The 69,739-nt window shown below is 48.4% G+C and overlaps 3 protein-coding genes and 3 long non-coding RNA genes across 7 annotated transcripts in view; 4 read left to right on the plus strand and 2 right to left on the minus strand.

The window, feature by feature from the left end:
* Nucleotides 1–508: 508 nt before the first annotated feature.
* Nucleotides 509–9,150, minus strand: ZIC5 (Zic family member 5). Its single transcript, XM_048295878.1, is given in 4 exon segments — nucleotides 509–3,192; nucleotides 7,770–8,658; nucleotides 8,661–8,718; nucleotides 8,720–9,150. Coding segments are annotated over 4 exon segments (1,746 nt in total). The 5' UTR covers nucleotides 9,064–9,150; the 3' UTR covers nucleotides 509–2,737.
* A 3,739-nt stretch (nucleotides 9,151–12,889) lies between these two features.
* Nucleotides 12,890–14,604, minus strand: LOC125337578. Of its 2 annotated transcripts, XR_007208103.1 has the most exons (3): nucleotides 14,520–14,604; nucleotides 14,238–14,301; nucleotides 12,890–14,077 (listed from the first exon to the last, which is right to left on the minus strand). It is a non-coding gene; the product is annotated as an uncharacterized LOC125337578 (long non-coding RNA). The 2 variants fall into 2 exon arrangements; XR_007208102.1 differs by having other exon boundaries at nucleotides 12,890–14,301.
* A 3,767-nt stretch (nucleotides 14,605–18,371) lies between these two features.
* Nucleotides 18,372–23,139, plus strand: ZIC2 (Zic family member 2). The gene is made up of 3 exons (XM_048295880.1): nucleotides 18,372–19,446; nucleotides 21,200–21,363; nucleotides 21,559–23,139. Exons 1-3 carry the CDS (start codon nucleotides 18,444–18,446, stop codon nucleotides 21,811–21,813), a joined length of 1,422 nt encoding a protein of 473 aa, XP_048151837.1. The 5' UTR covers nucleotides 18,372–18,443; the 3' UTR covers nucleotides 21,814–23,139.
* A 1,453-nt stretch (nucleotides 23,140–24,592) lies between these two features.
* On the plus strand, nucleotides 24,593–26,907 carry LOC125322215. Its single transcript, XR_007201885.1, has 2 exons — nucleotides 24,593–26,380; nucleotides 26,541–26,907. It is a non-coding gene; the product is annotated as an uncharacterized LOC125322215 (long non-coding RNA).
* Nucleotides 26,908–31,561: 4,654 nt separating this feature from the next.
* On the plus strand, nucleotides 31,562–43,142 carry LOC125322219. The gene is made up of 3 exons (XR_007201886.1): nucleotides 31,562–32,024; nucleotides 32,777–32,947; nucleotides 43,037–43,142. It is a non-coding gene; the product is annotated as an uncharacterized LOC125322219 (long non-coding RNA).
* A 15,736-nt stretch (nucleotides 43,143–58,878) lies between these two features.
* Nucleotides 58,879–69,739, plus strand: part of PCCA (propionyl-CoA carboxylase subunit alpha) — a 273,709-nt gene continuing 262,848 nt past the window's right edge. Inside the window, exons 1-4 of the mRNA XM_048295883.1 lie at nucleotides 58,879–58,961; nucleotides 67,053–67,130; nucleotides 69,075–69,122; nucleotides 69,212–69,280. Of these exons, the coding sequence (XP_048151840.1) occupies nucleotides 58,908–58,961; nucleotides 67,053–67,130; nucleotides 69,075–69,122; nucleotides 69,212–69,280 (249 nt within the window). The 5' untranslated portion in view covers nucleotides 58,879–58,907. The remainder of the gene's footprint in view (nucleotides 58,962–67,052; nucleotides 67,131–69,074; nucleotides 69,123–69,211; nucleotides 69,281–69,739) is intronic.

A 69,739-nucleotide genomic window follows, 5' to 3' on the forward strand; every position in this document is an offset into this window, starting at 1 on the left:
CTTATCTCTGTCAGTCTGTCCCTCCCTCTCTTCCCCCTGTGCACGGGATGCCAGCAGCAGAGCACCCAACTGCTCCATCACGACCAGGCTCCCCCCGACCCTCTGCCCGCCCCTGCCCTTAGCCCCGCTCACGGGCAAACACCCCCAGGAGTAAGGCCCGCAGCCTCGGGGGAGGCAGGGGCGGCTCGGCCCGGAGTCCCTCCTCTGCCTGGCTGCAAACCCAAACGTAAATCCGAAGGAGAACCCTATTTACTCACACGTTTCGCTGGGCAAAGCGGAGTATCTCAGCCTTCCCCAAAACCTCACGGTGCTGCTCCTGCCGAGCTGTGAGGCTGTGGCTGTATCTGAATCTACCTGCTGAGCCTCGGGGGGAAAAGGGGATGTTTTGGTCTGTCTCTGCCCTTCGTATGTTAGTAAGGCACATGCAATACGTAGGAATAATATTTTTATTCATTTGCATGATCTTTTTTTTTTTCTTTTAATGGGGTTTACAGAGATGAAAAGTTTTAAATTAGCATTTTTTTATTATTATTTAGGAGGTATCATGTGTCATAAAACTGTTGGGCAAGTGTGTGACCCTACGTGTAGCAAATACATAAAAATAGTGATATATCCCCCCGAGCCATAGTTTATAAACCCTGCCATGTCGTAATGTATAGTGCAATCTGTTGTTGAAAAAAATGCATAAATTAAAAAGTTCGTTTATAAATCAGCACCAATATATCTCTAATAAGATTACATTACATAAATATTTTTTTTAAAAGTCCATACCTTACTTTATTTTTTTCTATTTATTCAAATGGGCTTTGGAAAACGAATAAAAAGCAAATCGAATGAACTTTAAAAAATTATTTTCTATTCAAGTTTTCTGTTTGTTTTCAAAGTAACGCCTGCTTCTTTAGATCCAAAACAACAATATGAAGACAACGTTTAAAGGCTTCCAGAGTGACAGCACCATGCACTGTACTAATAATATAATATCTCTATGAACTATACATATATATATATATATTATCAGCACCAACACACCGCACGGAGGACATGCAGGAAGAGTCTGTTTCACATTACATCGTTCATTCAAGTAAGCTGAAAAATATAATGGTTTTTTTTTGTTTTTTTTTTTTTTTTTTTGTACAAACCACATCATCATAAACAACAATCTATCACCAAAATTAATAAGAGAATTCTTTGGTGTGCTCTGTACTGTTTCAGGGGAGTCAAAAAAAAAAAAAAAAAGAAAAACAAAAGGGTGATGTCAGAAAATAAATTAATTCGACTGTACAAAATAATCGCGTTCACATCCACGTTATTAACAATGACAAGACGACATCCACCATTCACGGCACAAAAACCACATTTCCACAAGCCCTGGGGGAGGGGAGGGCGGCTGCCGCTTCTTCTCTCAGGGTCTCTGAGGGGGAATTAGTGCTCTTTACTTCATTTGCGCCCTGCTCCTGACGCAAGGGCGCTAGGCTGGGGTGTCCCCCGCGCCTCGCAGCCCCTCGGCTGCAGGGCTGGGCTGTTGGGGGGTTTGGGGAGGTTGGCACCCCGACACTAGCCTGCGTCCCCACCCCTCGCTTCCTTCCCAGCAGCTCTGGTCCCCACCTCCCAGGTGACTCTGCCGGGCCACTTCAGGGGGATGAGTGAAAAGCACGCAGGCATCAGCTCGGTTGGAGAGATGAAATAGTGTACATAAATATAATAATAAAAAGATAATCCCTCTATGCCTGCCCCCTACTCCGGGACTCGTCAGGCCCAGGGGGCTGCTCCCCCTCCCAACCCCCCAGGGGGCTGGAGGGAGCATGAGGCAAAGTCTTGGTCTGAGAGATGAACTTTAAAAAAAATAATAATCAGAGTAATAATAACACCAACCCCAAGGAAAGGAAAATTCGCAGAGTTTTCATGTGAGTTTTTTAGGGGAAAAAAATAAAAAATGTATCACAGTATCACAGTTGTCAAATAGCAGCGTGTTTCTTTTATTCTCTGGCTACATTTTAGGAGCCATATATCTACAAACCGTGGAGAAGTGAAAAAGGAGTCCTGCATCTTTTGTCTTTCCTTTCGTAAATCGTTTGCACAATGTTACGGCTAAGGTTGAAAGAAAGGCTGGGGAGAAAATGACGGGTGCAGGTGGGACCCCTCGACTCGGGAGAGAAACCATCAATTACAGAGGAGCTGAACTGCGAGAGGGGTGGGGAAATGCTTTTATTTTATTTTATTTTAAGGGATGCGCAATCTGTCCTTGACTGGCCGGAGCTTCAGCAGGTGCTGCTTTACAGTCAGGAGGCTGCTGCTGACCTGGGGCTTTATCCAGGCTAAAGAGGAGGCGCTGGGGTGGCAGCTAAGGTACTTAAGAGCCACTCCAGAGAGCGGCTGAGTTCTGCCCGCTCGCAGCCTTCTCCAGCTAACTCTTGTTAAAGAAATGGGCATGGGCAGAGTGGAAGACGAGCATCTCCCTTGGCACCGTCCCCCTGCAAAATTGTGCGGCTCGGGTGACTGGGACGGCCCAGCCTGGCGTTATTAATGCTTTTTCTTACCAAAAAAAAGAGGTCCGAGTCTCTTTAATTAAATTAGTTACTGTACAAACACCATAGGGTTTCGTACATGGAATAAATAGCGCGAGTCAAACCTGATGGCACTTCCACGGCAGCCCCCCGTGCCAGGTGGCTGCCGCTGCGGCCCGGGCCAGTGCAGTGGGGCCGGGGCCACCGGCAGCTTGGCATGGCTCGGCACGGCCCTAGGGAGCAGTTCTGCCTCCCGAGGTCCTGTGGGGCTCGTCCTCCTCGGATGCCGGGGAGGTGTCGCGGCTGGAGGGGGTGCGGGGCCGGCGGGGAGCCCCCCCGGCCTGGCAGACGTACCACTCGCTGAGGTTGGTGACCGGCGGGGAGAGGGCGGCGGCGCGGCCGCGGGGCGGCTCGGCGGCCGGGTCGGCCTCGGGGGGCAGCGGGCCGTCGGGGGGCCCCGCCGCCGCGTAGCCCTGGGAGCCTGGCGGCGGGGAGGGCGGCGGGGACTTGCAGTGGATCTTCATGTGCTTCCGCAGGGAGCTGGGGTGGGTGTAGGACTTGTCGCAGCCGCGGATCTTGCAGTAGTAGGGCTTGTCCGAGGTGTGGACGTGGGAATGCTTCTTGCGGTCGCTGCTGTTGGCGAACTTCCTCTCGCAGCCGTCGAACTCGCACTTGAAGGGCTTCTCCCCTGCGGAGACACAGCAACGGCACCGTTACCGGCCCTGCCCGCAGCCCGCCCGCCGCATCGCAGCCCCTCCGCAGCGCGGCCTCCGGGGGTGAGCGGCAAGGGTAAAGCTTCCCCTTCCCTCCTTTTCCTCCCCTTTCCCTTTTTTCCTCCCCCTTCACGACAGTCGTGACATGCCCGAGGTTTCCGCCTTTTTCCCCATGTTTTGCTGCCTGTCACACGTCGCTGGCAGCCCTCAGGCCCGGAGTCCCGGGCTGGCGGCGGCAGGGCCCCCTCGGCCTTGTTTGCCCTCTGCGGCGCTCCCCTCGCACACGAGAAACCTTCATTACCGCTCTAATGACCGAGCCCAAACAAAACCTCTCAATGCCTTTGCCTGCGAGGGCTGGCGTTTGCCGGCAGCCCGGCTCGCCTGGCACATCTCCTGCGTAATCCTTTCCCAGTGGGCACTGCGCTGGGGGAATAATTAGTTTGGGGGAAATAAAAGTAACACCTGTTTAAGCATCCCGATACAAAGAGGGAGCACCCCGCAGCCCGGACTGGGAACCTGCAAGCTGCGGGGACCAACCCAGACGCCGGAGACGAGGGTAGCAGACTGCTGTTACCGTAGCTGGTTACCCTGGGCAAGTTTGGGTCTGAATGTGTGCGGATGATCTACTTTAAGAGTTTTTACGCATTACTTAACAGTTAAAGGGGTTGTGAAAATCAGCCCGGGGCGGTTAGCCTGGCGTACCTTTCTCACGCACTCTCGTCTCATGTAGCATACCCTGGAATACATATGTTCTGGTACGTATAGCCGTGTCCTTCCCCATAGTTCCCGGACCGACCCTTCCCCATAGTTCCCGAATAGAGCTGGGCAAATGCCTATTACTGAGACACCAGAGGAAAAAGAAAAAAGTGCCAGATCCCTGTACTGAAGCTTCTTACAGCAAGTTTTTCTTCCTCTATCATGCTACACGTGAGTCCAGCACAGGCAGACCTGCACTGATAATCTTCGTCATGACTATTGTGACCCTTGAGTCGGTTAAGACATGGCTGATGCATATTTTCAGATCTGTTTTGCTCTGAGGGCTCAGAAATAACAACCCAGCAGCTCTCTCGGTGGACATTTTCTCCTTATTGCCAAGCAATTTTTACTGCTCCTCCTGTTTGGAAGATTGTATCGCGTTTATTATTTAACAAAATAATAATGGAAATTAGAAAATTATTTTTATTTTTAGAAGCAATTTCTTGGCTGTTACTATAGAAACATACACCTCCATAGCCTATTTATGCATCAATTTGTTCAATTAAAATCGGCTCCCCACCACCAAAGTGGTAGCACAAGAAAGTGCAAGTTTATCTTTAAAAAAAAAAAGTGTGGGGAGAAAAAAATTAAAATTAAAATTGTGCCTCGTGGGGTTTAAGTGCATGAAAACCTCTGCATGCCCCCGAGGCAAGTTTCCGGTCACTTCGTTTGTTCATTAATTACTATTATTTCTTCCGGGAAAACAAAGCGAATCTACTGGAGGTTTTGCGCAGTTTCTATCTGTGTTACCCCAAGAATGAAGGTTCACACATTCTGTTGCTGGCCGTGACCTGCAGAGCCCACAGAGTCCGAAGCGCAGCCCCCTGAGAAATGCTCCGACCAGCTGGACCAAACCTCGTCCACTCTGTCGGGATTTTAGGGAAGTGTCTTTCCACTTGGGTTCACGCGCGGACACCCTCGCCAGACTCCAGATCGCGAAGATAAAATTCCCCATAAATCCAGGAGCGGGGAAGGTCCCGGTGTGTCCCCGTTATGCTGACGAGGGCACCACGTCAGAGTTTAACCATTTGTAGGTGGTTTCAACCCACGGAAGGGGGCGAGATGCCGGGCGTCGTCCCCTAACTCCTCCCGGCAGTAGCAGTGCCGGGGGCGGGGAGGGGCACAGATGGGGCTTGGGGTCACTTTTTTGGAGGGTCTGGGAATCGTTGGAAGGAAGCCTGACCGTCCTGAACATCGTCTTTGGCGAGAGGACAGCAAAATTGCGGGAGGGATGGGGTCCCTATTCCCGCTAGAATGCACCCGGTGTGGGAACGAACAGTGATTTGTCCCCAAAATGGAGCAGTAGCTGCAGAGAGTGGTATGCAGCCCCCGGGGTGATGCTTTTGAGGAAAAAGAAAAAAAAAAAAAACAAAAAGGAGGAAAACCCCAAACAACAAATGCCTCCTGAGTTATTGAAATACTCTTCTTCTTGCAGGATTACCAGAAACACGCAAAATCGCCTAATGATACAATTACGGTATTATTATTCCACACACACACACACACACACCCGCATGCCAAATGCCCATAATAGACGAATAGTTTGCAAATCTCCCCTCCTCCCAGGCTACACATGACTAAAATAAATCTGAGGCGGCAAAATTACAGTAATTAATCCGATAGGAAGGAGCAGAAAGTTTGGGATCCCTTGTTCACTCAAGTGCGTGGTGGGGGAATGAGTAGGGAAAGACTCCTATCCCCTTTGTCCTCCCATGGGCCGACCTGTCATTCGAGGTGGGCTATTGCCCCCCACCCCGACCCCCGAGGGCTGCTTTGTTGCAACGACCCCTTCTGCGTGGATACAGCCTTTCCCTGTGGACTCACGCACGGACACCCTCCCGAGGACTATGGGTAGCCCCAAGCTGAAAACTTCTCCAAATATCCCTTGCAAGAAGCCACGTCCCACGAATTGCCTCGGGGCAATGCTCGACCTCATCTTAGAGCTGCAAACTGTGCCTGATACGTATTTGGGTTTTGGTGGGGCTCTTTTTCCCGCTGAATCTCTCTGCCTCCTCATAAGCCTCTCCCGGACTCCTTCCCACCTCCCTCCCGCCTGCACCTTGCAGCTGAGATGGGTAAGGAGTTGAGGAGCCCAGAGAAGTCCGCGGTGAAGTTTTGTTTTTCAAGCCAAGGCAGGTGGAGAAGGCTGTAGATGACAAAACCACGGGCCTCCAGCTAACTCATTCCGCGGTATCATTAACACAACAACAACAACAACAACAACAAAAAGTGTCAGACCTTCCGCCCCCCTCCCCCCTGGAGAAATTCCCCCCCCCCACCATCCCCAGCTCAGGGTGTAGAGCACTGGGCACCCTCAGGGCTCCGCTGCTACATATGGGCTCATGCCTGACATATTCTGGAGATAAAAATCTATAATCCTTTCAGCCATGGGCCATTTGGTTTTACATCGGAACAACACGTTGTACGGTCGCCGCTTTTCTCTTCCCGAGCAGCACACAATAAATCAAGAAAGCAATTACGGCAACTCCACTTCCTTAAGTATCCTCCAAGGAATAATATTTGTCTGCCACTATAAATCCCGGCTTCGTTCGTTTTCGGCAGAGTTTTACACCCAGATGGAAATGCGTATTTCAGGAGTGGAGAGGAATGAGGAGAAAGTGGGGAGAAAACCCAAACCAACAACAACAACAACAACAACAACAACAAAAAAAAAAAAAAAAGAAAAAAAAAAAAGAAACAACAACAACAACAACAAAAAAGTAAAAGGAAATACTCAAGGGCTCAAACACACCCCAAGCCCTTCCAGGGGTCCCCGCCTGTCCCCCGGGGCATTTCCCGGTGCCGCTCCCTCCTCCCGTACCCCGCCGAGCAGTCGGGGCGACTTTGAAGTTTCCTTCTCAGATCCACAAAGAGAGGGAAGCGTCCTCCGGTGGGAGCCTTCCCCTGCCTCGCTCCCTGCTCTCCGACTCCGCGGTACTGCCACAGGCGGGAGCAGCCCAGGCGGCACCAGCAGCCTCGGGACCGGCGTCAGTACGGGCAGCCCCGGCAGTGCCCTCAGCATCCCCGGTAGTTCCGCAATATCGGTAGCCCAGGCGGGGGGGTACACCCGGCAGTATCGTTGGTCCCGGTAGTAGGGACAGTCTCGGAACGCGGGTAGCCCCAGGAGCGCCGGTCACAGGGGCAGCCCGATAGTCCGGTAGTACCGGCAGACCCGAGCACCGCCACCGCCGCCCGCAGCGCAGGGGAACTGCGCCCCCAAGAGCCCCCGCGGCCCCATCTCCGTCGGGCCAAGCGTCACCCGCCCGGCTCCGTCCCCGCCGACAGAAGCGGCAGGAAAAGCAGAACCGCCGTCCTTCGGCGTGGCGGGGGGGAAGTGGCAAAGCGCAGCGCTTCCCAGACGCGGGGTGAGCCCCCAGGGCGCCCCGGACAAGGGCGGTGGGAGTAGGGACGGGCGGGTGCTCATCCTCTCCTCGCTCTTCCGCAGGGGCTGCTGCTCATCTTCCCCCGGCTCTGCGTTATTTATTAATCGGTGTATTTATCCGGTGGTGCCGGGATGTGGGGAGGTGGGTAGCGGAGGGGGTGGGGGTGGGGAGGGAGCTGCCCAAGATGAGGGGGGGTTGGAGGGGGGGGACGGGACACGTGTGTGCAGGGCAGAGGGGCCGGGTGCGTGTACGTAGCTGTGTGTGCGTGGCCCGTGTGCTGCCGAATTACTTATTCATGAAAAAGTCACATGTCCGGCGGTGCGTAGGAGAGGAGGAAAAGAGGAGGAAAAGGAAAAAAAGAAAAAAAAAAAGAAGGAAACCCTTGCGGGGGGGGAGGGGGGGGAACAACCCACCTGTATGAGTTCGTTTGTGGATCTTGAGGTTTTCGGAGCGAGCGAAGACCTTCCCGCAGCCGGGGAAGGGGCAAGGGAAGGGTTTCTCTCCCGTGTGCACTCGGATGTGGTTGATGAGTTTGTATTTCGCTTTGAAGGGCTTGCCTTCGCGGGGACACTCCTCCCAGTAGCACACGTGGCTGCTCTGCTCGGGCCCACCGACGTGCTCCACGGTGACATGACTCACCAGCTCCTGCATCGTGCTGAAAGTTTTGGAGCAAGGCTTCCTACCGCCCGATGGCGGCGGCGGAGGTGGAGGAGGCGGCTCCCGGTCGATCCACTTACAGATCAGCTCTTGCTTGATGGGCTGTCGCATGTACCGGAGGAAGGCCCCAGCCGCCGCCGCCGCCGCGGCCCCGACGTGGGCATGGTGGTGATGGTGGTGATGATGGTGGTGGTGGGGATGGGGGTGGTGCGGGTGCCCGTGGCCGGCCGCCGCCAGGTTGAGGTTGACGGAGCCGTAGCCTTGCAAAGCCGAGGAGGAGGAGGCGGCGGCGGCCCCGTAGTGCGCCTCGGCGCGCCCGTAGAGCTCCCCGGCGGCGGCCGCCAGCCCCAGGCGCATCTGCCCGTTGAGCGGCGGGTGGCGGCCGGCGGGCGCGCCCTGCTCGCCGGGAGGCGGCGGCGGGAAGGCGGCGTGCGCCCCGTCGGTCGCGCCGTAGGTGCCGGCGGCCGAGATGAAGACGCCGTGAGGTGGCGGGTGCGGAAGGTGGGGGGAGCTGGCGGGCGGGTGCTGCTCGCCCAGCGCCCCATGCACGGCGGCGGCGGTGGCGGGCAGCTCCCGCCGCAGGAGGAAGTCCCGGCCCGCCGCCCCCCCCGACGGGTATCCCGGGAGGGCGGCGGCGGGCGGCGCGTAGGCGGCAGCGGTGGTGGCAGCGGCGGCGGTGGCGGCGGCGGCGGCGGTGGTGGTGGCGGCGGGCGCGGCGAAGGCGGCGGCGGCGGCGGTGAGCGCCTCGGGCGTGAGCTTGAGGGCGGCGGGCTGCGCCATGTGCTCGGGTCCGAGCGGCGTGAGGGCGCCGCCGGGGTCGCCGCCCGCGTCCCCGGGGTGGAGGTGGGCCGCGTGGTGGGGGTGGACGTGGTGGTTCCCCAGCCCCGGGAAGCCTGTCATGTTCTGGTGAGGATGGGGCTGAGCCGCTGCCAAATCCGCTAATCTCAGTGTCGGGTTCCTCTTGCTCAAAGGGGGCTCCATAACGACACAGCCAAGCCCATCTACGCTCGCTGTTGTTATTTTTTTCCCTTTACCCGCCTTCAAAAACATGTATATATTAAGCGGCTCTTTAACTTCTTTTGTCTGCGCTCCGAGCCCCGCGCATCCCTGGCCCCGCTCTGCCCGCCCGCGATTGGCAGAGCCCTCACCACACTCCGGCGGCGCGCTGGGGAATACGGCTCGGACACCGCGCCGGAGGGATTGGACGGATGGCGATGATTGGCAGCGGCCGGGGCCGCGCGATTGGCTCCCTTTCAGGCCGCCGGCGCAGCGGGGATCCGCCCCCGCCGCCCCCCCGGGCCCCCCCGCGCCGCCCCCCGAAGTTGCACTTGCAAAACTTCGCGCGGGGCCCGACGGGGCGCACCCGGCGCCTCCCCCGCCGCCCCCCGCCGGCAGCACCGGGCAGCAGCGGGCAGCACCGGGCAGCAGCGGGCAGCAGCTGCCTCCGCTCCCCAAGCACTGGACGGGGCGCCCTGCTCCGATGCTCCGCCGTGTTTACGTTTGCGGGGCCGTGGGGTTTCTCTCCTCGCCTGGCAGCAGCCCACGCGCGCGGCTGCTGCCCGGCTCTGCGTTCGGCTTCCTTTCCTTTTTTCTTTTTTTGGAGGGCCACGTTCATTTATGGATGAGGCGGGAAAGCACTCCCTCATGCAACAACGTGTGCAACCCCACACCCACGCGAGGCTGAGGCTGTGTGTACTCATGCCCAAGGCAACACTAGGGGAAGGCGGCCAAAGTTTTCCTAAAAAGAAGACGGCGGGGGTTGGGATTCCTTTCCTTTAGAAAATAAACAAGTAAGCGGGGAGGGGAGGAGGAGGGGGGCAAGTGGCACATGTTAGAGCGAAGTTTCGGGAGCCTGCTCTCGCTGCTGCTTTGGGGCTTTCTCCTCCCGCAGCGGCTTCCCAGGGCATCCCATGGGAAGAGCCACCCCACGTCCCTCGGGGGTCCGCCAGCCGTACTCCAGGCAGCTGCATCCACTTCAGCCCTAATTCAGCAACGGCGAAGTAGAGATGAAACCGCCGCAGTGATACTGGCTCCGAGCATAAATGCTCCTCGACTCTTTAGGATGTCGTAACGGGAGGGGGGCGATAGGCTGGGAAATGGGGGAGTCTCCCGCTGGTGGGTGCCTTCAGCTGCTGCCCTAGACGAAAAGGCAGGAAAAGTGGAAGCCCTCTTAAAAGGGGGCAGGAGTAGGGGACGGGCGGTGACAGCGATGGGACCGCCCCTGGGGTGCGGGGTGTGCGGGTCCTCGAAAGTGAAGCTCCTTGTGGAGCGCCGAAATTGGCCCTTCGGCGCAAAGGATGCTGCCCTTCGAGGGGGTTGACTAGTAAAGGCCGGGATTTCCCTGCAAGCCAAAAGGGGAAAGGAGCATTATCTTGACTTTTCTGTGGGAGGAGAAGTAGCTTTTATTGATATGTCATCTGCTTTCTTCAGGCTGTTGGTCCCCCTGGAAATGCCTTGAGCTCTCGCGCTCCTGGAAAGTGCAGGCAGGCTGGCTGCCCTTCGCTGCCTGCGGGGCAGCCAGGGACGCTTCTCCGCCTCTCTAGGAGAAGAAACGGGGTGGGGGATGCCAATGGACCCACACACACCTCCGGCTCTCCCCGGCCACCTAATACCCTTGACGAAACTACATCTGTGCGTCTTGGCCGCTTCCCTGTGCCAAGCCACGTTCAAAAGAAGCCCCGTGCTGCTCCGGCATTTCCTGGGCCAAGCTCCAGCCGCCCCCCCCTCCCCCCCTTACTCCTCCGTACCTCCCGCCGCTACTCACGCGGGGAAAACTCGCAGGATTTGGCCCACGGCTGCCAAAAGGGGGGTGAGAGGCTCTAGGGGGAGCTCAAGGGGGAGCGAGACATGCCGGTTCCCTCCCTTCTCTCGCCCCCCGGAGACGAGCCAATGCTCCCGGCTCGCGTGGCCGCGGTGGGGGTTTCAGTGATGCTGCAAGGCAAGGAACGGGAATAAATGATCCCTGGGTTTTAAAGCGGCTGCTCGATGGTTTTATTGCACAGTAAAAACTTCACGCGAACTAGCCATACGTCTCTACGAGTATTTATATACGTATATTTTCTGTACATTCATCCAAATTGTGCCCTCCCTCCTCTCCAAATTCTGGGTGTGTTGCTGGACCAAGGTCCAGAGATGGAATGGTGTGATGGGAGATGCTGTGGAGGGGAACAAGTATCATAGGTCCCTGGAACCTTCCACATGCCTCCTTGTCCCTCTCCTGTTAAACGCAGGTGATGTGTATCTGTCATCGATTTAATATGTCTTAATTCAAATATATACCCCGATCAATTTCTTTTTATGAGAGGCTATAAAACAATGAAAATATTTTATAGCTGGCTAATAGGCAGCTGACCTGTGACTGTGGGGAGGGAGGGGTTGATGGAGACTCACGTGGAAATTCGCTCATATTTTTAGGACTAGCTGCAATCGCCGGGAAGCGAAGGTGGCTGCCCGCGCAGGGACAATTTTGAACACTGCCAGCTCCAAAAGAGCCGTGAAGAATTTAAAGCCCATTAACTTACCGACACCAGCTCAGGCCCAGGCTGCCGCTGCCCTCTGGGGCTGCAGCAGAGGGAGGCGTGCTGTGCTACCCCCACGGCCCCCCCCCCCCACACCTCGACAGCACCCGTCGGGGGTCGGAACGCGCCCTGTTTCCGCGGCGGAGCCGGCTGCAGAGCCCTCCCGCAGTGCTCCGCTCGCCGGCAAACCTGCCAAGGGACTTCGGGGGAGGCTGCAGAGGCGGGGTGAAAGCCTGGAAGCCTTCAAATTTATTTCGTAAAGCTTCCTCTTTAAACTGAGATCGGGCTATCGGCTTTAGGAGGTGTTTAACTGTAAAACGCTGCGCTGTGAGCTGCATTATGTAAATGTATGCTAATGATCATGAACACCATTTACAAACAATCGTCTTTAGTGCACATCTTATTGATAGTTAGGGAGCGGGGAGCAATATTTTATAACGTGTAAAACATTCTTCTGGGGAACCATTAGAAAGGGAGCGCGATTGACGCTTTCCTCGACAAGACCTCCAAGTCTCCTCAAATATGCTAAAAAAGCCTATCCTCCCCCCGACCCGTCGCGGGTGACTTTCTACGCTCGTGGGGCTGCTTTGCTGCTCGGGGGAGCCTGTGGCACGGGTCCCTCCGCGAACATGCGCCATCGGACCTGGATTCCGCCCGTAGCAGGAGGGAGCGTCCCGAGCCTCAGCCCCGTGGGGACCCACATGGGTAGGAAGTACCCACGGTACGCTCCTCATTGTCCCGTCAGGGGGATAGCACGGAGGCACCGGGACCTCGGCCGGGAGCGGGAGGCTGCCCAGGGGCACGAAAGGGAAAGAGAGTAGCGATATGGCACTGAGACTCCTCACCACTCCTTTCTGGAGGGGTTCAGCAGATGGGTATTTTATACCCTTAAAAATTAAACTTCTCCTGTGCCAAATGTCGTCGCTCTGTGCATCCAAGCGGGAACCCGAGACTGACACAAGGATTCGACGTAGGGGCTAGGGGCTGTCGGGGTCGGGACCCGCCGCACCTTTGGGACAGAGACTCACGAGCATAAGTTTCGGAACTGTCGTGTTCAGCGCGCACCTCGCCAGGGAAAGAGGGAAAGAGTGGCCAGCTCTTTTGGGGTTTGCTCAAATAGGGACAAAATAAGGAAAAAAACCCCATCCTTCAATCTATCTATCTATCTATCTATCTATCGAAAGAAAGAAAGAAAGAAAGAAAGAAAGAAAAAGAAAGAAAAAGAAAAGAAAGAAAGAGATAAAGAGAGAGGCGGTCTCAGGAAACCCAGGCCAAATTTTGCTCTGCTCTCTCTCCCCCCCACTTCCCCTCTCTCTGAACGTCACCGTTGGAAGAAGCTGTTGAGATAAATCAAATAGTGACACTTTGACGGCTTTACTTGTATAAGCAATATGGTTACCATATGGCATTGTTATTTATGAATGACAGCATAAATTGTATTACAAAGTCCATCGCGCTTTATTGGGACGCTTCTCCCCTGCCTCTAACGTTTATATGGGCATCTCCAGATGGAAAAAGGTGCATCTAATAAAACCCGGCAGTGCTGCAGCAGACCCCATTTTGGGGGCGTTGCGCCGGGTCTGTGCTGGCTGCAGAATGAGCGGCGCAGCGGGGCAGGGCGCGCAAAATACGCGTCTCTGCGCATCCCTCAGCCGCAGCGGGGCAGGGCAGAGGCGTCGGAGGTTTCCGTCCTGGAAAAAAGCGCTACAGTGCTCCTCGCGCCCCCCCCCCCCTCCCCCCCCCTCCCCCCCCCCCCCCCCCATCTCACGGCATTACCGCCGAGAGCGGGGTTTTATACATATATATATAAGTGCAACTGAAGGAACAATAAATATTCATGGCACGAAAGCGAGGTGCTCCTTCCTCCTGTCCCTGCCCTGCCTATCGTATTTTTCTTTTATTTTTTCTTTCTTTTTTATTTTTTTAAGAAGCATTTAAAAGTTACAGCTTTGGCTGAGATTTTCATTATTTCCCCTTTTTCTTTTACATTACTTTGCCGGTAGACCCTGACAAAGAACTTTTGTCTCGAAGTGTGTGTTTTACAGAGGGAGGCTACAGCACAACACATGTGGTCTTCACGGGTCATAGGTCGAACGGCCTAGAAGTGGCTCGGATCGGCACCATCAAAGGTAACCTGCAACTTAATATCCTGTTGATGAGCTTGTTGAATTTATGATTGTCTGTGATACAGACAACGGTGCAAGTGATGCCGCTCAACTGGCCTCTTCTCCCCAGGCTGCGGGCCAGCCGCACTCCCCCTCCTTGCCCCGCACCTCCTCCCCTTACTCCGTGGGAAGGCTGACTTTTGGGGGAAAGACACCCTCTTCCCCCTTTCCCTTTCTCTCTCATACGCACACACACGAACACACCCGTCTCCTGTGGGTCCTTCCGCCTCTTTTTCCCGACGAGGCCATCGCCACCCGCGTCCTCCCATGGGCAGAGTCCTACGCCCCCACTGCGGCACCCACGGCTCCCAGGGAGGGGGGGATGGAGAAAAGGGGCCCGGAGCCTCCCCTGAGGGCGGTGACACCTCTCGGGAAAAGGAGCTAGAAGGGGAAGACGGTATATACAGTCCAGGGGAAGCAAGAAATTGCTCTCTCCTCGTCCCACCTCCCCCCCTCCACACTCCCCCCCCAGCTCCTTCCGCATCACCAGCCGGTAAGAACAAGAGAAGAGCAGTTTTAAAGCGAATTTCGGAAAACTTACAAAGACGAGAAAGCTTTCCCGGGAAGGCTGACGTTTGCTCTGCAGGTCTGGCACCTCCAGAAACCTGTTGAAAAACTTCTTTCAATAAAACGGTTTAACACCGACTTTGTGTGACCGCTTGCTTTCCTCCCTCGAAAGCTGCCGTGAGCCGCAGGCTGTGTTCGTGGCCGTGGCCCGACGAGAGAGTGCAGGGCTGGCTGCTGGTGCCTCTGCCCCCCTCCCTTCCTCCCTTCCTCCCTTCCTCCCTTCCTCCCTTCCTCCCTCGCTCCCTTCCCTTGTTACCCTGTGACATGGGGGAAAGGGGTTTTGCGGTTCAGAGGCAAATAAAGCACTTCTTAGGAGGGACGGCGACGTGACTTTGAACTTGGATCAGCTCCTCTGTTTCCTGCAGAGAGAGTAGGGCTGGAGCCCTGAAAGAATAGCAGAGAGTGGCCAACCTGCGGGGGCTCCGGCTGGAATTCACTGCGTCCCCCCGAAAGCGCCCCGATGCCGGCACCGCTGAGCAGGCAGAACGAGGGGCGAGGGGAGGGGAGGCAGGAAATGCAGAAAAAGAAGGTAAGGAAAAGAAAGAAAAAGGAGGCAAAATAATAAAGAAAGAGAAAAAATGAATACGAGAGAAAGGAAAAGAAAGAAAGGGAAGAAAGAAAGGGAAGAAAGAAAGGGAAGGAAGGAAGGAAGGAAGGAAGGAAGGAAGGAAGGAAGGAAGGAAGGAAGGAAGGAAGGAAGGAAGGAAGGAAGGAAGGAAGGAAGGAAGGAAGGAAGGAAGGGAGGGAGGGAGGGAGGGAGGGAGGGAGGAAGGGAGGAAGGAAGGGAGGAAGGAAGGGAGGGAGGAAGGAAGGAAGGAAGGAAGGAAGGAAGGAAGGAAGGAAGGAAGGAAGGAAGGAAGGAAGGAAGGAAGGAAGGAAGGAAGGAAGGAAGGAAGGAAGGAAGGAAGGAAGGAAGGAAGGAAGGAAGGAAGGAAGGAAGGAAGGAAGGAAGGAAGGAAGGAAGGAAGGAAGGAAGGAAGGAAGGAAAGAGAGAAAGAGAGAAAGAGAGAAAGAGAAAGAAGGAGAAAAAGAGAAAGAGAGAGAGAGAAAGAGAGAGAGAAAGAGAGAGAAGAGAGAGAGAGAAAGAGAGAAAGAGAAATAGAGAAAGAGAGAAAGAAAGAAAGAAAGAAAGAAAGAAAGAAAGAGAAAGAAAGAGAGAAAACGGAGAAAGGAAGGAAAGAAAAACAAGGGGGAAATCCAGAAGGTAGATATTTGTAAGAATAATCACCTTTGTTATTATTTTTTTTTTCGAAAACCGTTTTGAACTGCGAATTTTTTTGCACATATTTGTTCTTTTTCCAGTCTCAGATGGAATAACTTCTTTTAAATCGGGATGGGGGGGGGAAGTGTATTCAGACGTCTAGTTTTCTGTGTGATTTTTTTCACTAATCTGGAAGCAGACGATGCAGGAGACCAAGCTTTCCTCTTCAGCTTGGGCTCTTGAAATCCTCAGTAACGGTGGAGGACTCTCCTCAGACCTCCGCCTCGAAATCTTTTCAGAGAAGGAAAATAGAATTTGTTCGCGGTCTGTTCCTGGGAGCCTGGGGGGTCAGGACAAGGACAGCATATGCTCCCAAGCTACAGCCTGGAAAGGCAAGATCTGGTGAGCAGACACTCCTGCCTGCAAAGGCAGGACTGAATGACAGCGAGCAAAGAGAAAAGGGCTGTTGGCATCAGAGGTGCAGCTCTGCATTAATATTCGGTTTATCTCCTATTGCCTATTTCAGATTAGAAGGAATCCCACTTCCTCCCAATTTCGCCTTGTTCAAAGACTAATGTCCAGTACTGGCGCATTTCAAACACTTTCGGACAGTCTTGGAAATATTTTAACCATTTAGTGACAATGATGGGAAAGACCTTAGTTGGTAGGCAGTGTTACCTTTGCCTGCCTTCCTTCCTTCCTTCCTTCCATCCATCCATCCATCCATCCATCCATCCATCTATCTATCATCGCTCCTTGTAAAACCCCTGCTTGGACGCTGTGGGTCCAGGTTTGAGCCTGCCTGCGTCTGATATGGAATTTAATGCCATGAGGAATCATAGGAGAAATGTCGAAGAGAGAATTTCAAAAAGACCCCGCAAACCACAAAACCCCCTATATTTTGGGTTGTTTCTCCGCCAAGCACAGAACTGATGGGTTTGGAGATGCAAGGTTTCGTGCAGGCTGGTTAAGACTGCAAATATTATGCCGGGCTTTGATTTTTACAAAGCCTTATTTATTGGTGAGCTGCTGGCCCCAAGATGATTATTTTTCAGCCACTACAAAACAAACCGAATCAGGGGCCAGACGTGTATTTACTGGAGGGGGAGGGGAAGAGGACTTGTTTGCTCTGTGTGTGTGCGGGTGCTTGTGTGCCGGCTTTATGCTTTTTTATTCCTGCCATGTAAGAATCCGGTTTCCAAATAACAATGGCAGGGTGGGGTTTTGGGTAGGGAATTTTTTTTCGAGTTTGTTTTTGTTTCTTTTTCAAGAAAGGGAAAAGACAAGGAAAACTCCTAAAGCATCTGCTCTCAGATACGCACTCACAACACATGCATATCGCAGATCGACTTCTCTGCTCCCACATAAGTGGTTTAAAAACCCAAACAGCCAGGGCGACCGTTCCCTCTTATATTTTAATTTTTATTTGATTTGATTTTTTTTGTCCCAGCCTCCGTCGCCCCGTCAACGTGACTTTTATTTGATTCCCCCCTCGCTCCCTTTATCGATCACGGGCTTCATCTGCTTTAGCCGAAATGGGGAAAGGGGCTGCAGGGGTTATATTTTAAGCCCCTCGCTTTGTTTGTTTGCCTCCCGAGGCAGGATCACATGCCAAAGCGTACATCGATATTTTCCGAGATCGGCGCGCCTCTCCCCACGCCACCCCTTCCCCTAGCCGCGGGGGAGGGGGGGGGGGCGGGGGGCGACTCCCCCAAAAAATCAAGAAACCACCGGCAGTGCGGGGCTGCAGGCGGCCACCGGCGCCGAGCGGGGCCGTGCGGTGCGGGGCCGGGCGGGGGCCGGGCGGCCGCGGGGCGATCGGCGGTGGCACGGCGGGGCGCGGGGCGGGCGGTGGGGCGGGCAGGGCTCCGGGCGGCCGCTCCGCCATTAGCCGGTGGCCGGGGACGCCCGGATGGACGGGGCGGCTCGGGCCAATGAGCGGGAGCCGGGAGAGCGGCCGGGCGGCGGGTGAAGGCGGCGTTGGGAGAGGAGCCGCCAGTGCGGGCGGGGAGAAGGAGAGAGGCCGGGGGAGGGAGGGAAGAAAAAGAGGGGGAGGGGGGGAATAAAAAGCCGCCGCCTCAGCAGCGCCCACTGAAATAAACAGAAGAGGGAAAGGCAGCGAGGGCGCGGGCGGAGCGGGGCTGCAACTCCGCCGCCCCGGCCGCGGCGCTCCGGCACTCCCCGGCCCCTTCCCGTCCCCCGCCTCCCCTCCCCACCCCCACCGCCGCCCTTATTGTTTTTAATCCGCCTCCGGCAGCCCCCTCCTCGCCCCCCTCCTCACGCCCCTCCGCCGCGGCGGGCGGGGGCGGCGCGGGGCACCCCCCGGGTCCCTTCGCTCCGTGGGAACCCGCGGCTGCAAGTTTTTCTCCGTGAGAGACACCGCTAATGCCCGGCGGAGGATAAAACGAGAAGCGGGGGCCCGGGAGCGGCGGGGGGCTCGGGGCGGCGGGGAGGGCCGCGGCCCACGCGGGGAGCGGCGCGGGGCCGAGCGGGCGGGGGTCGGCGGCGCTGACATCCCGGTGGCGGCGGAGGAAGCGGGGGGGGCGGCGGCGGCGTGTGCGCGGGTCTGTGTGTGTGAGTGTGTGTGTGCGTGCGTGTGTGCCGCAGGGAACGGCGAGGCGAGCCTTGCCCCCCCCTCCCGTCCCCAGCCCCGTCCCTCCCCTGCTCCCCCTCCCCTCCCCTGCCCGCCCCCGCCTCAGCTCCTTTAATACACTTTGGTTCTCCGCTCGCCTTTGGACTCTGCTCTGCCTGGCTCCGGATACGACTCCGCCGGCGGCGGCAGCGGCGGCATCGGGCCGGTGCGGGAGCGGGCGGCGGCGGCGGGGGGACGCGGCGGCTGCCGGGGGGAAGCGGAGCGGAGCGGCGGCGGCCCCGCGCCCGGGCGGGCGGGCGGAGGCAGCCCGGAGGCGGAGGCGGTAGCGGGGAGGAGGCAGCGGCGGCAGCGGCGGCAGCGGCTGCGTCCCCGAAGCGGCGCGGACCATGCTGCTGGACGCCGGCCCGCAGTTCCCGGCCCTCGGAGTGGGCACCTTCGCCCGGCACCACCACTCGGCCGCGGCGGAGATGCAGGACCGGGAGCTGAGCCTGGCGGCGCAGAACAGCTTCGTGGACTCGGCGGCGGCGCACATGGGCGCCTTCAAGCTCAACGCCGGCGCTCACGACCTCTCCCCCGGGCAGAGCTCGGCGTTCACCTCGCAGGCGCCCGGTTACCCCGCCGCCGCCCTGGGGCCCCACGCCGCTCATGTCGGCTCCTACTCCGGGGCGCCCTTCAACTCTACCCGGGACTTCTTGTTTCGCAGCCGGGGCTTCGGAGACTCGTCGCCGGCCGGCGGACAGCACGGCATCTTCGGCCCTGCGGCCGGCAGCCTGCACCATCCGCACACGGACGCTCAGAGCCACCTCCTGTTCCCGGGCATCCACGACCAGCACGGCCCCCACGCCTCCCAAAATGTCCTCAATGGGCAGATGCGACTGGGCTTGCCAGGGGAGGTATTCGCCCGGTCGGATCAGTACCGCCAGGTTTCCAGCCCCAGGACTGACCCTTACTCGGCGGCTCAGCTGCACAACCAGTACGGCCCCATGAATATGAATATGGGCATGAACATGGCAGCCCACCACCATCACCACCCAGGTGCCTTTTTCCGCTACATGCGGCAGCAGTGCATCAAGCAAGAGCTCATCTGCAAGTGGATCGACCCCGAACAGCTGAACAACCCCAAAAAAAGTTGCAATAAAACTTTCAGCACCATGCACGAGTTGGTCACCCATGTCTCGGTGGAGCACGTTGGGGGACCCGAGCAGAGCAACCATGTCTGCTACTGGGAGGAGTGTCCCCGCGAAGGCAAACCCTTCAAAGCGAAATACAAACTGGTCAATCATATCCGAGTGCACACGGGAGAGAAACCCTTCCCCTGCCCCTTCCCTGGCTGCGGAAAAGTTTTCGCCAGATCAGAAAATCTCAAAATTCACAAAAGGACGCACACAGGTAATTCGGATTTCTTTCCGCAGGTTTCCTCCCTCTGCCCGTGCCTATATAAATATATATATATATATATATATATATATATATGTAAACTGATAGATACTCAGACAGAGTGATGTTAATTTAGGAGAGTGATAAAATAAGCTTCCAGTTTATTTTTTAACCCTCTCCATCACACTGCTGCGTTTGTTTTGGTTTCTTCCCCAGGAGCATACACCCCCCTCCATTCCAGATTTCGAAAGGATATTTTACTGATTTGTTTTAGTTTGAGGGTGAGAGCTGTAGATTCGTGCTGAGGGTCAGCGGTGCCTTTCCGCAGAAACGCGGAATACAGTGTGAACCAAATTTTGCCGTCTTGCTAAAATACGGGAAGACGTCCATCCATCCATCCATCCATCCATCCATCCATCCATCCATTTGAAACGCCCTAGTCATTTGCTCTATGCAATGTATTTGCGTACAACTTCAGCGCTTGTGAGCATGGCTTTTATGTATGGACACCGAGAGAGAGAAACTATATAAATACGTGCAAAATCAGTCATTAGTCCTAAATCCCGTTAGAAGTGGCAAAAAGTCCCTTTCTGGGAATGCTTTCCATTAAATTTAAATGGTGTGAGCAAGGCAATAAAATATTCTCATTTTAAAAAAATTGTTTTTAAAGTCTCACTCGATGTGATTTAAGGTGTTTTTGCAACAGTTTATTAAATTATGTAATAGGGAACAGAGGATTTGAGGTTCGGAAACTTCCACCCAAATCAGGTGGAAGAGGGTCGAGGGAGCCCAGGCTTTCCCGATGGAAAATGCCTGAGCCGAAGAGTAACAAAAATAAACGCATCCTCCCCGCCTCATCTATTATTCATTTACTACTCCTGCCGGCTCAAACCGTGCCAGACTATTTCATAAAAGACGGCCAAATATTTTAGCGACTTCCACTCCAAATATTTACCCGGAGAAAGGCTAAAAATCTCGAGGCCTATTGTTTTCTCAAGTGCTAAGCCCGATGCGAGGTGCGAGACGAGCTTTAACAGGGTTTAAAATTTGAGAAATGTATTTGCATGAGATGCCCGCACTGAAGTCATTGTGTCTGAGCGGATGTCTTTAAGAAACAATTTAGGTGCTAATGGAATTTAACGTTAAATGCTCCCCCCCCCAAAGGCGGGGGAATGTGGAGTTCTCACCTCCAAATTACTCCCCGGCATTTGGAGTCCTGGCAGCCGGGCGAGAGGAATCCCTATGAAAATTAAATGAAGTATTTTACAGACGTTTAGTTTTCCCAGCGGATGTGCGTTTATCTCGAATATCCATACACGAAACAATATGCCCGGACTTAAATCTGTCGGTAATGATTTCCAGTTTAACAGGATAGCGGATTTGGTACCGAGGCGAAACGGCTCGATGATGCTTGCTTCTTTTTTTTTCTTAATCGTCTTTCTTCTTCAATCTCTTTCGGGGCTGGCTCTGTGTGTCAGCACCGGTCGAAATAAAATCAGGCAAGATGCCGGGACGGGGATACCCCCGGGGTTTTGGTAGGAAAACCAGGTGAGGGACTGGGGTTGCCTCGCTTCAGGGCAGCGCGTGAGCAATGCGGCCCTCCGGCTCTGCGGGTACCGGGACACAACCGGTCCCTTGGTTTGGGAAGCTGCTGGACGAAGCGACTGGGAGAGGAGGGCGAGGGCGGGGAAACTAGGCGCGGGGTTGCGCGGGGTTTGCGCGGGGGCGGCCGCGCTCACTCCGCTGCTGCGCCGCTCTCTTGCAGGGGAAAAGCCCTTCCAGTGCGAGTTCGAAGGCTGCGACCGGCGCTTCGCCAACAGCAGCGACCGCAAGAAGCACATGCACGTCCACACCTCGGATAAGCCCTACCTGTGCAAGATGTGCGACAAGTCCTACACACACCCCAGCTCCCTGCGGAAACACATGAAGGTACCCGGCCCCGCAGCCGGCGGCGGGAGGCGGGAGGGCGGCCGCCCCGCTCCGGGCGCCCCGACGGGGCGGCGGGCGGCGGGCGCGGGGCCCAGGGGCGGCGGCGGGCCGGGCCGGCGGCGGGGGGCGCGCCCGGGGGGCGGCCGCGGCCTCCCCATCCCCCCTCCACTCGGCCGTGTTGCCTTTGCCCCCCAGGTGCACGAGTCGTCCCCGCAAGGCTCCGAATCCTCCCCGGCCGCCAGCTCCGGCTACGAATCCTCCACCCCCCCGGGGCTGGTGTCCCCTAGCGCCGAGTCGCAGAGCACCAACAACCTCTCCCCTGCGGCGGCGGCGGCGGCGGCAGCGGCGGCGGCCGTGTCCGCCGTGCACCGGGGCGGCGGCGGCGGCAGTGGTGGCGGCGGCGGCGGCCACAGCGGCCTTTCCTCCAACTTCAACGAGTGGTACGTGTAGGGCCCCGCCGGACTGCTCTGCACGGCCCCGCCGCGCCCTCCCCGCCCCGGCGGCGGCGGTGGCGGTGGCGGCGGGCAGGAGGGACCGAGCAAGCCCGCCGGAGACGCGCCGGGAGATGCCGCCGCACCCGCCGGCAGCGAAATGACGGCCGAGCAGGATGGGGACAGGGGGCCTTCATCTCCCACCACCCTCCCGCCTTCGCGTCTTTTTTTTTATTGGTTAGATTTTTTTCTTTTTTTCTTTTTGAGAACATTTTGAACCAGCAAAAAAAAATTCTAAAAACTACGTGCTGAAAAAACATAAGAGAACGAGTAAATCAACGGAGGAACGGAAAGGGGAGAGAGAGAGGGGAAAAAACAAGCCTAAGCGCCACCAACACATCACCCAGCTAAAAGCTTCTCAAGACGGCGGAAAGAAACTCTCCTTCTGGAGTCTTCAGACAAAAGATCAGAGACTCAAAGTCCTCTGGCCCCCGCGCCTCCCCGCCCGGACCAGCCAGCGCCCTCCTGCCCCACGAACTGTGTATATAGCGGCCCTCTCCTTCCTCCGGCGAGGTGGGGAACGAGGTTTTCCTGGATTCTCGGTGTATAGAAGTTCGTCCCGTTTGTAAACCGCGGATTGGTCCCTTTCTTCTTCTTCCTCTTTTTTTTTTTTTTTTCTCCTTCTTTTTTTCCCCCCTCTTTCTCCCTCCTCGAGAAAATGATGGACTTGTTTTCTTTTCTCCTGCTCTCCCTCTCCACTTCCTTCTCTTCTCTTTTTTTAGTTCATCCCTTTAAAAAAAGTAACGTGGAAGGAAAAAAATGGTTTCTTTTGTAATTGTGATATCTTGAATATTGTGTTCCTTTTTAAGAGGCAACTTGATTGTAAACTGCATTTCAACTATAGACTGGGGAAGAAATACCGTGCCAAAGTCTCCATTCTGTTACTCACAGACACACACACAAACAACAACGCTTGTGAATGTATTTTTCTGTTAGCTGGGTTTACATGTGATGTTTTAGTGCTTTTGCAAGTTCAATTTGTTAGTTCCTGTTCGGAAGATTGTGAGGAAAAATAAACGTCGTGCCGTTAGCTTTTCCGTAATAACGCCCTTCCTCCTGTAAATACCTGTTACCATATTTATCCATTTGTAATTAAATTATGGTATTAACTTGCTACAGAGGAAACAGTATTTATAAAGAATGTTTCTTAACTATAAATATGTACAATTGTGAGCATAAACTGTTTCAGATTTTTTATTTGAAGGTTTAAGTGGTTTCATCATTTCTTGTGATATGTTTTGAGAGTAATGCATACAGAAATATAATAAAACGTGTTGAAACTGCACGAGTTGTTTCCTTTTTATGCCAAAGGCTCTCTAAAACCTGCTATAACGTATGTGATGAGCTGAGCGGCAACTGCAAAAGAACTCTTTTAAAACATCCGCTGGTCACTGGAAAAGGAGGATTCCATCCAGCTGGGCTCTCCCGTCCAGAAAAAAAAAAAAAAAAAAAAAAAAAAGCCACAAAAGCCCTTAAAACTTGGGAAGCCTCTGGGCTGAAAGAAAAGGGTGAGGGTATGCATATTCTCCAAATGACCTGCAAGGGAAGATCTCCTTTAGTAAGATATTTACACGGCGAGAGCACAGCTTCCTCTGGCTCCTGCCTTCCTCGGGCTCACCCCTCTCTGCCCGGTGCGTGTCTGGCTGGGGAGCTCATTGCCCCACAGGCTGAGAAAGCGGGGCGTTTAGCGATGGAGGTGGAAGCGCAATCACCAGGCTCTGAGCTCGGCTGCTTTGAGCCGTAGATCGTCCTTGCCTCCCGTCTTTCCGTATTTTTGGTAGCCTCCATCTAGCCTGGGAGAGAAGAAAGTTGTGATGACCCAGAGCTCACATTTCCCCTTTGAGTTTTTTTCTCTCTCTTCCTCTCTGTCTCTTTTTTTTTCCTTTTTCTTTCTGTTTTTTTTTTTTTTTTCTTTTTATTCTTCTAGCCCAGGGAGCTGTTTGGGTTGTCAGACGTATTCAGGGAGAGACGGAGAGCCGCCGGGTGGTGACTTTGCCGGGATGCTAGCCCGGCGTTTGGCTCCACGTGCGCCGACGGGGCCCGGCCGGCGGAGCGGCCCGTGCAGGGCCGCCGGACAGCAGCTCTCCGGGCACAGCATGCCGCACCGGGACCGCCAAGGCGAGTGTGACGGCGGCCGGGAGATCGTGGAAAAAGCTCGGCCTTGTCAAGCCACCGAAATACGCCCTGCGAAGAGGCAGCACTGTGAGCCGGGCTCCGAGCGCCCTGCGGTGGCTGCGCTGCCTTCAGCGGCCGCTTGTGTAGCCCGGGAGAGCCCTCTGCTCCTCACACCCGGCCGAGTCCATCGCTTACGCCCCCCAGGGCCAGTCTTCGCTTTGGGTTTTTCGGGCTTTGTCCCGTGTGTTCGAATATCAGTAGAGTTGTCTCCAGCCTGTGTGAGGGAGTTAGGTGGGGAGATGAGGGTACACGGGGCCCTGCTCTCTTCTGGGGTGAGATGGGGGTTACCTACACCCAGGGGAAGGGGAGGAGGGAGGGAAAGACACCCCCTCCCCCCCGTCCCGACGCTGACAAGGAAGTTTAGATGGGGAGCGGATCCGGAGCTTCCTCGGCGGCTGTGCTCCTCCCAGAGCGGCTATCCCCGCGCACACTGCAGCTCCCCGGGTAATCAAACGGCTATTAAAACCTAATTTATGTTCGGTAATAATATTACGTAAAAAAAAAATTTATTAAAATCCTTGGCATATGCCGCCTGCCCCTTGGAGACATCCGTGGGAAATGCAGCTGAGAGGATCCCTCCTTGTCCTGCTGGCCTCCCCGCAGTCCGAAAAACCACACGGGGGTCCCGCTTCAGAGCCAGTCCCTGCCAGTCACCGTCTGCCCAAATCCCCTCCCGGGCCCAGGGGCGCACGAGCAGCCCTGCCCAAGAGCCACCAACCCCACTCCGCCGAACCCGCCCCGGTGGGCTCAGCTCCGGCCGGAGAGAAGTGCTCGGGAGCTGGGCTGCCCTTCTCGCTCCCCTCAGAGCCGTTCTGGCTTCGGGGGAGCTCAGGGCTGATCCTTGAGGGGGGCAAGCGGCCTCCTTCTACCCAAAGCGCAGGTCGTGTGGCAGCAGGGACAGCCCCAGTCCCTCCGGCAGGGATGTCTCTCCTCCAGCAGGCCCAGGGATGCGGCCGCGGCGGCTGTGGCAGTGAGTAAGCTCCCCCCCTTCCCTGTCCTACGCAGGCTGGCCTTGAACTTGACCCTGGCCTTGGCGCATCCAGCCCGCAGCCCCTCTCCACCCGCCTCCCTCGTGCCCTGACCCCGGCCCGGCCCTGCCACGCTTAAGGGAGAGCGGTAATTCATCGGGTACAGGGGTTGGGGTTTTTTTAGGGGGTAGGGCAGCCAAGATCCGCCTCACAGCCTTGAGCGCGGGTGGCCCGGGCTCAGAGACCACTGGCCCCGATGTCCTCCTCTGCTCCTCTCTCCTTTGTCCACCTCGCCACCCTCACCCCCAAACCCCTACCTCCCCCCACTTTTGTCTCCCACACTGAAACTGAGCTTGTCAAACCTCCCTGCCCTGGCTCTGAAAACAACCTAGGAACCAATCTGGAGGAGGCCTGAGGCTTCTCCGGCAGTCCTGACCCTGCCCTGGCACCCCACAATCCCCTCATGCCCAGCCACAGCGGGAGGGTGCCCCGGCCGGTGGCCCGCACGCCCCGACGACTCTGCCCCGGCGGCTCCCGGGTCGCCTCGGCCCCACGGTCTCCGCCGCCGGTGAGCAGTGGGAGGCACGGCGTTGCCCCGCTGTCGGCACCCCGTGCCCAGCTGTGGCAGCCCTACTTGGCCGGCTCTCCTGCTGCGGTGTGATTCTTCCTTTATACCGTGAAAAACAGCATGGAGGCGTGGGTTTAATTTTTATTGTTATTATTAATAATGAATTTCTCTCCTAACTCTTCCTGCGGACCCCCTGAAAAGACGGATTGATTTCCCTGGGAATTACTCTCTCCTCTCAAGACAAAAAATTTGAGTGTCCGTCCATAAAACAGACTGTGCTTTGCCCCCCGCAGCCGCAATTGGAGGGCAGCTCAGGGCTCTGCCTTCACCTGCCCCCGCTCTGTTTCACCTGGTCTGACTGCTCTAGTGGCTTTGGGTTGTAGCCGGTGGTGGCAGAAAAAACCGAACCCAAACCCAAAGGTAAACCAACCTTCCAACAAACAAACAGACAGGACACCAGCCCACACCGAAAGAGAATAAAATGCAGGAGTTCTCTCCTGAACCCGAGCGTGGAACGGCTGCTGAGCCTGGCGATGCCGCTGGCGCTGCCGGTGCCGGCGGGGCTCCGCAGCGGGCACAGGGCTGCCCCTGCACGGCCAACCCCCCGCCGCCGGTGCCGGGGGGCAGCAGCCCGGGCCGCAGCCGCTCCGTTTGGCTCTGGCCAGACCTCCCCAGACCCGTATCAGCCTTTTAAGTTTCCCCTTTGTTTTCAGAAACTCGTACACATTTCCTGCCCGCTATGAAGACATAGCAGGCTCCCCCAAACCTCTCCCCAGCCGCAAGTGCACGCTAGACGTGCTCCCGGGCACAGCGAGGTATGTGTATTTTGCTATTTGTCATCTTCACGCGTGGATGTGAGGGTTTTTTTTGGTGGTGTTTTTAAATTCGTGGGTGTTTTTTTTTCTTCCTCTCTTCTTTCTCTCTCTCCCCCCCTCCCCCCCCGCCTCCCCCCCCTCTCTTTTTCATTCCTCTTAGGTTTTGGGTTTTTTTCCCTGTTGTTTTTTTGGTGTTTTCCTCTTCTCCCCGAGCCAGACGACCGGGGACGGAGCTGCATATTAGCAGTAGAGCAAGCAAGAACTATTGTCCCACCCTGCAGGGCACGGTGCCCCCCTCTGTCCCAAAGTGCAAGTTTTCCCCAGTGCTTGGGGTTTCCTCTTTTTTATTTCTTTTTCTTTTAATTTTTAAAAATTCATTTTCTGGACGGTTTCTCTGTCTTTAATACTTGAGGGGGAAAGAAAAGAAGAAAAGAGAAGAAGAAGGAGAAGGACAAGAAGACCGGGTGAGGGAGAACCTTCGCTAGAGGTTTAGTGTCTTTAATAAATACTTCAAAGTGGCTGCCTAACTGCTGTCCCGAGAAAAGGAAGCGCGGCACCAAACGGACCGCGGATCCCACTTCCTCGCAGTGCAGGAAACATGAGCAGGTTCCCCCGCGTCCCTCGCCCGTGGTCCCAAGCGCTTTTCAATGAGGAGCGCGGGGGGAACTGGCAGGGACGAGCGGCGGGACCCGGAGCGGAGCGCGGACTCGTCCAGCCGCCCCCTTGCCGCGCCGCGGCCCCACGAGCGGGATCAGCTGTTGCGTTCCGGAGGGGGAAGGACGCTCTTTTTGTGTTAAAAAGAAAATAATCGGCGACTAAAGCAGGGGAGGGGGGTGGGGAGTAACTCAAGCGCCAGTAAGCGATTGAGCGGGTGTTTTACACGCGCGGCATCGCACCTCGCAGGGGGCTGGGGGCGGCCGTGGGGTCCACGGGGGGCACCCGGCGTGACCCAGCCCCAGGCGGACAGGGTTGGTCGCCGCGGGACGGGATCTCCCCGACACCTGTCCGCGGGGGTCCGCTGGGCGCGGGTGTCGTGGGGGCCCCGCACTGCGCTCCGGCCGCCTCAGGTCCGTGGGTGGCCGCGGCCGGGGCGTCCTGGGGGCAGCAGGGGCCGGGCCGGAGGGGCGGCGGGGCTCGCCCCGACCCGTCGCCCGGCCGGCGTTCCTGGCCGGGGAGCCCCCACAGGAAACGGGGTCTGTGCGGGTGTGCGCGAGTTCGGGCTGGATCTCGGTGTACAGCGGTTTGCGGCGGAAAAAAAAAAAAAAGAGCAATTTTCATTCCAACTTTTTTTTTTTTTTCTCTTCTTCCTAGACTGCTAATTCCTCTGTGTGGGCAAACACCCCTTCTCCTTTAATTCTTAGTCACAGCGCCTAGATTAAATACCGGTTTTAATGAGAGCCGTGGCTGTGGCCGCACTAGGTGATGATAGTTATGAAGACGATCTGACCTGTTTTGATGAAGACGATCTGACCTGTAGGGAGAGAGGGAAAGGTCAGCCACATGCAGTGGTCAGATTTCTGCTTGTTCCCGGCACATGCTGCTACAATATTGATCCGCGGAGAAAGATAAACATAAAAGATAGATCGTATGTGCTGAATACTAATGATGGTGGCTTCCAGATTTTAATTGTTGTTGACTTCTTATTTCCACCGTAAACATTTGCTGTCCTCCGTAGGGCATTTCCCCTAGGCTTGTTTTATTTTGTTTTATTTTCTTTTGTCTTATTTTATCCTATTTTGCTTATTTTAATTTTTTCCCCCCAATCTCTCAATGTGTCTCTTTATGGAAACCTCCCTAGCAAGTTACTTTCCCTATCAGCCGAGGTGCAACCACCCGAAAGTCACGGCCAGCATCTCTTTTCCAGCGAAGGCAACGGCCCCTGGAAACGGGGAAAGCTCCTCTGAAAGGCAACATCTCGACTTGGGATGCTCCTTTCGGATTCCTGCTTCATTACTCGCTCCATTCCTTCGCAGCAAAACGCTGCAGATGACACCGGAGTTGGGGGTTAATTTTTTCCCCCTCCTCTCCCGGGCTGGACTGCTGCAAACTCAGCAGTTAACGCTGGAAGAGAGCTCTCCTTTCAAAGCCTCCCCAGTTTCCCAACTGTTACCAGACTAATACACCTACGGGAGGCAAAGAGATGGAAACATTCCGTGTCTCGGGGAGAAAGGCATGTCAGAGGCGCTTTCCCCTCGGCTGTGCAGAGGGAGGAGGCTCTTTTCCGTGTATTTTCGCTGCGATGCACAATGGTTAAGGATCATTCGCCGCCCTGGCTGTCTCTTTAATTTTTTTTTTTTCTCTTCGAGATGGTCAAAATTAGCTGTAAACCGCGTAAAGCAGTCAATGAAACAGCTATCCCCAAACACGCGTTTCAAGTTTCTGTTGCTTCGCGAACGACCGAGAGTAAGCACCATCGGCTATATAGTGGCAATTAACTATATCAGCCTCACATTTAAGAAAATGAGGGAGATATTAAACTCCTAATTCCCATCATTACAAATAATTTTCATGAAGGGAACTTCTAAAAGATTTTTTCCCCTCCTTTACACTTTCCAGTCTATTTTTTAACCCCTGAGTGATTTACTACGTAAGTAATTTTAGAGGATACAGTTTACAGCTTGAGTTATTAGACTGAACACCTCTGGCTGACACCACAACACCTTTTTTTTCTGCCTGCAGCTGTGAGTCACACCCCCATTTTCATACCAAAATGCTGCACATTCCTTTACAATATAGGCTTCCTTCTTGCAAAGATCAAACACTCTGCAGCCAATGTGTTTATTTTAAAATACAGGAAAATTAAAACTAAACATGGTCTTTAAAGAAAAAAACCAAATGCCTCGTTTCTTTCCCTGCTGTCTCTCCTACTAAAATAAATTCAAATAAAATTAGGAGGCAATGGCGTAGACTGCTCCAATAAAATAATACAGTGACAGAGCCAAAACAGTTGTTTTCGGCGGGAACAGGAACGGACCCTTCTGTTTGCTGTTATTTATTTATGTATTATTGTGGCTATGGTTTTAATTATATGTGGGAATATTAGGCCAAGATGCTGCAACCGTAGCTTCCCTTTAACACACTTTTCTTATTTGTTTAGTACTCGCGCTACAAGGCAAGAACAGGCACCATGAGGAAAATGTTTTCAATATTCTGTTTAAGATCTTACAACAGGGAATCCCGGAATTACAGAAAAACCTGCAGGCCTGCTCCGTGGAGGTGCCCGGCAGGACCAGGGAGATTTTGTGCTCCTCGGCAGGTTTCAGGGTGCGCGGAGGGGAGGAATTGCGGGAGGGAGAGGTGCTCGGAGTAATTTTTACCTAGCAAAGCGGCGTTTTGAAAGCCTCCTTGCTGTTCAGCAGCACAGACACTAGGATGCTTCTTAATTTTGAGCAGGGTTAAGGTAGACTTAATCTCTGCTCCTTCCGGTAACCTACTGCCTACTCCTCCCCTGAGGCTTGAGAGGGGGGCTTTGCTGCAAGTCCTTTTTCTTCCATCCCCTATTTATGGGTTTTGTTGGTTTTGGTTTTTTTTTTTTTTTTTCCGTGGAGGAGAGTACTCGGTGGCGTTTGCATTGCCCATAATCTCCTCCTGCTCCTTCGCGAGTCTTTCCCCACGTCATCGGAGTGATGGGTGAGGCGGAGGGAGCGGGACATACCTGCCCACATTTATTTATCTTTGGTACTCATAGCGAAAAAAAGATTACTCTAGAGAAGGAAAAGAAAAAAAAAAAAAAGGAAATAAAAATCAAAGCGAAGGATCATTCGCTTTAGGAAACAGATAAAATAACTTCTCTTCTCATCCTTCCAAAAAATCCCCGATCCAAGTGGCTCCGAAGAGCTGAGCGAAGCAAGCGACGAGCCCGCACTGCGCTCTGGGCTGTTTTAGCGCAGCGAAGGGAAGCAGAACCAGCCCTTGCCAAGCGGGGCCACGGCAAGTCCCGCGCGACCTCAGGCTCGCTCGCCGGGCCAAGGACTCTGTGGCCGCTTGCCGTCGTGGCCCGACGTACGCCCAAGAGCAAAGAGGAGAGGCAGGGGCTTTCCCCGCTGAAGAGCCCTCCCGTGCCGCAGGTATCGCTGCTGCCGTTCCGGGGCCCTCGCCATCCGCACTGTCCGCACCTGCCCAAGCGCTCTCCGACCCTCGCTCCCGTGGCCGCGGCCGCTTTCCTCTCTCTACCTGCGCTCTCGCTGCGCGCACCGTGGGGGCGCAGCGCCGGAACGGGCAGCAGCGGGGCGTGGGGGCTTTCCCGTCTGGGACAAACGACACCCGCTAAGGCTGACGGCTGTGGCCACCAAGCCTCCTCCCCAACCTCCCACCCCTCCCCTCCCCCCCCCAAAAAAAAATAAAAGAATGGGAGACGAGTTTCTCGTTTCCAGCTCTTAAATGAAGTTTTGGGACTTGGCAAAGACAGCGCAGGTATCCACGGATGGCCCGTTCCGCCCGCGGAGGCTGCCGGAGTCTCACGGAGGTGTTTGCTAGCGTGGTTCCCCCCGCGGGGTTTCCCCTCCACCCGCGCCCCCCAGCTCAGAGGGCAACGTCCCTGCGATCCCTGACGGGACGTGCGTCGTAGTTGCCTGGGGCAGCGGCCCACCCGGCCTCACACCCCCGTGAGTCCCTCCCCTGCCCTCCCGTCGGGGGTCGGCCCCTGCATTCCTCTCTCCGCTTTCTGCACAGCAGCCGCGCGGGTGCCCGGAGGTATTTGGGGTGTCTACAGCAGGTGGACTGTTGGTCCCGGAGAGGGGTCCAGATCCTGCCCCCTGAGCCTTTCCTTTAATGGATTTGTAACAAACTGGCGCAACAGCCCCACGTCTCTCCGTGTCAAGGTTCTTCATGCCTACAGAGACCGCAGGGGTGCCACTTAGCGACTGCCCCGCCCTGGTCGGAGGGTCCGATGCTCAGCGGCCAACACACGCCGTCTGCTTCCCGAGCAGTAGGAACCTAACCCTTCTCGGCGGGGTTTTAACAAAAACGGGTAGTTGCGTGTAATTAAAAAGGATCGACGTTTCACCGAGGCCAGGGGAACACGGGTTGAGGAGGTGCTCTCGCAGCTGAGGGGGTTTTCACTGGCAAGTCCTTTGGGGTGTGTGCTAGGGGTGCTCCCGCCCGCCTGAAAAGTCCCTGTTTCCGCAGCGTTAGGGGGAATGAACGTAAGAGTCAGAGACAGCTTTTGCCCCAAAACCCGATGAACGCAGTTTTGCAACGCGACGAGGAGCTTAATTTTTTTTTTTTTTTGGCCGGTTTGTCCCCCCTGGGGAAGCACTGAAAGAGGCTCCCCTCGAAAGAATACAAAGGGGTTGTGCGTCCTGGCGCTTCCAGGCTTCGATCCCCGAGCCCGACGACATGCAGTCCCGCAGGCACGGGAAGAGCTCCCCCAGAGCGCCTAGGCTCTACAGCGGGACCGCCCGAACTACTCCCGCTTCTCCCGCGGCGGTAACAGCGGGATGCCTCCGCCCCACTCGGGCCGTGCATCCTGCTGCCCTGAATTTCACTGCCGGGCGAAACGCTGGACTCCCACCCGCGGGGCCACCGAGTGATGGGTCCCTGAGTCCGCTCCGGTGCACCGGAGGGTTTCGGGTCGCGTTTCCCCGTGCCCGTCATCTTGGCACTTCGGCATTTCGTGGCGGCCTTTAAACGTCCTCCGCACTAGGTATGTAAGGCGCTCTCGGGTTTTTGGGGAGGCTGCCCCTCCTCCGGGGCGACTTAGGCAACGAGGGGCGAAGTCCTCGTGGAACGCCCCAGCGTCAGCTCTCGGGAGGCACACGCGGGGCACACGCACACGCTGTGCCCTCACTTCGTGAAATGTGCCTGCTGGGCTCCGGAGCCTCCGAGCAACCTCCCACAGTTAATCCCGGCCCCTCGCCCCCTCCAGCTCTTGCAGCAGGAGAGACATGAACAAACAGGGCTGAGGCTCCCCCCCTGTTCCTGGCATTCCCCGGGGCCCCCTCCGCAGTACCCGCGGTGCTGGGAGCTCCTGGGGGCGCCTGGCTCTCCCGGCACCGCCGGGCGGGGTCCCGAACGCGCCTTCGGAAGAAGCAGCGGGCAAGAAGTCTCCGGGAGGTTCGGGGCGGGCTCTGCGGGGCCGGCGCGGTGTCCCCCGGCTCGGGGTGTGTGTGGGCGGCGTTTGCACACACCACGCCGAGAAGCGGCGCGGATGTGGCAGTGGTGGCGGCTGTCGGGGCTCAGCCCCGCTCCCAGGCACCGGCAGGTTGAGAGGCCGTGCCGGTGCCTGGAGTTTCCAGGACTAGGGAAACTAGACCATTGATAGCATCCCTATGAAGCAGCGGGAGAAGAGAAGAACCAGCCTTCGTTACAGTATTTCTTGTTTTGTTGGGATACATCCACATTCACGAGCCTTTTCACACTAATGCCCTTTATCTTATGGTTTCAATGCTTTCTAAGGGCACCCATGCGGGAGCATCCCACACGGTGTATGGGCTCCTCCACCGCCAGCTCAGCAGACACTGTGGCAGCCCAGCTTGCTGGCCCTACCTGCCCTCAAACACCCATGGAAACCCACACCTGCTTGGAGACACGAATAAGATTGAAAAAAGATGCTCCACAGCACAAAAGGTAATCCAAAATGTAATGGTACCTGGCACTGGAACAGTTACATGAGAAAAACCCCCCCATTTCCTTTGTCTATACAGTGGCAATGTTTTCTTTCCAGCAAAGAGAATAACAAGCAGAAGGCACACACGGAGGTGCAAAAAACCAGCTTCAAGGTCAGGTTCTTGCTTCCCAAGCAAAACCAACCAACCACCACTACCAGCAAAAAGAAATCTCATATGTTTTATTTGCCTTCCATGGACTTGTATATTTAGCACATCTTTTATTGTCCCACTGTGCTTCCAGAAAGTTGTTATACCTTAGCCTGAAATCACAGGCTATGGCATGAGCTTTTGGCAACTCCCTCCTGCTACAGCTGTGAAAGGAGATTTAGCCTCCAGCAGCATTCATTCATCCCACTACTCACGCCAGATATTAACTGACTAAATCGGCTGTCAGGATGGTTCGTCGTGCAGCCAAAATGATCAGCTCCCATGTGCAGCACACCAGAAATACTACCACCTAAGCCAGAAGGACACTAACATACAAAACTCCCCCAGCCAATGGTTGGGTTTTAATAAGCAGTGATTACATCATGTACAGCTCATACCAGTCTTGCTGTTATCAGAGAACAGCAGAAGCTATGTGAGAGAATGTAGCAGCAAAAGTTCTTGGGTTAGCCCAAGTAAGGGGTCTGACCATTGAAATGAATGGGTATGTTAATCCTTCATCTTAATTTCTGCAGGAGATGAAGCAATAAGAAATCATGTAGAGATGTTTGTCTTTGAAATATGTTCCTTTAATACTCTCCAATAATAATCCCTAAATGCATGACTTCTTACGCTCATGGGGTTTAAGTGGATTTTAAATAATTTCTAGACCTTGCACAGTCCTTTCATAGATAAATACCTTTTATCCTCTGTACCTGTGTGTATTTTGCTAAGCAAGTACCATGGTGGGGTGTATCAGAAATATCCAGACGGGCAATGCCATCATCTGTGGTACTATCAGGAGTGGCTGAAGAGATAATTGAGGTGTCAAGAGGCTGCAGTGGGGATTGAGTAGCAAGAACTTATGAACTTTAAGAGCAAACAGACCATTTTAATTCAATATTCTAGAATGGGAAAGACAAATAGAAACACCCCAGCAGAACTGTTTTCAAAGAATGTTTTCTATGAAATCTCAATGGTGTTATGGGCATATCCCATTTGCTTGAGAATATTTACTTTTCTGTTGGTTATTTGAGAGTCTTTGATGTTTACTCAGCTGACCCATCCTGATTTCCTGCCCTTTGCTGCCCGTAGGCACCTTTTGTCACTGCATGCCTACATGCTTTATATTCAGTTTCCATACGGATCAGAGTTGTCTCTTGGGCAAGCCAGACAAAATGAAACCTCCAGGTTTATTTCAGCTGATTTGAACTGCCGCCAAGGCAAGGGCCACACTGTCTCAGGGACTGAGTTTTAAAAATCTAGCAAAGAACAGAACACTCAATTACTATTTATTTCCAGAAGGTATTTCTGCGTCTTCCTATGGTTGAATTTTATGAAGACTCACCCCATCAAATTCTAGCCCCAAGCTGTGGTTTGGTTTTACACATGTCAGTGAGGCAGTTTTCCTTCAACAAAAAAAAAGGCCCCCAATGGTTTTAAATCTAGCATGATTGAATGTTTGATTGTGATCATTGTGAAAGGGACATGGAGTTAAACAAGTAAGAAGAAAATCAACTTTTTTTTTCTTTTGGGGATAGATCTTAGTGAAATGGAAACATTTCTATAAAACAATGACATTGGTACTCTATTTTAGAAATCTGTATAAAATACTGAATTTTATAAAACTCTTTGCAAAACTATTATTTGAGACATATTCTAATTCCTAGTATGCCAAAGAAAACTGGATTTTAGGCTTCTGCATCTATAGAATTAACAGATTAGCAAACAAAACAATATTCAACCAGTTCCTCCACGTAGATGCCCAAACCATACTTCATACCCCGAGAAGTGGTCTTGCTTGCTAGTTTTGTGAGCAGTCTTCAGTGAAGAAGCCAGGTACCAGCAGGGGATGAAGAGTGACCATCTTTCTCTCCCCAGGAGGTGATTTCATCAGGTCAGGATTAAGGAAAATAGCAGGGCAGGTTGGAATATCTTGCAGGACTGTCAATCCGACATCTTCCAAGAACAGTACATTCCTACAAAACTATAAATAAGAAAAAAAATGTGTGCTAACAGCAGCATATGAGCAGAAAATCTATCATGAGCCTCTAGAAAAAGAAATCATCTGTCTATTTGGGAAAAATGAAAAGCATATGTTTGAAGCTGTTATCATATAAACACATGCCTAGAACATGAGCTTTTCCAGCATGCAAATAAATTGACTAGTCACTCAACATAGTTTCTATACACTGAAATTTAAAGTAATTAGAGGAGAGTTGCTGGGCTCCATTCAGAAATAATTTATTTTAATAACACTCATGATGTTTTCTGTATTTTCAGAGGTATTAGGTTTCAGATTGCTACAGCTAATATAATAGAAAATTCTGTAGTTATTATTGACTGCAACTGCCAACATACAATTTGAGAATTAAAGTCCAATGTGGGAAACTGGTGATGGATATTGAAAGCAGTTTGTGCTCATACTCCACCTTATAACCAACGGTCAGAACGAGTTGGTTTTTGAGGAGATAGAAGGGGATGTGCAAGTTGGTTTCAGAGAAAACCAAATGTTTACAGACATAGCACTGTGTCTGCAATCAGTGGGTTGGTCTGTGAGTTCAGGCTGGTTTGGTCTGACAGGAACAGATAACTGGAATTTAAAGTTTATGACAATGGATTTGACAGTATGCGATGATATTCAATATATCCTCCTGCATTAGCATGGCTGCCCATTTCTCAATAGGGTCAGAATGTTCTCATTAGTATATTGGCCTGCATGATCCAAAAGGGCTTTCCCTGTGGGCTGAAATGAAGTGCTGCCGTGGGGAGAAGGAGCATAGGGGTAACTAAGTCCCAGCCCTCTCTGCCTGGGGCCCTTCAGTGCTGTGCCAAGCTCAGGCTGGTGAGCTCTGAAGCACACCCCTGTCCCAGTGCCAGGCAGGGGTTTGGCCCTTCCACACAAAACAGCTTGGTGCTCTCTTTGCAGGTCAACATCCCTGTGATCTGTCTTTCTTTTCTTTTCTGTAGAGATAGAGTCTCAGGCTTAGGACTCAAATTGTAGGGGACTCTAAAGAACTCTTGATGCAAGGGGAACCTGCCTGTTCCCATCACAGATGGTATCACCTGGTCATGAGGCTTAAAATGGACCCAAACATCTGTGTTGCCAGTGACACTGTGACTAGATCCTTTAGACTTTGATTTAATTTTACCATTTGTAAATTTGAAATTGTAATTGGAAAAACATTAAACTTTTTCTTGACAAGGAGATGGGGGCAGTGCCTGGCTGTGTCCTGCTGGTAGCCAGAGCTCAGTCCCTTCCCTGTCCACTTTCCAGGGACCTCTTGGGTGACCTGGTTTGGGTATCCCCTGACTAGCAGGATATAATGAGCACTACTCATCTGTCAACATTTCACTGTTCTGATCCCATATAAATTGCTGTGCTGTGACAGTTGATAGGAAAATTGTGAAGCTTTAGAAACAGAGTCAGGGCTCCCAAGCATGTAGTGCCATGAGCCTGTTTTGCTGTGTGGGGCTTCTCTCTGGAAACCCAAAACCACCTATACCGGAGAGGCACTCAGTCATCTCCCAGGAAGTGATCTGTCACTTAAAGGATGGAGATCCCCTCTAATGAAATAATAGAGCCTTTCTCCTCTGACATCCGCAGATTATCTGTGTGAAGGCACTGGACCCATGGAGTTGGGTTAAATCTCCCCCTTTCAATGACAGTTAACCTCAAAGGTATAAATTCTTTGGGAATATGTTTGAGCACTTTTGTCTTCCAACATTTCTAAGGATTTTCAGTATTTCCTTCCTGTTATCTTAATTTTGATGGTCTTTAAGATAAACAAAGATAAACAAAATCCATTGTAATTTATAGAAATTTATTTTAAAATCAATGAAATGCTATGATGCTACAGAACCAGCTATAGCTATGCTCAGGGGTATGAGCAGAGAGCAAAAGCAGCGTCAGGTTCACCGATTGCCTTTCTTGCTGCGCTTTAAGGGGTAAGCACTGCAGATAACCCAGACGCCCAACTCATGCAGAACAACTGTCAACCTTTGGTACAACTGATAGATAATACAATCCTCCTGATTTATTGCAGCGATATCTTCTCCCTCTACCGCTTTGAGGTTGAAGGAGAGATTGCAATATGAAATCTGGGGCCTCATGGCTGTATGACACTTCCCATAGGACATGAAATGATGAACAGGACAGCAACTTACCTGCTTTATTGATGAAATATTCCGGTTTTAAGGTCTGTAGTCTCAAGCCTACAGTCTCCATATTCCACACGGTTTTGGGAACATTGATGAGAAACCACACATTTCTGGGAATCGTAAGGCAATGAACACATAACCTGGCTCACACCTGAAATCTGACATATTGTATATACTTAGCTTGTTCATGTGCAGTTTATACAGTAAACACATCAGCAAATGATTACTGGAATCTGTTATACTTAAGGCTGCCAAATATTTTCAATTTAATCATCTCCTTTCCTGTTTTCATGTGATCAGTTTTCCCAAAAAAATATTCTGTGGCTTTGAATTTCCTCTCTGTGGCTTTTGCCCCTAAATGATTTTCCTAAGTCTTTTTTTTGCAATGTTCTTTCATCCACTTTTGAAGTGGCGATGGTTAAAAAAAAAAAGAAAACAGAAAAAAAACGGTTTCCACATAGACTAAACCTCCCAAACTATGAGAGTCACAGCAAAGTTAACATGGACATAACCTGCATTGAAGATCAGTGTCCTCCAGTCAGGTTTTGATTAATTTTCCACTAATTTTGACTTTTTTGTAGTAGGAACCTTTCATTTTGGGAGAGAAATTTAAGGGATTTGATTGGAAAGGCAGATACTTCAACACAGGTTGCCATCAGTCTGAAGCCTCCAGATATATTATGCTCATTAAGTGTCCCATTCCTCTGTCTGCATTTTTGTTTCTAAGAAGCAGGGCCTGTACCCTCTTTAGGATGAATAACTTGGAAAGAAAGAATTTACAAGCTCCACAAGTTTATTGGTTCCAGATTTCTTTCCTTTCTTTTTTTTCTCTCCACACATAATTTGAGATGCCTTCTCCTTAAAAGTTTAGATTAATACGTTGAAAACATTAATACATCATAAAGGTCAAAAGATTAAGCATTCAAGAATCAGCCAGCCTCTAGAATTATTGCAGCGAGATTTACATGATCTATATCCATCTCAAAAGACAGTATGAAGGACAGTTACAAACTTGCTCCAGCATTTCAATCTGTTTTCTGAGCTGTCTGTAAGTTCATATCCTGCTTAATTCTTTGCTGAAACATAAACTAGAGAGAAAAGAGTTTACCACATTACCAGAATTTGACATGAAACTCCTCTGATCTTGGCAGGCAAGACGTGCATAACGTTGAATAAACAGAGCATTGTCACTGCAACACTGGTATTTTTCAGGTATGCTCTCAGACGTCTAGAGACTGAGCTCAGAAAAAAAGTCTATTACTTTTCACAGTGGCATAAGTAATTTCAGGAAAATAAATAGACTGCTCCTTATATAGCAAATTAAATGAATTATTGTTTAGGGGGAAAAAAACCCAAACAAAACTTAACAAACCAGTAGTGATGTTACCTTATAACCATGGCTGTTAGGTACGTATATCCAGATTAGTTCTGTTAATCTGAAACTACGTACCAGTTATACAGACCAAGACAAACTAGGAGGGACTTTGCCATCTCTTTCAATTTAGAGGGATGGCTACTTTGCCTTCTCAGTTTAGGGACTTCAGGACAGAAACATCAGGCCAGTTGTGAGGAATTAATAAATTTTCCATATTGCACTGCAACTGAGGATTCGAGCTGCAATGTTGCTGTTTTAAAGTGCAATTAAACTCCATGTTCTCTCTAATCCTTATTTTCTAAGAAAGTGATGGTCAGGACTGATAAATGCTCAGTACGACTGTGAGTAAACCCTAAAACTAAACTTAACTTTGTTTTGGGATGAATCTGAAATTAAAATTGCTCCGTGTTTTCCTCACCCATAAACAGGACTAAATCCTGACTCTCAATCTGCCTGAGAAATCTCTGATGGAGAGCAGCAGCAGCAGCAGGAGCCAGAAGCAGACCAGCTGCTAAAAATCAGGAAGGCTGAAGAGTATTTTTTTCCATGACAGACACCACCTGGCAGTTGTCATGGGTAGCAATATGAGAGATAGGTACTGGGATGTGATGGTAAAAATCTGCCTTTCCCTCTAAAGAAATAGCCTGAACTGCTATTTTACAGCTAAGGGAAAAGCTGTTTACTTTTTCCAAACACACCGTGGAAGTTGATGTTACTGAACAAACTTGTCTCAGATCATCTGTAGGCACATCAGCCTAGGAAACTCACTTTAACCAACTCTGAGTATAAAAACCAGCTTTTTGTCCTCTGTAGCACCTTTTGCTAGAAAGCCCTGTTTTGAACAATGAGATTCCAGTACAGCTTTTCAATAGTTTGTGTATTTTTCCACTCCACAGCTGCAGTGCTAAGATATTATTTCACTGCAGCTTTTCGTTATTTCTAATGTCATCATTTGGATCTTCCAAGAACCGTCTAACACTTTTCCCATATCTATTAGGAAAGCAAATGCAGACCGGGGAACATGGCAGCATTTGGGTATATTTTCCCAGATATTCACATGAGTAAGGACTGAGAAAGAGGCATATATCTCTTCCTTAACTCTGCTTATACCTGAATGAAATTACATTTCCTATTTGACTGTATGTTTTATTTATTAATCACTTTTCCTCCTTCTCAACAATTACAAAAGGATAAAGAAAAGGTGGAATTGCTTATGGGAAGTAAAAGCAGTGTAGCCTCTGTAGAAAAAAGACACATCTTTATATATAGCAGGTTTTAAAGAAAAGTTAATTTAATGAAATAATTTACAAAATAATAAATGAAACATAATGCAGCTTGGACTATATTATTGTTAGAGAGGTCAACTATTCTCCCTTACAAATTTTATCAACATCTTTATGGTACCTTAAAAGTGTTGAAACACTTACATTCCACCTACAAAACCTACTGAAAGAGGTAGTGAGGGGAAGCAAAGAAAAAAAAAGAGGTGAATAAAGAAAATCCATCCCTTGGGGCAATTTCTAAGGAGGCAAGAGCTTCTTTCCTGCCAAGAACCAGTGTCTTCAAGGATCATGCGGCACTCGGTGCCAAATGTTTTATGGCACCACACTCCAGCTGGCAATGGGTTTTGGACTGCAGCATTGGCAGTAGGAGCAGGGCGAGCAGACTGCTGTGTTTCTGAATGTAGCATAGTTCTGACAACCCTGGTGTGATCCAGAAAGGCACCTTATTACTTCCTGAGTAGGTTTCACAAGCAGATTAGTTGCCTGGTCACATGGGGTGAAATCTTTAAAATTAAACACTTATATTCAAAAGACAATCTACCCGGTGCCCAATATTGGGCAGGGAGCCCCTCACAGCTGCGTAAGAAATGCTGTGCTTTAGCTCTCACCCCTCGTTAGGCTTCAGCAGCCTGATTTGCCCTGGACTGGGAGTTTGAATTTGTTTTCAGAGACAGTCTGACTGATAAGGGAGAAGTTTTAAGTGAGGTGGGCTGAGAGCTGTTGAAGGGTTGAGAGGTACAGCACAACTTTTCCTGGGGAGCCTTGTAAGTGGAGAGTGGCTGAGTGGGGGCCACATCCTCTACCCCTGGATTGCGGCAGAGACAGGAATGCAAGAGTTATGAGGCCAGGAGGAAGGCAGGAAAGAAGAAACATCAAATAAAAACCTAGGGGGTAGGGAAGCCAGCCAGAAGAGAGAAGACACCTAGCCAAATACATAAATAATCCTGGGAAGCCAGAGTAGAACTCAGGAATTCCCCAGTGCCTGCAAGCCTGTGGTAAGGAGCTGAGACTGGATCTTCTGAGGCAAAGGACAGCCTACAGACACGCCCTGCAAAAGACAGCCTCCAGCCACCCTGACCACCTTGCACAGGGATCCAGACGAAGAATAATTATTTACTGAAATCACGTATTTGTGCCATTTTTATCCCCAGTGCAATAGCACAGTAAATAATTCCAGTTTGCTTTATTACATGGCCTACCTGACAAGCAGAGGCAAACATATTTGAAGAAGCAGAGCCAAGAAAGTGTATTTAGTCTCCATACTGAGAATATCCCAGACTCAGCAAACCTGCTGTCTTTAGTTTAACATGGTGTTAAATACAGAACCTACTCACATAAGAACCTGGTGTATTAACATCTGAATAGCTGTAAACTGTAGGTTGCATAGTTCTCAAAAAGTCTTTTCATAGACACTGTGAAATTTTTGGTAGGAGGGGAATGCTAACCTAACACAAAATAATTCTGGAAATGGGGGCAGGTTTATTCCTTCTTGTTTTTAAAGTAATGTGGATAAACGCCAATATTTCATATTTACCTCTCATAGATGGGTACACCTAAACAAAATTATTTCCGGAAAGTTTGAAAACTCAACAGCTTGTAACTCCAAAGAGTCAGTGGCTGTGGTCTTCACACCTTAGCCAGGTGTATACTGAAAGACAACTAAATGTTACTTTTGAAATGTATTTCCTGATATGCCAAGTTTCCTATCTCTTTCTGTAATGACATTTTGTCACAAAACCCAAAGAATGTCCACCTAAGGAAAAATGCTAAATGGCATGCAATGAACAAATTTATCTGCTGCAAGAGGGTGATATATGTCTGAATATCAGTCCCAAAAAAGAAGTGGAGGCAAAAACATTAAAATGACAAGCCAATGCCCTGTCATTGAAAGGAAACTACTTTCTCACTGACTGTGACAGAGTTTGCAAAACCTATTAAGACATCAGATGTGTAAAGAACTAAGAAAAACACATTGTAAGTGTATTTTATGGAACAAAGATCTTATTGCTATGATGTCTTTAAAAATTGTAGTACTTGGAAAACAAGAAATGTTGTAGATGCATTAACTTACACCCTTAAATTTTGAAAAAATTTCAGGGACTTAAGCAGACTACAAAAAGTCTGTAAAACAACAGCAATAGAAGTATTGGAAAAATAAAAAGAAAACTGTAATTTTTCACAATAATCTACTGTTTCATGTGGGACACACTCTGAAGTTAATGGGATTTAAGGTGGATTTACAGAAGGATGTGGCCCAAATTAGATCTACAGGGGCACCTAAAGGAGAAAAAGGCCATTTGTAAAGGAGTCAGGCTTGAGACACACCCATGTAAAACAGTGCATAGTATGTTTTTAAGTTGATGTTTACTGAACAGTAACAGCATTAAAGTCACGATCTAGTCCTGTGAGATGTCACAAAGAGATGTGGCCCTTCACTCATTTTCCTCCTGAGTCTGAGAGCTCAGTGATTCGGAGAAGCTCTCAGCACTCTGCAGGGCTGCGCCCCAGGCACACACCCTGCTGCGGGGCACGTAACACAGCACTGCCCCATGGACCTGAGGCCCTCCTCAATGCAGTCCTCAGGAGACACAGCCATTCCCCATGCAGGACAGATCTGTGGCAACCTGCTCTTTCTCAATGCAGATGAAGAACAACAATTCCCTCTTCGGCACAAGATACAATTTTCAAGGATTGGTGGGTCAGTCAAATCTCAACCAACACCCCTTGGGTTATTCACAGACACTTTCCAATAAAGAAGTATTCTATCAAATGTTATCCTTTTAACTCCCAGCCCTTTATTCCATAGAACAGGATAAAAAAACTGCTTGCAATTTTTGTAAAGAGAAAAGAAAAAGAATATTTTTCACTGTCTTGAGACTCAAAGATTGCTGCATTGTCTTGATCAAAAATCCCATGAAATTTCTTTTGAGGAGACTTCAAGAAAGCAGATCTTTGAATGGAATAGATCAGGAAGCTGTATGGAATAAAAGATGGTGATAGCATGGGCTACAGCTTTGCTACATCAGATGTAATAACTTATTATTGACATTTGGTCTTTGAAAACATATTTTCTTCTCCACTGCAGGCTAGAAGAGTGGACTACAAACAACGTTTAATCAAAACTGGAGACACAACACTATTCCTTAAGTAAAGCAAATAAGAAGAGCTGAGGTAATAAAATATCCAGGTTTAGAGAAAAGTGTGAACTCAATATTCTTTAAAATATGTCAAATTGATCTGTCAGTTTCTCAGATACAAGCCCTCAAGCCATCAGAATCCATACAAAATTTAGGATTTAGGAACTGAAGCTACGAGGGATGCGATCTTTGGCCCTTGAGAGGGTTTGGTTCCCAGGTTATGAGCACAGTGGTTTCAGACATAATGAAATGTGTGTATCACACCAGTAGGTGAATTTTGAAGAACAGAGTGAAAAAAAAAGGTGGAAAAGAAAACAGACATCAAAAGAAACTTCAGATCCATGTGGTAGAAAACTATTTGGACACACAAAAACTGTATAGCCACGTCTGTGAACATAAAAACAATAGTAAAAACGACAAATTTTACTTTTTTTTCCCAACCCTGTGATCAGAAGGCACAGTATGCATGGGAAATTGCATTGTTTTGGCTCTGTTGTGTTCAGGTGAGACTGATGGTTGCTATCCCTGCTCCTCTTTCTGGGTTGTTGCCAAAACCAGGTGTTCTGTGGGGTACAGCAGGAGCGGGGCTGTCCCATGAGTGGGGTGGGGTGCTGCATGGACCCCAGGGCTGGCCGTGACTCCTGATGGGTGCTGTCCCATGGGTGCCAAGAGCCCTCAACACTTCTGGGAGTCAGTGAACCCAGGAGAAAAGCTCCCCATGGTGCTGGGCCCAGCCCCGGCCAGAGACAGTGCAGAGATGGGGCTGAGATGGGGCATGGCTGAGCCAAAAGATAATCCTGCGCCCTGGGTGGAGGTGGTGTGCATGGACATCACTGGGAAGACTGTTGAGGAGAGTAGGGCTTGAAGGTGCCCTCAGGGACCTGACACTATCAAGTGTCTCAAAAGTCAAACCAGAAGCATTAGTCTGCTCAGGAATTTGAAGCATTTTGGTAAAGACACTTTTCGAAAAGGGCAGCTACTTGAGCAGAAATGTGCCGTGCTGTCTTCTCCACTCAAGCATTTGCTAGCACAGACCAGAAGATTATTTCTCATTATTCATTATTTCCCATGATTAGGAAAGCAGGATCTCTTACATCATCTCAAAGTAACAAATACACCATAGTATCACTGAAATAATGTAGGCAAATATTTCCTCACCAGCACAGCAATGCAGGCAATCTCCAGTTTTTGCCTGATTGCTCTGGTTCCCAGTCAGGGGACAGTCCACTGCAGCTGTGCAACCCAACACCCAATTCTGTGTGCAGATTCCCACTTTCTGCTTTTGAAAACTCAGTCCAGATTTCCTTTCACTCTGGGCTTCATGAGCTGTGGATGTGTTTTCAAATACCAATGACTGCATTTTGGAAGGGTCTCACTGTAAACACTCAATGAGTTTTTCCTGCAAGCTTCATTGTTACAAAATTACAAATGACATGGAAATGAAAAAAGGTCAAACCCAATTACAAACATGCATTTTCTGTTAAGAATCCATTTCTCAGTGTATGAACTCATTTTGTTGGGAAGTATGCCAAAGCATTGTTTTGAATTTATGTCCATCTCTATCAACGTGGGATTACAAATATGAAAAAGATGCCAGAGTTTATTGTAGGCAGAAGAATGCGGAAATAAGGATAAACTTTTTCTTAAGTCTGCTATACAATATTTTGTATCTGTGTCTATTACTGGTTGCATGGGATACTTTGGACATGTTTTATTCAAATCCCTATGGGGTGTGCTAAAATGTCTGGTATTGTAAAATGCCAACTGTCCAAGTAACACACGTCCAACAGGTAAGAAAGATACCATTTAATGGCACAGTCATCAACAAGGAGGCCTCATTAGAGGCTGGTAATGTCCTACTCCTTGTAGGCACACATTCATCATCTGATTCAGTGTTGCACCATGTGACTTTGGAGACAATGGTATGACTACTTCCCTTCCTTCCTAGATTAAAAGTTTCTGCTGTTTCATCTTCCAAACAGGACACTTAATGTTTTTCAATGGAGCAGAAGTCCTTCAGTGGCTCTGGACTACTTGTGAGTTCTACCCCCTTGTCATATATATACATTCATCTATTCTGAAATGTCCCTAATTCCTAAAAATTATTTTATCTAAATATTATATGTTGCCAGTAGGAGGACTAATATACTAAAACCATCTGTTTTCAGAAGTTGAAAACTACAAAAATACCTGCTGAGACATTTTTCCTGGGAATGCTTTAAGCAACTCAAGAGCAAATTTAATTAGGGTGTTGTAAATTGGAATGACTCTATTGATAACAGTTGTGTTCTTGTTTCAGTGTAATTGGTATAAAAACTTTTTTCTGCCTTCCAAATAATTTTTTGAAAGTGGAACTACCATGACTACAAAAACTAGCAGCAGAAGTAGAGGAGGAGGTGGAGTAATCAAACAGTCTAGACTATACATTGTAAACTCCTGTGGAAGAAGAGGTTAGACTACAAGAGATCACTTGTGTGATGACATTATTTGCAGAAGGCTGCTGTTGACACCATAACATTAAGGATGGCTGAAGTAATCTTGCATGGCTAATGTGAAAATTTCATTTCCCTTGAGGTCTACTTCTATAAGAGTGACACTGCAGGATGCCTTGGGGACAATATCACTATCACAGTATCAGTCTCACTAGCACCTTTCTCAGATAAAAAATGTCTGTCCCTGTTGTTTAGGAAACTGATATGAGTAATCAGTAAATCACCAAATAGTAAATTCATTTAAGCAAAGCAACTGGTGCTGTGGTTTGAGATGTAAAATACAACAAATGGATATACCTGCCTCTTACTACAATTATAAAAGGGCTCTGTGTTGGACAGAAATGTCTCAGAGGGCAATTGACAGATGGATTTGAGCCAAAGACTCCTGCTGCAGCATGAAGGGATGGAGTGGTGGAGGGTGTGGTGGCTGGGCCATCATGACACAGAGCTGTGTCCACTTCCAGGTGCATACCAAGGAGCTGTGCTGTCACCTTTCTCTGAGCTCTTCTGCAGTTTCCCTATTGCTCAGGTCTTCAACGGGTGTGGGATCCATCCTGTGGTCCTCCGCCCCAAGCAAGTCTGGGTGCAGGGCTCATAGGATCACAGCACTTGGTCCTCTAAGAGGGGACATTTTAAGGAGGGAGGTATTCTCTTGTGTTTATCGAAATACTATTCTGCAGCATTTATTACAGAGCTGCATGCACTATATCAAGCAAAACAATGTAATAACTATTTTATGTAATACACAGTAAGTAGCAATTTGGTATTTCCTACAGGCTTTCTTATCAAAACCTCTAACTGATTTCTATTTTATACCCTCTGTTCACAAAATAAAGTCATGGTATTGGCCTGAGCTGTTTCTTGTAAGGATAAAACAGTGTCTCAGTTTGAGAACTCATGTCTGGCACAGGGCAGATGATAGGGGATACAGCATCATAAAGTCACCCCAAGACATTCAGCTAGTGTTTATATTATATTTTTAAAAGCTACATGCTGTTTTGGTTAATAAGTTATGATCTCTGTTAGTGAGGGCATGACAAAAACTAGCCAAGCCTCTACTGTACAAGAGTACTGCACTGCACACCTGCTCAGCAAGCACCAAACATGTTTTATGTACTTCACAAAAGGGTAATATTTTTCTTTTAGCAACACTTTTTGCTTCGGCCACAGTGAGTTTTGCTTTATTATCCTGCTGGTATTTTGATATTCATAAACAAGTCTCAAACCAGTTTTAAAACCTGCTTTAAAGGAGTAGTTCAGCAGTAGAAAACAACAGAGCCTCTGTCTACATATATCTTCTGCAGCATTCAGCCTCTTCCCTGAGGTGTTGGACTTCAGACACGTTTTATTAACATTCTGGAGTTGTACCCTCCTGACTAACCAGCCATTAGCTGGCTCACTGATCCTTAACTGCAGATCACTTTCTCTCTTATATAGGCTGCATTTCCCTTAGGTTCCAAAATAATTAGTCTCCCGGCTATAGATGTGATTTCTGTTTAAAGGAAAGCAGAAGAAGCACCTCAGCCACTGCTGGCAAGCATCTTTATTCATGCTAAGCTCCTTCTCTGGTTGATATTCACAGAGCACAAGATTCTAATTCTACTTAATAATTAGACTAATACCAGACATACTTACATTTGCCTTCCAGTGCAATTTTCGGCACAGTAAGCAGGGAGTTGCACACACAGAGCTCCCATAGCAACATGTTATTGTTAACCAAAGTTGTGTGCACAGCTCCATGTGCTAAAAATTCACCAAGGACCAATTCAGCTGTCAGATACACAGGGGCAACTCCCACGGGATGTCAGTGGAAGGCTCAGAGGGCAGAATAACCTTATAAAAATGTAATATTGTGTTACGATAATAATCACCCAAAGCTCTGCTAGGTCAACACTGTGAGCTGACCTGTTTTGGATCACAGAGACAAACCCCCGTGCTCTCTCTTCTGCCAGAGCTGAACATAAGGGCACCATCATTACAAAATATTTGAATACTGTTTGTTAAAATATGCTCTACTGTAAGGTGTGATACCTGTATACTAAGGAAGTGTTGGTGCATCCTGATGAACTGTGTGACTGCAAGCATCACTTTGGAGAACTGAAATGGAAAAAGCCTGCTCTTTATCTCAGACTGCTAAAAAAAAATACTGCAAATGATGCCAGAAGGAGACAAGATAAGCTCAATGTAAATATTCACCAAATAAAATAATAAAAATATTTTCTTGCATAGCATATACTGACCATTTAGGAAAGGGAAAAAAAAGGCAATAAAAATGCTGTGCCTGAGGAGCCACTTTTGCACAGAGTCACAAAAATCCAGTGGACTTTCCCTAAGCATTTGAGTGACTGATTGTTTTGATTGCCTTTTAATCATATTATGCCTTTTGATTTGGCCTCCTCTTTATTGAATATATCAAAAGCAGTTGGAGTTGTAATAGCCTAAAGAAATTTTACAAAAAAAGATAGCTATCTAGTAAGTAACTTTTGCTTCTGATACTTCCTGCATTGCATAATTTTAGCGACTCTAGGAATATGTTTGAACTCAGGTTACTGGACATCATGAATCAGTGAGAACAAACACAACACGTGGTAGGTCCCCATAGAAAGTACTGAGCGAATTCAGCTCCCCTGCACCCATACACAGAGGCATGAGGGCTGTTCCCCTCTTCATGTTTGCATCTTCCTAAGGTAAGCTGGACTAGGCACTCTCTGCCCCCCTGCCAAGACTCCTCTGAGGGATGAGGCTCTGTGCTGTTGCAAGTCCAATTACATCTGTCATTTTTAGGTGTATCACTCATATCACAGTCCATCATAGCTGCAAATGCTGAGATTCAGATATCTTACCTTACTTGCAAATACAGCAATGTAATACATAATAGCACCCTTATTTTTGCAAAAGTTACCTAGAAAATAACATTTTCTTTTAGAATAGAATCAGTCCTCCGTCTTTCTCTGTACATGTGCATATACCAGGTCTGACATAGCTATTTCATACAAGGATGACTGGTTTTTCAGTCAAGCACATGAAGCTAGGGAGGGAGTCTTCTTAACCCTGGGAGGGGGGTACTTGGGCAATCTGCATATTTACTTTCTTTCCCCCCTTATTTTATTGGACTCCATCTTCCTTGACAAGCAATTTTAAAATGTACATTTCAGGCATTTACTTTGATCTGTTTTCTTGGTAATTAATTTGCCAGTCTTTAAATAGACAATTTAAAATAATCCTAATTAAGACAACATCCCCAAACTTCAAATACTGGTTTTGAATTATAGCGTGAAGAGAATGAATAATGATTCTCTGAGTATTCACTTTAACACTGTCTACTTCTCACATACAAGGAAATTGATTTTCTCACCTGTCATGTTAACTAAGGGCACAATCCTGCAAATTCTTACTTCTGCAAGTAGGTCTTAGTCAGACAGCAATTCACTGGAACTAATTACAGGATTTGCTCACGGGAATAAGGATGGCCTGGATAAGATCATTTGGATAAATGTGCAAGTCTGTAAGTGCATTGAGTAAGCCTGTGCAACAAGCATTTCATACCTACTGATGCTTAAGAAGCTGTCCCTTGCGAAACAGTAACTGCAGTTCACATAGGAAGTGGAAATAAAGATTTTTACAGGTTGAAATAAAAATAATTATAATGGATACATAGATGCAGTGAATTGCTTTCAATCTGTATATGAGTAATTTATGATCAGATGATCTGACTGTAAAACATATAAAAAAACCTGCAATACTTTATTTTAACCAAATACAAACATCACTGTGTATTGTGCTGTTATGACACTTACAGAATACTAAGACAGATGAGAGCTTATGAGCAACTCAGTTCACAAGTCAGAAGACTTATGAAAAGCCAGGAGAATATGAAAGATACGTAAGCTGAATGCCCAACTACTAATAGTCTACAGAGGCTGTGCAACAATTATACATTACTATGTTTACCTCAGCCTTTTATAATTACATATCGGAATGTATGTTGGAGGGTTTAATTGTGAGGTTGTCAAAAGTAAAAGCAGTTTTAGAAAACCAAACCATGCAATATTACAGAAGGGAAAAAAAATTCAAGTCTTTTGTTCAAATGGAAATACAGAAAGCAACATGTTGTTTAAGTAGGATTTTATTTTCTTCTACTCAAGTGATGAAGAGGCTGTTGTAAAGAAAGGCTTTCCTCTTACACATGCAGTACTCCATCACAACATAATTACCCTAATTTGTATTCCACTGTAGAAATAGGCTTTTTCAGCTTAAACAAATTAAGCAACAATCACCAAGCGTACATGACCAGCATTCTTTCAAATAACCTGTTATCAGCTCCGGCTACAGCTTTATCTTGATAAAATGGAAATCCTTTTTTATTTTCCTACCTTCGCAGCCCCCCCCCCCCCCCTAGAATTCCACCAGTAAGATTGCCTAGAGAGGCACCATGATTCACTGGCTGGAGAAAGGGATGCTGCATACAGAGATTATTTCCTACAGCCTCACTAAATCGTTATGTGATCTGGGTCAAATCCTGACTGCCTTTGGGCCCCTATTTAGGAGAGAGACTAAGTACACACTTAACTCTGCACATATGAATAACCCGGCCACACTCAGAAGGTCTTTTAAACAGCTGCATGTGCTCCCTGCTGAATAGAGGCTTTTCTGCTGCTCTTTTCCTCTGGCTTGGGTTGATACTATGTGTCCTGAAGGATGACAGGACAAGCTCCATCTGTATTTGTATTATTTGTCCTTTAGCTGTGTAACTATGGATATCCCTGCTGTTTGTACACATTCTTCTAAATATTAATCTCACTCTGACCTGGTGGATCACTTCCAGTGAGGCTTTGCCTTCACCACTTTCTCCTCCTCACTTCCTCCAGGCATGAGCAGGGTATCTTCCCCACTGCTAGATCTGGATGAGATAAAGTCTCACTGGTGCCCACCTTACAAGGTGCAGCTGTGGAAATGGCATCTGGCTTCATGTGGGCTTGTTAACATACTTGCACAAAAAACTCCCCCAAAAACAACACCAAAAAAGAGGAGAAATAAGGCCATTCCAGAGGCATGGTAGGAGGATAGAGTAACCTGTCTGCTCACGAGGCAGTAGTTACCAGAATTTGGACATTTCCCAAGGGAATAAAAAGATCTTCCTTCAGCCGTAAAGGAGGCTGATCCACCACACAGAGATCTTTTCAAAATAGGTAGCTCCTAGCAGGAATGAGATGAATGGGAAGAGGATGTACCTAGCTCCAAAGAGTGGGAACTATCACTGCCCCTCCTGAAGTGCTGGAGAAACAGCACATTTGTTGTGATCTCCTCTGACACAGCTGAGATCAGCTGTCAGAAATTTGAGAATTAGTGGCAGCAGCTGGGGAATGACACCTTCCCCAGAGTCCTCCTGTCTCCCTCTCTTTCCCAGCTATCCCTTGCAGACTTCCCTTCCTCCTACAATCCCCACAGACTGTCAGAGAGGAGCAATCTCAAGGATGCTTCACAAGGGTAGGTGAGCTGAGGGTGAGCGCAGCACAGACAGGGCAGTGCCCTTGCTGTTGGGGCACAGTAACAACATGTCTGGGAAGGGTGAACAGAGCAACAGTTTTGATAGCCACAGGTCTCATCAACAGTCCAGCAAGCTGAAATGAGGCTCCTGAACATGGGTAGAGGGTGTGAATTGATGAGGCTTCAGGAGAGGAGACATGAAAAACGGGGTGAGTCTTCAGGGATCATGTAAGCCAGGAGCCGACGGTGAACACAGCCCAGGTGAGGCAGTCCCACAGCACTCCAGTGGGGTTGTGACAGAAACAGGTACCACTGACAGTCCAACTATCATCAGGCAGAAATAAGGTCATGAGTTGGGTCCAAGGTCGGCCCAGAAAATCTGAACAATAATTCAGGAACAGGCAGCTCAGAGCAGGCCTAATGCTCTGAAATGGGGTGATTGAGCTGATGATATGGGTGCAGTGAGGCTGACCAGGACAATTAGGGCCCCATCCCAGCCTTCCCCAGTCACCAATCTGGATCATGGATTGAATGGAGAACTCTCTTTTTCTTAGAAAAAGCAGAGAGAGAGCAAGTAGTGGTTGTAGTGCTCCTCCCTCAGTGTTTAACATCTTATTTGTGCTCAGGAGTTCCTGAAATTAATACCTCAAAATCTGGACTTTGTTAACTCCACCACCCTTTGAACTACCAAAATCCAGCACTTCTTAGCACCATATGGTGAATGCATTGTCCTCTCTTGTCATCACTGGATCTAAGGAGGCATATGAAACTGTGGGCATTGGAAAATTCATACCAGAGAAAAGTTGTAAAGACTTAGGGGGCTTAAATAGCCTTCACAGGCAAAGTAAGGACCTGCCAGTAGAATCCTCATGCTTAATATGAGGATTATCACCCATGTGTCATGTGTTGTGCCACACACAGAAGATACTAATCGCTCGTAGGAAAATGGGATGGGAAAATCCACACAATAGATACCTTTTTGTGTCAGAGAACTGTGACTAAATGAATATGCTGCTTGACCTTGAGATTCAGCCTTCTTGAACTCCTTTTTACACGTCTGAACTTTCCAGTGCATCCATCAGAAATTAGAGGAGATGTGTAAGAACTTAGGTCTTTGCTGCAACAGCAAGACAAGTTGTAACCCACTGGAGACTGTTTCAATTGCCAGTTCTGGCTGCCAGTATCAGAACAGAACTGAGCAAATACTTTCTCTCATGCCTGTTCCCCTTTTCTCCCTCAGTGTTTCATTTCCATCTCTGTAGTTAAGGGTATGGTTGCACTATGTACCCGAGAAGAAAGCTTCTTTTCCTTTCAATCAAACCAACCTGCCTCTCTTGCTCCAAGCTTTCATGCCATGGCTGGAATCCAAACAAATGATTTAGCCCTGTTGAATTTATTGCCTCTTTTAAGGAATTTCATCATCTCCTTTGCCCTGTCCTTGCCCAGGAGTAGCAAATTCTAAAAGTAATCTTAAATTTAAATGTACCATTCTGTTTACTGAGCAGTGAACCTTCAGGCAATAAATACTACAGCAGGAATTCACCAGGACTGTTAGGGCTTGACAGCCCCGACAGCCATTGCACAAATCTTTGTTAGTCCTGACAACATGGGTTTTTTTTTCAACCAAATGAATTACAAATTTGTTTTTAATCTTTGGGGTTACTACTAATGCCTTAGAAAGGATCCAAAGCTGTTTAAAACTGTATTCACATTACAAGCAGGCAGTAAATTTCAGACTATTAGGCAAGCCCATTGTCACTCAATGTGAACAACACCACAGAGAAGCGACTCGGCAAAACTTTTGTCTGTGCACTAGAGTTCTTTAATGCATTTCATACACAGCGGGTGCTCTGGACTTTTCTGGTTTTAAAAAGTCACTTCCCTGGTTCCCGGACAGATGACCCGCCCATCATGCAGAACCTCTAGAGGCATCGTGCAGGTGCTAAACAGCAATCCTAGCAATCACATGATTGTGTTAACTTCTCCTTGGTTCTACAAGTATGACAGCTCCAGGAGTTGTTCAGCAAGGTTTCAAGCCAAAGCTAATTTCTGTACAATGGGGTGAATACCACCGTGAATTCATATTTGCTCAGACTTGTAGAGCCATTATAGTAATCCTGGTTCTGTAACACCCTTGTCCCAAGGCTTCTGAAGAGGAAGTAAGACCTTTACATTGGCACAGTCTGAGTTCTCCCCAGCCTATGAGTCTCTTTCAGTATTTCATTAAGGTGGCATTTACTTCCAGGCTACACTGGAATACATTTTAAAAATTCTTTTTGCCTTCTCTCTGTGAATTTCAGATTTTCATCCTTTTCCTCCTTAAAGAACTCTCTGTATCTCTGCTACTTTGATGCAGTCTTGCAGAACCCTTCAGTCCAAGAAATCAAAGGAAAAACACAATTCCCACAGAGACATCACTTCTTGGTGTCAAAGCAGTTGAAATTCCTGTGCTAATCTTGTAAGAAATTTCATTAAGCAGTATCACTTCATCACATCCAAGTGCAATGCCTTCCCGAAATGTGCTATTTAGGGCTGCAACTCATGAGCTGCTTGGGATGATCTGATAGGTGCTTTGCTTCCCAGCTTTTGCCCACCCTCCCTGCTGCAGCCTCTGTGCAGACTCCAGCTAGGTCTGCAGCAGGCAGTGCTTAACTCCTAGTTTTTACGTCATGCTTCTGTCAATGGGCTTCTAACATCCTAAGGATGTGAAAAAGTTAAAAGTTGTGTTTGATTCAAATCATCAGAGTGGAGGAAGGCAGACATAGTCCCCAAGACAAAGGGACTCTCACTCTGCTAATGTGTGAACTCCTTTCTGCATCTTTCCCCATCCAGCCCTGTGTTGCAGTGAGTAATTTTGACAGGGTGTTGGGGCACTGAATGCATCAACAGCCTTTAATGTCCCCGACCAGCCTCACCTGGGGCCTCCACCCACATCCTCTGCCCATATCCTGGGACATCCATTTAAGCTCAGTCCTGAGCTGCTAGCCTTGCTGCAAGCTATATTGGTGGAGGCATATTTGTCTCCAGTCTCTGTTCCTGTCTCCTGCCTGGACCATGGTCTACTGTCATGGCTTTATCTTCAGCCCTGCCTCTTGCTGCTCTACCTGACAGGTAGAGACAGGTGTTCCAGGATAGACCTCCACCTAAGTCATCACCCTGCCTTCAGCAGTCTGGGACTGTTGATGGACCTTGATACCAGCTCCCAGGTCTGCCCACCCTGTTCAGACCCTACAGGAGTGTGCCCTGGAGGTGAGGGCTCCCTGAGTCACCCCTGCCTAGGCTTTGAGGCTCCTCTGGGGTGGCTGGGGCCAATTCATACTGCCCCCAAAGAGTTGTAGGGACTGAATGGGTGTGGGAGTGTGTGACCAGCAGCAGGAAACTGGAATGCTGAAGCTGTCAGTGGGGTTGAGCAAGAGTGGGACAATCCAAATTTCCCTGAGCCCTCGTCTCAAACGATGTGGTTGCAGAGGGTCAGGTTGTCCCTGGGGGCCAAGGGGATCATAGAACAAGGAAACCTGGCTTGGAGATTCGCCATCGTCTACCTGGCTTGGGGATGCCACCCCTGAAGCCAGGGAGAGGATGAGGTCAAGCCTGTCTAAGAATGGACTAGTGCTGCTTGAGTTGCCTCTCAGAAGCTTCTAAGGCCAGGGAGGTTCAGGACTTTCCTGAGGAGACCTGAAGGCTGGGGAAGTTGAATGATGATGGGTAGGAGGTTCATGCTCCTGGAGAAAGAGAGACCACATGGCATGCAAGGGCTTCAAGCCACCCCTGAAACCAGGAGGCCAATTTAAGGATCAAGTCAGCTCTGAACTGTGTGTTTATGTGGTAGGGTCAACCCTGAGGAGCCTCAGAAGGGGAAGGGTGTTCTTGCCTCCTCCAAAGAGCCACAATGTACTCCAAAGCCTGGGCAGCTGGGCATGGGGTTGAAATTATGGTGCCCCAGATGGGTAGGGAGCTGGTAGCTTGGACCCTCTCCTGGCTTCCCAGTGTCTGTGGCTTGGCTTTGGGGTTTCTCTGGGGTGCCTGAAAACCCCTCCAACTCTTGACTCTCTTAGGTGAGTCTGGTGTGAGGGATCTTTCCTCACAGTCAAGGTTTTTGTGTAGGTACATAGCAGAGAGATGTAGGGAGATACTGACTAGTCTGACTCTAAGGCTGAATTTCTGTCTCTTGCAGCGTGTTGAGCAGAATGCTGATAGAAGAAAAGGCTGTTTACAGAATATATAACAGATACTTCAAAGAGTTTGTCTAGCTTTGAGTTCTTCAGGCACAGGCTTTTGTGCATAAGGCATTTCATGTTCAGTAAACCTGATACAATATATTCCCTGTTAGATGAAGGATTGCAATTGCTCCAGTTTTCTCCCTGGGTTGCAGCTTAAAATTTAGGTGATGATATAACAACTTATGATTTCTGTCTGAATTTGGGGTTATGTTAGAAGATGAAGGTAACTCTCTGCTCTAATGAAAGGATCAAGGAAATTCTCAGTACTCAAAGCTGCAGTTCTCTAGGACCCCCTCAAAATAATGAGAGAGTAAGTTGCACACTGTTCCAGTGTCTCATAAACCTGTTTAACTTTATGCATGTTAATAGCTTCAGTAACTGAGACAGGAGTGTATATTGAGTTACAGCATTACAAATGTGCTTACAGGCATGCAGAACTAAGGTCTTTGTTTCTATCCAAACTCATGTATCATTTAATTATTCTAGATAGTTTAGTTCCACAATTTAATTTTTCAATATCTACAATTTCTTTAGCAATGGTGATGTATGTTCTCTTTTTTTAATATTCAATAGTAATTGTGTATAATCTTGATCCATTACAATCTTCCTTTTCTTACAGAAACAAAATTTTATATTTTGTGTGCAGTACCCATTTCAAAACAGAATAGGCAAAAAGATTGCTAGTAGAAATCTGTCAGTCAGAATCAAATCAGACTGAAAGCAGAAAACTTCATGTGCAGAGAGGAGATTAGCATTTATTTTCTTTTTTTCTCCCCAGTCCCTTCCATTCGTGAGGAGCCTTAGCTTCACTTGGAAACAGGCTTGCATTAGGCCATTTCTCATCAAGTTCTTTATGCACCCAGCTGGCAGTGTCTGTGTGTAATCCCAGACAGTTTCCCTTTGCAGCTGTGGGGGGCCTCCTTTGATGCGCCTCGGTAGGTGGCTGCCGACCCCTCAACCGGTGCAGGCAAACAGAATCTCCTCTGTAGAGGAAAAGAAAACACCCCAGTGATGCCATGTGACTGTTTGCTTTATGCATGCAGGAGGAACTGACGTCAAGTGCCTCAGGATATTGTTCTAATGCAGTAACATGATGTTGTGGTGTGTATCTCTGTGCATCTAAGATACCTAACGCAGTGCCTGTGGTGAATGTGGTCAGTATACCTCTCGTCTGCTCTTGGTCTCTCTTACTTCCAAGGCTCTCCACGTGTACAAAAAAAAAAAAAAAATCTGCAGGGTCTGCTTGTGACTATCAATTGAAAATACGGTGACCTCCCCTAGGACACAGTAAGAACAGTTTTCTTGCATTGTTCCTACCTGTGCAGTTGTAGGCATTGTTAACACATCAGAGTAAATGCGTAAGCGTGCAACAGAGGGGAACCAATGCTGACTTTATTTTTGCTACTTGCTTAGGAGGAAAGGGAAAGAAGTTATTTCATGAATCTTTGGTATGCAGCAGAGTTCACAGAATGGTTAAGGTTAGAAGGAGCCACTGGATGTCTTCTAGTCCAAACTCCTTGCTGTAGCAGGGACTCCTACAGCATGTTACTCAGGATAGTTTCCAGGTGGCTTTTGAGTAACTCCAGGGAAGGAGACTCCACAACATCTCTGGGGATTCTCTTCCAAAGCTCAGTCACCCTCACAGTAAGGAAGATCTTCCTCATGTCCAGATGGAACTTGCTGTGTTTCAGCTTCTCCTTTTGCCTCTCGTCTTATTGACCAGCACCACTGAGAAGATCCTGGCTCCATCCTCGACAGTCTTCCTTCAGATACTAGTGTTCTCTTTTTTTTGGTCACAGCTTTCATATCTTTCCAGTTTGAATGTAAATACTGGTATAAGAGGTTTAAAAAGTGATGTCAAACAATAAAACTAGGCCAAAATTTTCAATATTATGTGTAAATGCAAGTAGAGACTTGTGCTTTGCTGAGGGGACCATGCAGCTAGTGTCCTATGAAAATATCCATGTTTGGGTGAACCCAGTTGCCCAGGAGGTTCTGTCCTCCTCTGGTGCCTCCCTGCAGCATGGGAATATGCAGAATGTGATTGTACATACAGTATACATAGCCTGAGAGAATTTACTGTGGAGTATAAAAGCATGGGATAAAAATGTAAGGGTTGATATAATAATTTGTGAATTGAGGCAGTGATGTAATCTGGTAAAAGCTGCACTTACATAATCCCCTGGCTGTACAGGAAGCACATTCTTACCTGCTCAAGGACCTAGCCTGTTCTAAAGTCTGAGGGGCTTATTTCCAATGTAACTGTGTGTATTGCTCACATACCTTTTCCTTATGGATGTAATTGTTTTTTTGCTGTCTTCTAACCCTATTGGGAGCTTGTTGTAAAGCATGTCTTAGGTGAACTGCAAACTATGACCTACTCCTTTTTCTTAACTGTGAATAATTTTCTTTCAGCCTCAGAAAATGTAGCCTTGATCTGCTACTGTAGTAAGGATACAGAGGAGGCTCAGGTCCACTCTCATGTCCCACATCACCATTGTAGAGAAAACAAAATGGTAGAAATAATGCTATTTAAAGGGAAACCCCCCCCCGTTATTCCTATGCTGTGTGAACACTCATTTGGACATCTTGGATTGTGTCTTTTCTATGCTTCAGTGTGGTGGGCAGTTTATTTTGTATTTTAACAGAGATCTGAGATGATAAAAGTGATGCTTCTTATGCACTCTCAGAATGGTAAAACTTTTACAGCATTTCCTGGGATGACAATTTACTTCGGGATCGGCACTACTCTGTCATGTCCATCAGCTGAGATCCAGCACACCCGCAGCAGAGAACCCGGACCCAGCTGCACAGGGGCCTTTCAGAAGGGGCTGACCCGGAGTTTCGCGTGCTAGGGAGCCAAGCAGCGAGTACTTCCTGCAGACGATGTGAAGCAGAGGATGATCGGCATCCCTCTCGTGCCGACTGTGCTTGTGTTTCATAGGGCAGGAGCTTGGATCAGGCACGCTGGCACACTTGCACATTTCACCTTCTCCCCAAGGAAGCCCAGGGGAGGGATGGATCCCCTCCCTGTGCTGCTGTGGCTCCTGGCAGGTGCACAGGAGCAGGCAGCCGCATATGTTGAGGGTAACGGCACGAAGCTGTGTCAGGGGAGGTTTTAGGGTGGGTATTAGGAAAAGGTTTTTCACCCAGAGGGTGTTTGGGCACTGGAACAGGCTCCCCAGGGAAGTGGTCACAGCAGCACCAGCTTGACAGAGCTCAAGAAGCATTTGGGCAACACGCTGAGGCACGTGGTGTGACTCGGGGGCCGTCCTGTACAGGGCCAGGAGTTGGACTTGGATGACCCTTGTGAGTCCCTTCCCTCCGGGAGCGTTCTGGGCTCCGTGCGCGCGCACGGGGCTCGGCCCCGCCGCGGGGCAGCCCCACGCGCCGCGCGCGCACGGACGCAGCTCGAGCGCGGCGGAGGCGCGCGCACGGCCCCCGCAGCACCGCCTGCAGCGGCACGCGCAAGCGCGGCCCCGAGGGGCACGTGCCGCGCGCGGCGGGCCCCTCGCGCCCCTCCCCGGCCCCGGCAGGCGAGCGCGCACCGGGATTGGCTGCGCGCGGCCCAGCCCCGCCGGCGCGGGTGAAAGGGCGGCCGGGCAGCGGCGGCCGCGGACATGGCGGCGGCTCCGCTCCTGCGCTGGGGCGGCCGGCGGGCGCGGCTGCCGGGGGTGAGCGTCGCCTTGGGGGCCGGCCGGAGAGGAGCGGCAGCCTGGGGGCATCGAGCTGCGGGTGGTGGAGGCTCCCGGTGGATGGGGTCGGGTGGGGTCGCCGGGCGGAGGCTGTTCCTGTGCGGGAGGGCGGGTGGTGTCTCTCTCGAGGAGCTTCCCCGTGTGACCGGCGGGGACCCCCGGCTGGGTGAGCGGCTTCGGGGAGCTCTGTGTGTGCTGGGCCGCGGCGGGGACGGGCGGCGGCTGCTGCCCCCGCGGCTGCGGGCGGGTGCCGGGAGGCTCTAAAAGCTGGGTCCTGGCTTCTCTGCCTGCGGGCTCCCAGCGCCCAAAGAGGCTGTTCCTTGGTGTATCCCATCGGCGTGTTGCCAGGAGACTGGGGTTATTTGTTTGTTTGTTTTGGGTTTTTAAAATTAATTTTCTGCTGCTTAACAGGGTTATGTGATGCTTTCGGGTGGTGGAGTCAGCGTCCCTGGCGGTGTTTATTGAAAGACTGGACGTGTCACTTAGTGCCGTGATCTAGTTGACGTGATGGTGTTTGGCCATAGGTTGGACTCGATGATCTCAGAGGTCTTTTTTGACCTGATTGACTCTGAGGTTCTGTGATTTCAGTTTCCTTCTGTCCTTTCTCTCTGTTAAACACAAGCTTATCAAAACTCTGGGGAAAAAGGTAGCTTTGTGCTATTTTTAGTTGTAAAATGTTAGCTAACAGAGAAAGGAGTTGTCTCTTCCTCCCCTTCCCCCCACCTCCCGCTTTACCCCAGATACTTACGGAGCTTTCAGCTGTTACTTAAAGCTTTACAGTGGTTTTCTATTCTTCTTGCCTTTCATGGAAAGGCAATAAACTCGTTGCAGAACCATACCAATGTTTTTGATGAAGACCTGAAATTATCTAGGAAAGCTTATTCTTTGGCCTATGGAATAACTTCACTGAGGCACCTGCTTTGTTTTCATCTCTGTTACTTCTACAGATTGTATTAAAAGAAAGAGATTATTTTAGATAAGAACAAACAGCATTTGCACATTGGGTTGTGTAACAGTTGAATGACACTGCAGTTAGTTTCTTTATGGGAAAAGTAGTGCAAAATACTTCTAACTGTTTACTGTAGGAAGTATTTACAGTTTGGGGTTTTTTTTCCTGAAAAGGAAAATTTGTGTAGAGGTCTGAAAGTTCCAGTGGAGAAGAGAGCAGTGGCTTACAGAAAATGTTTTTGCTCTGTGCACCCCTGAGGTGCGGCTGCACAGAGCGGGTGACACCCTGTGGGATGGGTGTCTCTGTAGAAATCTTGCCTCATAGCAATACTGTAAAGAACTCTTCACCTGTTTCTAGGAATCATGTAAAAGTGGTGGTTTCTGTGGGCGGGGAATTTTGAGAAGGGATTAAAGAGGAAAATGGCATGTGCTTTACCCAAGTATTTTTCCTCTGTGTATGTGTGTGTGTATATATATATATATATGTTGCAGCGGGGATTACTGTAACACGCATATATCAAACCAGGAGTCCCGTGGAAAGGAAATATATGTGGACAGACAGTTCCTCGGCAGAGCCCCGGCCATGCGGCTGGAGAAATAAACATCTCTGAAACATCTACCAAGAATCTGTCCGTCCATGTATATTTCCTTTCCACGGGACTCCTGGTTTGATATATGCGTGTTACAGTAATCCCCGCTGCAACATATGTAGTAAACCCATTTTCCTGTGAAGGTATACACAAGAGAAGCTTTTTGAAAAGCAAGGTTGTTTAATTGGAGATGACCTCAAATTAACAGAGGGCTCATCCTGTTTGAAGACTTCATTTTTGGTAGCCATGACTATGTGTATATAGATGTAGAAGGCTTCTGCCCTTCCTACTAAGTAGTTCTAAGACTTTGATGTCAGTCCTTTGGAACCTCTAGAAGGCCTGTAAAAATCCTACTTTGTTTTCTTCTTTCTGGCATCTCAAGGGTGTTGTCTCACAGCACCAGTGCATGCAGTATGGAACTGTTCCGTTAGCGGCACCTCTGTAAAACAAAATGTTTTTATAGCTACTTAATAGCACTTAAGAGTTATGCCACTGAAGTGATTTCTAGCCCTTAATATCTGGGTATGAAGGTCACCATCAAGACAACAGTATATTGGGAAACCTCTAATAAAACAAATTTGCATGGAAATTACTTTCATAGATTCCTCTATGTTTTGCTGACATAGACAAATAATAAATTGATGTCTTCAAACTTTAGTGTGCTTGGAACTCCTACAATTTTTGCAAGGGCTAGTGGCTGCTGAGATGTCCTTCATTTCTTTTGCTGCTTTCATGTGGGAGTCAAGAAAGGACCTGAGAAAGGTGCAGAAACACTGAGCTGGGGATTTGACTCTTTGCTGTGTTTCTAATTTAGTGCCTATCACTTCTTTTTAGGTTTTATGCAGAACTGGTTGTACTTAGAATAGAACCAAAATTTAATTTCTAGTGCTTTGCACTTCTGGAGCTGTGAGAAAACCTGATGTTGAAAGAAGGCTGTAATCAGAGAATGAGGGTGAGACATGGCTTTTGATACTTCAGTCGTGAAACTCTTTTGAATGTGCTGTTGGACTGTTTAAAATAATGTAGAACAAAGTGATAAATACTGTACATCATGACTTCAAGAGTAAACTGCTGATACAGATTTTATCAGTGTGGGTAAGTTTTCTAACCATTGAATTAAATGTATGGAAAGTTTCTCTGCCATCTGTGCACCCAACATTTTTAAGTCATGCAAGTTATCTGTAAAGTGGGAGCTCCTTGCTCTCTTCTCTGATGTTATTTTTAGCATGCTGTTATTCCAGGGAAGTATTTTCACCCTTGTTCATGAGCACGGAAGTACCAGGCTGATGGGATAGCAAGGTTGGGTATCTATCATTTGCCATTAAGGAAGGGAGTTCAAATGATTGCCAATCTCTGGAGATGAATGTAGCCATAGACTTCTGGAGTTCAGTGATTGTTTCTAGTATGTAAACTACAGATTTTAGTACTGACAAGCACTCTTAAAGCATAATTCAGATAGAGATTTCTGGTTCCAGGGGCAGCCTTTTGGAATTTGTAGGCAAGGTAAGCTGTGCTATGTGTACTATGGGCAAAAAGTAGTGTTGAAAGGAAAAAATTGAGACCTCATTAAAGTCTACATTGAGTAAAAAAAGTCACTTTTGTTCTGAAACACTCTGTGTTTTAATTTATTTTGTCTGTCTGAACTTATGTTGATTGTTACAGTACTGTGATCTCTTTCACAGGCGCCAGCCAGCCTTACTGGACCTGTTAAGGCTGCTGCCATTAGAAACTGTTGCAACTTTCTGCAGCTGCTAGGTCTTGATCGCAGGCTGCTCCTTTTGAGCTCCTGTCTCCCTCCAACTTGTGCCAGCACTGCTGCATGAATATCTTGTATAAGCTGGATTGAAATCTGGCTGAGAACACATTTTTCCCACTCCTTGTGAGTAGCTTCTCAGCTGGTTGTATTCCCATGCCTGGTTCACAATACAAGCTTTAGGGAGAGGCACAGAGGAGAAGCTACCTGGATATAGGAATGATTGAGCTTAAAAAATAGCCTTAGGTGGATGACTGTTTTCTTGTTTGTAGTTCGTATGCTATGTTGGCAGACATGAAAGAGATTTTCTGTTCTTAGAATTGCGAGTGTTTGTCAGTCTGGACAGAGGGAAGGAACTGTGAAGTGCAGTGTACCTTACAGAACCTTGTACTACAGCTGTGTTTGCAGTTGGCTTCAGGAGAATCTGCTTACAGTTACAAGGGCTTGGCTGTTCAGCACTCTGAGCATATAAAGGAGGGGAGAGTGCTTCCTTAGAGAAAAGAAATACAGAAGTGTTATGTTTCCCTTCCCATTAATGAGATTTGTACGGTACTGTATTGTAAGTTAACAGTCTTGCAGTCACCTAAGGTATCTGCTTCCTATGTACTTTATACATACTCCATCAGTAGAGTTCCACAGATAGGAAATTTTGTTGTCAAATGAGTTGAAATAAAGATTTGGGAACACTTGCTGTGTAATCAAAATATGAAAAAAAAAAATCATTTTAGTCATATTTGTAACTACTCAGGAATACTGATGGCTAATAGTAGATACACCACAAAGACAAAGGGGTTATTCTTATGGTATCTTACACCTGAATCTCTGAAAGTGTAGGGGCAAAAATCTTAGCAGAGGTAGAATTTGTCTAGTGAAAAGGAATGTGCTAGTCTGGCTGTTACTATGGGGTATTGCTTGCTCTATTTTCTAGTAATGCTAAAATACACTTTCCTTCCTATACTAGACTTCTTACAGCAAATATTGATATATGATGCTTTTCCTGCCTGAAATCTGGAACTCTGCATCGCTGTTTCAACAGTGAGACCTTTTTCTGCCTGTAAAGCTCGGTATCAGTGAGTTATTTACAAGCTGACCAGTATGGCAGGGAAATTTCCTTCCTCCATGAGGGCATGTAAACCTTTAAAAACACACATATAAGCCATATCTAAATAACAAGGTAATTTTCTGTTTTGCTGTTGTATGCTGTGTCCTGAAACCACCTGAAGAGGTTTCCTAGGGCTGGGTGTCTGAGGGGAGGCAGGTTCTCTGTGAGGTCTCAAATTGGCAGTGTGCATACTGTTCTACAAGGTACTCTGTAGTTTTTGGTTTTTTTTAATTATGAAGTTATTTTATAATTGTTACAGCTATTTTAGCTCAGTTTGGCTATTTTGCAATTAATAATAGATAAAGGAGGATGCTTTTCCAAAATACACCACTGATACTATCTGTTTTCCAAAAATTTGGTAAGATGTGGGAAACTCCAAGCCAAATGCAGAAGTCCAGAATTGAGTTCTCATAAATGAATAGCCTACATTCTTGGGCTTTCAAGAGTCAAAAGTTTTATTAAATGGAAGTAACAAATCGTGACAAAAATAGGTTATACCAGATGACTCTACTGCCCTCTCCTAGTTTTGCAAGATACAAGGAAGTCTCTAGGTCAAGCTGAGCTCTCTGGGCTGTGTTCTGAGGAAATGTCTATGTAAGGTATAATAGCTAGGGCATGTGTGGTTTGGGGGAGGCAGCCAATTAAGGACGAAACTTGAGAGTTAGATTGGCTTTGCTGGGTTGTTGGTTTGAGAGGTCTTTGGGTGTTTGATGTAGCTCTTAACGAACCTATGAACCTACGTATGGAAGGAGTTTGGGAGCCTAGGGGTAGGTGATGATATCTGCATAGCTGTAGATTTGGAGATGGCAATTTAGTAGTGTTCCTTTGTGGCCTTAGATGTGCATTATTTACAAAATGCTTGTTTGTTTTTGAGTAATTATTCAATTGCTCATAGTGGCTAGGAGTAGACCTCTAAAGAGACTTTTCTTGAAGTGGGTGCTAGATTAAGCAAGCTCTTAAACCTTAGTGCATATTGGTACAGATGCATACAGAACCCCTTCTTTTAAAAGCTGTGAATTAGAGTTGGAATTTCACATCTGAGTTGAGCAATATGCTTGATTTGTTTTAGGAAATACCCAACAAGTATTCAATTCAGGGCTGAACCTGGCTTTCTAAGTGGTTTGCTTGTGTGTGTGAGGGGAGGCCGTTAAGTTTTTAAACATAGGTACATAATTAGGCCATTACAAGATTTTTATGTGAAATCTGTCCAATTCTGTAGTGTAAAACGAGAGCTGAGTGTGGTTTAAAGTTTTTCCAAGTTTTTTTAATTGTTTAGTAATTATATTATTTTTGCAGAAAAAGTTTTAACAGGGCTCTTTTTTTTTTTCCCCCAAGATGGCTAAGATTCTACAGCTTAATGATAGCTCATTTTCCCCATCATAGCCTTTCCTTCCAGTCTCCTGTGCATAACTCTTCTGGCTTCTCATGGGCATTTGAAACTAGTTTTGTATAAAAGGTATTTACAAGAAAGTTCAAAAGATTTTCCTTCCTTGCCTGGTTGTCCCCTTCTCCCTGCTAACTGCAAGTATTTAGATTAGCCCCACTGACCCTTAACAAGCACTTTCTCCAATGAATAATATTAACTTGGTGGAGAGTTTTTGTGTGTGTCCTGTATGACCTTCTTTAGACTATTTGTGGTCCCTCAAGCACTTCTGTCAATAGTGTTTCCGAGGAGAGGGACTCAATCTACTTAACTGTGTGTATTCTGGAGCAGGAAAGTGTACACTGCTGCTTCTCTAGCTATCCTTCTTGTTCCCTCTGACAGTATCTAGATCACAGTACAGTCACTGAAGGTGTAATAGTCCTGCTGTAAACTTGCGATAATGCCCAGCTGGCAGGTGTGATTGCAGCTTGCAGAATTTTGTCCTTAACTGCATCCTTGTAATGTCTGAAACAGCTTATACTGTCACACCCTCAGATGAGCAATAATATACCCCTGCAAAAAAAAAAAAAAAAAAACCCCAAAGAAACTTCTAGTAGTTTTGATTCTAGCATATAAAATGATTTTTGTTTCAGGTTGGGTTGGATTTTATTTTTGGGGAGTGAAGTGAAAAAGAAAAGAAGCAAAAACCCCCACCAAAACAAGCAAACAAAACTGAATGGGAAAGAACTCAGCATGTGAAACAAGGTGGAACAGTTGCTTTTTTTAGTTTCAGAAAAATAAAACATATATGAATTGTTCCAGAAGAATTAAGCATAGCTGGATTATCTGGGAACAGTATATGCTATGTCTGCCACTAGTGACTGGCAACTAAATGATTTGTGAAACTATAGTAGCTTTCTGCTCATGAGGCTTGTTTGGAGCCAGCAAGAGATGATATTGCTCTAAGGCTTCCTTTACTTGTGTTGAAATACATTGTTTTTCCTTTATAACATTATAAGATCAGCTGCATTACAGATGTGATTGCCTTCCCAATCCCGGGCTGGTTTCTGCTTTCTGTGATGCAACATGAGAAGTATTTGCAAACTTGATCAGGCTAGAGGGCTGTATCGGAAGTGTTCACATTCCAGTTACTGACAGCCACTGTTACTTCAAAATGAATCTGAGCTTATAGTAAACTTAAAATTTTATCAATTTTTCAATTATCCTAAGTTAACTACTCTTGTGGAAGGTGCAACTGAATTCTCTAATTAACCTCTTTATGTGAACATATGCTTCCTTATTTTTTGATATTTTTTCTAATGTAGTCCATATTCATATCTTTTTTTTCCCAGTCTTCTCACAGGACAGCCTTTACTTTCTACTACTTCCTCAGATTCCTGCAGCTTCTGAAAACAGTTCTTTAAGATAGAATTAACAGATTCCGAATTCTGGCAGTTGCTTGTCACTGCTGTTTCATGTTTCCTACTAGACAATATTTATTATCAAGGCTTTGTACTGTCTTTTGGATTCCAAGTGGGTGATCAAGCGTGACTTTGCTGGAGCTGTCTGTGTTGATGCATCTTTGGTGTGGTATCATTTTCTGTATGATTATTTTTGTTTATGGCGGCCTAACTGCCATTATGTTGTGAAATGACTTGCTTAAATAATGCCTATCTGAATCTCCTTTTTGATTCACTTGCAAATCTGTGATATCATCTATTGTGTTTTCTTTGAAATTGTGTATACTGCTTATTTCTGTTTTGTGCAAAAATGTTAAACTGTAGGAACTGTCTTCGTCAAAGTTGGTTCAGAGCAGAAGCTTAAGAGAAGACCTCTTTTCCTCAGACTGCTGTCAGCAGGTTGTGGTAGGGAAGACTGGGAGCTTAGCTAGCATCTAAAGTCTGTTCTACTTTTCCTCTCTGTACGGGCCCAGTCTGGTACCTGCTGTATGCCCAACAGTTCTCTAGCAGTGAAGGCCTCTCCCCATCACCACTGTGTACAGACACGTGTGCATGCTTTTTTGAGAATTTCTTGGTTGGTATTTCTTGGAACAAGAAGGAAAGAAGATGGTATAGTAGAGAGTTTATTACAAAAAAATTTGTACCTAGGATAATAACCTCGTATCTAGAGCTTTTGAATTGTTTCTGGTTACTCTTTGTGGGTGTTTGCTTGGGGAAGGGCAGTTACCTATGTGCTTTAATCCACTTGGTGAGGGAATGAAAGGCTATGAAAGTTTCCTCAAGGTGTCAGTGTACAATATGTTTTTAATTCAATGGCATACTGTAACAGGCTTAACTCCCTGTTTCTTCTGTAGTGGGAAACGCTGTGTTCAAGATGGTGCCTTATAACTTCACATAAACTGTATTCATCTGTGTATGATCCAAATGAAAAGGTAAGTACTATGGTGCATGTTTTCCTTTTGACATCTTACTGTAATACTGACATTTGGGTTTTTAAGCTGCCCTCTTCCTTGTGCTGCTAAAAACAATTCTCTTGGTATAACCCATCACTGGTTTAATAGCATGTTTTTCTTTCTAAACCGAACAGGAAGTTGCTTTTGCAGGATACATGTCAAGATTGGATACTACTTTGAGTGTATACCAAAAGGCTGAATAAGTCACTGTGAGCTTGGGAAAGTTACCTACTGGCCTGAACATGTTATAATTGTGAAACAACTGTTAATGTTTTGCATGGTGTGGGTGGTAATGGGCCTGGTAAAACATCTGGGAGCTAGACTAGCCAAAAGCTGTTTGTGGAAACAAAACAAAGTAATAGTGGCAGCATGATTGTTAGATCATCTGGCATGGGGGTAAGAACTTTGGAGTTTGGAAAAAGATAGGCCTTCAAGGCCTGCAGAGAATAGCAAATTCTCATCTTGGGGCTTGTGCAGTAGCAATCTCAATTTACAGTTACGAGCCAAGAAGAACTTTACTTGTGGAAGATTGTCTTGGCATGGCCTCTGAAGTAACATGCTTGGAAAAATAATGTGAATGAGGATACACTAATATTCAAGGGTAAGGATGCCAGCAATTCAGGACTGACAGGCTTGTCCTTATATACCAATGTAGAAGCAATTAACCAGAAGTGAAACAGTGTTAGGAAGTGGGGAAAACCAGTGTGTACCTCGAACTGTGGCTTTACAGATTTTTTTTCAGAAGATTTCATTTTTAAGGTTCTTGCTTAATTAAGATCCCCTTGCTTTTCTAAATGCATAGTTATATTTAGGCCATATGGTTGGGTATTTGGTTTCTCTCAGCTAGGAACTGTGTGATTTCAACCGGTGACTACTACAGACAGTAGAAGGGGCAGTGAACAAAAAAAGCAGAAAAGAGCTTAAACTGTCTTTGTAATGTCAAGACTTTCATGTGACACCTTTTCAGCTGAATTAGTGGAAATGACATAAAAAAATGTTGCTTCAAAGCCATATGTGATTTAAAATTATTTTTATTGTGCTGGATTTGAGTCTAGTCTGTGTCTTTGAATTGAAAAATGAATGTCAAATATTCTTACTGTTTTGATACTGAAAGTCTTGTCTTGCACTGTGACCACAGCTGATTAATAAAACAGCTTTTGTATACCAAGAACTAGGTTGATGGAGCATTTGAGTCATGACACTTTCCAATACCAAGTATTTGGGGGTATTTTTTAAATTCCCCCTCAACTTTGTATGCCTAAAAGTCTTTAGGTATCTAGAATGCTGAAATTTAGATTCAGGAACAGTTTGTATGAGTATGTTGGTAACCTTTTTAGACCAGATCCCCAGCTAAAAAGAGCTCTTGAGAAAAATTGCTAGCTCCTGTGGTGTTCTTAAAGTATTTGTACTTCTGATGATTGCGCTTGTTTAAGGATGTTTAAGACCTGTCTGAGTCGGGTGAGCCAGTGGTATTCAGCAGATCTGGCTGAACTTACTGTATGAGCTTGCTGCAGCTCTCACCTGGAGGGGTTTCTTATCACTTAATTTCTGTACGGTGTTATCACGTGGTAGTATTTTTAAACTGGTCATTTGATGCCAGCTCAGCCCTGACTTTGAAAAAGTAAATTTGGTCAAGGGCACCTTGAGTTTGTCTGGAGTATACAGCAAATAATGTGTTCTAGTCTGTCGATAGCAGTTCCACTTGGGGTTTTGCAGTGTTCCTCCCTCTCCTCTGGCACCTGTCTTCCCCTCCTCAAATTAACTAATGACTGTGAGGCTAATAAACAGTTTGGTTGGTGCAGTGGCAATACCTTCTCTTCCCCTAGTCCATATGAAAACAAGCTGTTTGGTGCATGTTTCTAGAGGGAGAAAAACTTGTGTTCTGTTTGTTTCTCAAGTTTTTTATTGTTCTTTTCCCTGTAGACTTTTGAAAAACTCCTTATTGCCAACAGAGGAGAGATTGCATGCCGAGTAAGTATGTAACCTTTTAATTTTTTGACATTTAATTCTAAAACTATTGGTATTTTAAATATTGGTAATTGTCACTTCTTGTATGGTAGGTCATCAAAACATGTAAGAAGATGGGGATTAAAACAGTTGCCATACACAGTGATGTCGACGCCAATGCTGTGAGTACTACTTAAATTCAAGTGGTAGATGAGGTTTTAGTAATTCAGCAAAACTTGCAGCTGTTATGCAGGATTGTTGGTTATTGTGGTAGGCATGTTGGCAATTCTGAAGTACCTTTGTATATGTCCTTTTCCTCTATGTGCTTGAAGTGAGTGGATGGAGATACCAAGGTGGGGGAAGGGTTGGACAAGTATTTACCATGTTTCTTCTGTCAACTCTTTCTGTGTTTTGCTTGTGTAAATGTTACCTTTGTCTTTATGTGGATTAAGGTAGACATAAATGCACACAGGTAGAAGCGTGCACCAAGTGTGAGAGTGGCAGTGAAACCTAAATTTTGTTCTGCTAATATGCACAAAAAGGCAATGAAGAGTGGATCCTAGAAGAAGGTATAGAGCTTAGTATAAATTTTTTCTGTGCCTGGTAAATCTTTTTCATTGCTTCCCGCTTTCCAGAGAAAT

The sequence above is a fragment of the Corvus hawaiiensis genome, chromosome 2 (genome assembly GCF_020740725.1).
Source record: "Corvus hawaiiensis isolate bCorHaw1 chromosome 2, bCorHaw1.pri.cur, whole genome shotgun sequence".
NCBI lineage: Eukaryota > Metazoa > Chordata > Aves > Passeriformes > Corvidae > Corvus > Corvus hawaiiensis.

What these genes read in the sequence shown, in the direction of transcription:
- ZIC2 (XM_048295880.1), top strand. Translation starts at nt 18,444, where the DNA reads ATGCTGCTGGACGCCGGCCCGCAGTTCCCGGCCCTCGGAGTGGGCACC. An exon ending in TCACAAAAGGACGCACACAG is followed by an intron (nt 19,447 to 21,199) that starts GTAATTCGGATT and finishes GCTCTCTTGCAG; the next exon opens with GGGAAAAGCCCTTCCAGTGC. An exon ending in CCCTGCGGAAACACATGAAG is followed by an intron (nt 21,364 to 21,558) that starts GTACCCGGCCCC and finishes TTTGCCCCCCAG; the next exon opens with GTGCACGAGTCGTCCCCGCA.